This window comes from Drosophila teissieri, unplaced genomic scaffold (genome assembly GCF_016746235.2).
Source record: "Drosophila teissieri strain GT53w unplaced genomic scaffold, Prin_Dtei_1.1 Segkk125_quiver_pilon_scaf, whole genome shotgun sequence".
In the NCBI taxonomy this organism is placed as follows: Eukaryota; Metazoa; Arthropoda; class Insecta; order Diptera; family Drosophilidae; genus Drosophila; species Drosophila teissieri.
Window position 1 is genome coordinate 34,373 of NW_025224991.1, and position 62,631 is coordinate 97,003.

The following is a 62,631-nucleotide window of genomic DNA, read 5'->3' on the forward strand; positions in this document are numbered from 1 at the left end:
CTGGCATCGCAAAAACCATGAATCTTTAATTCAGAGCTTGGAAAAAGGGCAAACGTGGAAATGGGGCATGTCGAAGTTGAACAAAACTACTGCAAATATATTGCCATTCAGATTCTTGCGCCACAGGAAGGCTTTCGTCCCAGGAAAACTTTTCTTGCACAGCAGCTGAAGTCTTGGACTTTGTAATTACTGAGCCAACCAAACCAAGAGGATCATAAAATCGAGCGATTGCTGATAAAATTAATCGTCGGGAAGGCCTTGATGGTGATTGAAGGGTTAAAAATGAGAAACCAGCCAATTAGCGGGAAGCGATGGTGCCCTACACTGGACGCTGCTGATGGCCGCAATCATACGGAGATATGCCGTCAGCAACTGTTGAGTGGGAGCGCATTTACGAGGCGCCCTTTGAAAAGAAAGTTTTTGTGGCGCCCCTTTTGGGAAACCTGCTGGGCGAACTGGCCGTTTTCCTATTCGCTCAGACATTAGTCTTAAATGGCCTAGATCATGTCCAATGACCAATATGCAGATCATAACTTAAGGGGGGAGATACCTATAGAACTTTCAAAAAAAAATTTTTTTTTTTCATTTAGTCGAAAGGTAAAATGTTTAAAAATATTTTCCCAAAATTTCGTTAAGCTGCGATAAATATTTTTCGAGATAATCGACCCGAGAGAAGTAAAGTCCGGTTCCGCCCCGCGGCGGCTTAAACTTTAGAGCTCGTTTTCTCAAAACTATGTTTTACAATACGGGCGTCACGATTACGAGAGAACTATTCAATCAATTCACGTAAACTAAACGGCATTTGATAAAGAATTCGATATTCAAGTGCGTGACAGAGCGATATTTTTAAAAAAATAGCTATTTTATAGTTTTTTAAGTATTATTATATCAAAAAACACGGGTAAAAATCTCACTTTTCAGGAACTCATGGTTATATACATATGTCTAATTTTTCGAAATCATGAAAATCCCTCTACTACGCACTTCATTAAAGCTTTCTCATTATAACAAAATTTTTTTTTTTTTTTCACTTGAAAAGTTTAACCAGGAAGTTGACGACCGCAGAATTTGTCACCGTGACTGGATCGGTCATATTTCCGCCATTTTGTTTTTTTTTTTACAAAAAATTTTTTTTGTTAAGCTAAGAGATGCCACTAAATATATACATAACAAACTTGACTCGCTTTGTTTTCAATTTCCCGGAATCCAATGGAAAAGACCTAGGCTTTTTCTAGGTTTGCGTAGGTATCTCCCCCCTTAATCGTAGCCATACTGACGAGCTTGAGAGTTGCAACAGGATAGGAAGGTAAATAATTGTTAGATTTAATCAGTGTACTTCATGATTGATTTATTTGTGAAGTTTCACAGTAGTATTTTAAAATTTAACGTTTTTGGTATTTTATATATATATTTTTTTATGATTAGATATCGTAGAACGGGTTGTGAGACGTAGATAGTTATCGATGACTATGTTGCGAGCTGTGTAGCACTGGGAAAACTTAAGCTAACCCAAAGTGGCGCCCAAATTTAAACAATATAATTTGTCGAGGCAACGGCGTCTCGCCATTTATGGCCCTGACGACTCCGTCATCACAAATAGTGGCTTGCAGGCCGAACTGCCACTGCACAAGAAGTGATGACGAAGTAGCCTAACAGCTGAGTAGGATGAGCAGGAAAGCTGAAATATTGCTCCTGGTCACAAGTTTTACGACGATTTGATGATGACATATTTTAAAGCCAAGGATTTGCTTCCGGGCGCACACCCTGAACAAAATCTAAATATATCTAAACAAAATAAATATCTTGTGGTCATAGATCAAAAAGCTTATCCTATCTGTTAGTATTTATTAAATATTGTATTTATTAAATATTTTTGGTATTGTTTAATGCGATAGATTAATTTAAAGTTTCTGGGTTTCTTTCTATGCTTGGGTGTTTCTCATTAATTGTGGGACCGTGCGTAAGTGAGAGAAAAGTAAAATTTAAGTTAGTTGTCCGTGAAGAAAGCGTTAGGAAGTTTTGTTTCAGTGACCTCTTTCATTTCATTTACCAATTTTTGTAATAGCTTGTTAACCAATTATTTTAATATTTGTTATCATTTATTTAAACTTATACACATTGATTTCTCTATTTGTTAAAATTATTATTTATTAAATAGATATATTTAATACATTTTAGTTCGCTAAATGTTGATTAGAAATAATGTATATTTATAAGTGTCGGGTCTCGCAGCCGCCAGCAGCACCTAAAGTTGTGTCCAGTTTTTATTAACATGGCAGTGGACTAAGGCACCTCAGCTTTATCTATGCGGATCAGCTGCGGATCGCACTCTCTTGTACTCTCGCCTTTGCGTTATGCTGTACGCTCTGTAATATTATAACTCCTTTATACTCCTCCTAGTACTCCTATTATAACTCCATGCATACGCATCGCTGCCAAAATCCTGGAAGAAAAAATTAAATAAAATCGCTGGAATTCGGAACCATAAAAATCATTCTTTTTTAATTTGCAAAAGGCTAAAAAAAATTCCTATAAGCTCAACATTTTGGTGACCCCGACGTGATTTATATATAAACAATAGTAGTCCAAATTATAAAGCTTAAACTTCGCTGTTACTGCAAAGTTATTTGTGCATAAACAAAATAGAGTGCAAACATACAAAGCTGTTAAAATCTTAAACTTCGCTGTTACTGCTAAATGATTTGGGCATAAAGAATATTTGTCTACAATAAGCCAAAAGCCAAATAATGGAAGCTGCCGCTGATTCTTCTGTGCACTCATCTTCTCGCTTGAAACGTATTTATTGTTGTTGCTGTCGCCATGGCTGCTAAAAAATCTGGAAACGTTACCGCTGATGCAAACAGGGTGACATTTATATTTAATGTATATAATAGAGTGAAACGATTAGCAGATTCTTTATCAAGTTCTGCGTTAACTTAAGATTTCGATCTGCATGTGAGTTTGGAGCTGATCGATGAGCTGCAACAAACGTTTCGAAAAATATTGAGCGTGCCTAAAAAGATTAATATGGATCAAATTGAAAACGAGTTAAGTGAGAAATTTAAAAAAGCCTCAGTTCGTGGGAAGATTTCAAAGCGCGCCTGACAACATTTCTCCGTGCAATTGTAGCCAACAGAAACGTTCACTCAGAAACGTTCACAGAAACGTTCACTGAGACTCTGTGCAGAGCTTTTCCATTTCAATGCTTTGTGAGGTGTCGGATAAATTCAACGCCCATTTTCGCGCTCTAAACGAATTGGGTACAACGGAACAAATTGCTGAATCTGGCGAGTCAGGCCAAATGGGAGGAGCATTTGGAGGACCCCGCTCTGCGGAATTGAACACCAACGTGGAAATCCATGGCATCATTTCTGGAGCAGCGATACAGGACTCTGGAGACTATGATTTCGTCATGGCAAGCTATGCGCCAGGCAGCCAGGTGGGAGCTAATCGTACATCTAATATGCGTAGGTCAGCCTTTCTTGCCACAAATCTTAACCCTCTGACATGTGCTTCCTTTAATGCTTCGGGGCACTCAATTCAGTATTGTCAGAACTTTAAGAACCTAGTCCAGCCAGTCGATTTCGAGAAGCAAAAAGTTTGACTCTTTGTATAAATTGCCTTAAGAGTGCCCATCAATTAAGATAATGCAACTGCGGCCATTGCAGCGCCTGCAGATCCAAGCACCACACTTTGCTTCAGTTGGCAACCTTAACCTCGTTTTCGTCACACGAAATATCTCAGCTTACTGAAACCGTGACCTCAGATTCATTTGATAATGAGACAGAACCCTCTGCATTTCCTGGTCCATCTTCAGATCTTATTTCTCACGATGTCGGCAAAGATGTGGTACTCCTAGCTACTCCTAGTTACCAGAATAGGTGACTCCTAGTTTCAAGACAGATGTTTTGTCAGTTAACTTTACAATGCCATCTCGAACCTCCGAGTACTTAACTTCTATCACTGCTGTCATCGACGTTTTTAACAGCGCGTTGATTTGTTGATAGGCGCCAGTCTGTTTTACGACCTTCTTTGCGTTGGTCAAGTCAGACTTTATGCTGTGTTGTTTCCGGAGGCTGCAGTCGCTCCAATGGCAAGGCTTTAATATCGTCGGATTATTCTGTTCGCTTGCCAGCCAAGTTCAGTTTAGATCTATTGGGGGAGTCCTACCAGCAAACTCTGCAAGGATTCTTATCTCTAGAGAGAAAACTATAGCATCGTCCAGCCGTCAAGGCCCAATAGAAGGCTTTCATTGAGGAGTACTTGCGGATGGGACACATGTCAGAAGTTCCGACAGAAGAATGCAATTACTGTCGGTATTTTTCGCCTCATCATTGTGTCATGAAAAAGTACAGCACCACCACAAAGCTTCGCGTCGTTTTTGATGGATCGGCGTCTACTTCTTAAGGGTACTCCCTAAACGATGTTCTAACGGCTTGTCCAGTGATTCAGCCAAAACTATTCCAGATTCTTTTTCGTTTTCGCTATGATCCCTTTGCAGTCATAGGAGACATCTGTAAAATGTACCGGTGTCTCAGGGTTTCGGCTAAGGATAGCTACTTCCAGTGCATTGTGTGGAGAGATTCTTCTCAAGATGATCTGTGCGTGTTAAAGTTAGATACTGTTACGTATGCACGAAGCCTGCTTCTTACCTAGCTGTGAGATTGATGCATCAGTTGTCTATGGATGAGGAAACGACATTTCGAGTGGGTGATAAGATTCTTCGCCGTGTCTTTTATATTGATGATTTGATATCTGGTGCCACCTCCAAAGAAGAAGCCTTCAGCATGTCCAAGGGCAAGATTTTTCTTTACAGCAGTCACTTAATTCAAAGTCTCGAGTGGCCCCTTTGAAAACCCTTACCGTGCCAAAACTTGAGCTTTGCGGAGCTTAACTCCTAGTTTGGTTTATAGCTGAAATCTGTAAATTGAACGTATTCGAAGGTACTTTCTTGGATCCGGGAGGATCCTTCAAGATTCAACGCGTTTGTAGCAATCCGAGTGGCTGCTATTCAGGAGTTGACCGGTACAATGGAACGGCGCTCCATTCACACTGCTTTAAATCCGGCAGATCCGGAGACTCCAATTTGAGCTGCCAGGGGAAGAGTAGAATTGGAGATTCAGGGGTCAATAATGTGGTGAAGAGTGAGAGATGCCGTAACCTGGACATTCCGCCCCCCTTGCAATCAGCCAAAAACTGTTTTCTGGGCGACCGGCATTCGCTCGTCGAAGGTCAGGAATCCGGATTGGATGACCTTTGGATAAATGTCTGCTTCCAGGACCATGGAGACGGTAGCAGGCCGATGGTACTGTTCATCAGCCAGCATGATGTCCTGGAACTTGGACACCACTGTGTCGCTCAATGCCCGGACAGGTGTGCGGATCCGCACACTGGGCTCGATCTTGAGCACGACCTCCAGCTTCGTTCCCGCGTCGACCCTAGAGCGAATCGTTATCGTACAGACCTTTTCGTCGTCAACATTGGTCATCGGTAACTTAAAGGCTGACGCCAACGAAGCGTCGATGAAGCTCATGGGGGTGCACGGATTGATGAGTGCTGCGGTCTCGAAGGTCTTCGTTCCGGTCTCCAACTTGACCAGCGCTGTCGGAAGGATGTTCACGCTGTGGCGTTGCCGCAGCGATGAGAGCGATGGGCCTGGTGTGGTCCATTCCGGGAGTTGTGGCGGTGAACTCCTACGCTGAGTTGGCGGATTTTGCCGGCGGGAACGCTGGGACGAGGCCGAAGCTGCTTGCCGGGTTCGCACCGGTTGGAGACGCGAGCGCGCTCGCGACCGCGACGACGAGCTAACCTGCTCGTGCATGTGGAGCAGCGTGTGGTGGGATCGGTCGCACTTCCTGCAACGATCACCGCTTCGGCAGTCTCCTTTGTAATGCTCGTGAACGAGGCAATTGGCGCAGTATTTGTTGATGAGGACTGCTCGCAGATGCTTTTCAGCGCTGAGCTTTAGGAACCTCGCGCACTTCCGAAGAGGATGGATACCGCGGCAGACTCCGCAACGGTAGGGTTGAATACCTCGGGTACGTCTGCTCTCCAAGGCACGAGCACTGCGTGCGTTTTGTTGACGAGGGGCCATGCTGCGTGTATGATTTGCGCTAGTGAACTACAATTATGGACGAGAGGCGCGCCTATTTATTGTGGAGATTCGGAAGACTCCGTCGGCAAAAGCACCACTTTTGCCAATGGACGTTGAACAACTCCACGTGCGTTACTTATATTTACTACACGGACGTTGCCATCGGCTCCTGGAAAGACAGATTCAATTCTGTCGAGCCGCCACTCATTAGAGTTGACGTCCGTAAAGTTGACGTCCTTGATGACGACCATGTCATCGATGCGAAGATTTTTGGTCGGGAACTGCCATTTAGTGCGCTTATGGCGTTCTTTGAGGTACTCTTCTTTCCATCGCACACGGAACTGCTGATGGAGAGCCTTCCAATGCTGCCACCGATTTAGCCACCGTGGACATAAGGGGTCCCCCGACAAGGAAATGACCTGGCGTCAGGGCCACAAAATCTGTCGGATCCTCAGACATAGAAGAGAGCGGCCTGGAGCTAAGGCACGCTTCTATTTTTTCCAAGAGCGTGGAGAGCTCTTCGAACGTGTATCTTCGTGTGGCAATGCATTTGTAAAATAGTGTCTTAAAACTTTTTACGCCTGCTTCCCAAAGGCCTCCCATATGGGGTGCCCTCGGAGGAATAAATTGCCATTGCATCTTTTGAAGACTATAGGCATCCGTCACCGACTCTTTAACGGCCTGAAGGAAATCGCGGGAAAGCAGGGTGGCAGCGCCAACAAAGGATTTGCCATTGTCTGACTGGACTTGACGTGGACACCCTCTTCTGGATACAAAACGAGCGAAAGCGGCAAATAACTTTTCTGTCGTTGAGTCAGATGTAGGCTCTAAATGGATGGCCTTGGTGGAGAAACAAACAAAAACTAAAACATACCCCTTTGTGATAAGACATGCTCTCCCGTATAGTTCTTTATATCGAACGGGCCGGCGTAATCCATGCCATTATACGTGAATGGTCGGGAGAACGATTCTCTTTCTTTGGGCAGGACACTCATCAGTTGGCTTTGCAACCGCTTTTTTTTGCGAGATGGACTTTCAGAGCACGCTTCTCCAGATCGGTCATCGGAGCGTTGTCGACCTGAGTTGACCATTGGTTGCGTGGATTTTGCAACCAAGTCGGTCCGTGCCACCATAACTGGCTATCGGCTAGATCTTGTAGGGAAACTTCTCTACTTTGCAGGTCTGCTGGATTATGCTCAGATTGAACATGAGACCAATTTGAACCCTGGATGAAACGGGAGCCAGCGTGGAATGCGTATCTGCTCTAAAACCGAATAACTTTGGAGAAAATTAAGCCATCGCTGAAAAAGCTCATTTGGAATGTCTTCGTCCCACCCAAGCTCCTTCTTTCTGCATCGATCTACGTCAGCTGCTAGCTGCTGCAGTACTCGAATGGCCAGGAAAGGCGCGCAATTGACTCCAAAGGTTACTGTTTTCAATTCGAAATCTCTGATTTCCCATCTATTATTTCGGGAAAGTATTCGTTGGAATGTAGTGTGCTTCGGATCTACGCAGACCTACCGATACATTTTTTCGATATCGGCGCTAAACACGTATCGGAAATAGCGCCACTTCAGAATTTGAATGGTTAAGTCGGACTGTAAGACAGGGCCAGCATGAAGGATATCATTTAAATTTGTACCATTCGCTGAAGGGCTGGAGGCATTGAATACTACACGGAGTTTAGTAGTTACGCTATCCGGTTTTATGACGGCATGATGTGGCAGATAATAGGAGTTGCAATCATGAGTAGGAAGAAGTCGCATGTCCTTTAAGTCGAGATATTCCTGGATCAGCGAATCGTATTTCGCTTTAAAGGCCTCATCTCTTTTTAGACGCTGCTCATTTCTTAAAAACTGAGCCAACGCGAAAGACCTGGAATGCCCTATGTCGCGAAAAGGCAGAGTAACGACATATTTGCCGCACTCGTCTCTCGTGGTCGTTTGAAGGAAATTCTTCTCGCACATGGAATCGGATTCTTTTACCAACATTATTGGTATATTCTCCACCTCCCAAAATGTTGTGAGTAGTTTGTCCAGTGAATTATCGTACGCGTGGGAGATCTGCGACGAAAAGGAGGAAAGTCTGCTTTGTGCTGAGGCTGACACTGGCCCAGTTAATGCCCAGCCGAAAATGGTCTCTTGCCCCAAGAGAGAGCCACATATGTTGGTTTTTGCTCCACTTAGAAGCACCGAAGGCCGAATGTCGGCTCCGATTTGTGCGCTCTCATAGAATTTTGGATCCGCCAGTGGAAGATCGGGAAGATCCCAAAGGAAATTTTGCGAAATTGGGTAAGATGGCAGATTTCCGGCTAGTTGAGGAAGGACATAGGCCGTCGTCTCCAACTGCAACGCGGGCCTAGTCGGTTATCGGATGGTGAAACTGCAGAGTTTCTTGGTCTGAGCTGCTACTGTTTGGTTTAAGCCTGAGACTTTGGCTTGAACCACCTGGAATGGCAATCTAATTAGATTGAACAGTCGCTCGGTTGTAAATGTTGCCTTTGATCCGCAGTCGATCAGGGCGCGTGCCTTAAAGTTAGTGCCAAGATGGGAAATATTGATCACGGCAGTGCCAAGAAGGATAGCTCTTGAGCCCGTGGCGAAATAATTTTGAACACTGGCTTGCTCATTTTTAACGAATTTGGCTTGATTAGCAGAAATTGACCTTGCAGGATTTGAAGGACTTTAATTGCTGGAAAAGGGGTTGTTTCGATGCAACAACGTGTGATGCCGGCCACGGCAAGTAAAACAATTTTGCGTGCTTTTGCACTCACGAAGCTGATGTCCCTTTGCAAAGCAGTTTAAGCATAACTGCTTCCGTTTAATGTAGGCTGACTTGTCGTCAACCGACATTTGGAGAAAACGCGGACATACACGGACAGGATGGTTTTCCTTCTTGCACAAGTCGCAACTTTTGGATTTTGGAGCCACTTTCGTCTCGTAGGAACTTATTTTTCTAGAGGACCCACTAGAGTTCATTGCTTTGGAGTGCGACTGACTTGGTACGGGCAGTCTCACATCATCGATGACCTCTAGGGTCCGATGGCGTTCTGTGAGGAAGGTGTTCCGCTCTACCCATGTCGGGATGTCGGCTTTCTTATGGAGCGACTGCTCCCATAAGGAGAAAGTTATTTTCGGGAGCTTGGAACACAGATATACCAGCAGGCAGTCCCAGTTCTCATTGTTGATGCCTGATATTTCTAAGGCAGTCAAACAACCTTGAACAGTACTTTGCAGTACCTTCAAGGTCGCCCCAGATTCCTGTGCTATCGACTGCATATTAAAAAGGATTTTCAATTGACTGTTTACCAACAATCGTTTATTTTCGAAACGCTCTGTTAGGTTCTCCCACGCAGAGCGGAAACCCTCTTTGGTGAGAGGCGAAATCGAAACGATGGCATGCGCGTCGCCACTTCTTTTGGCATTTAAATGGAATAACTTTTTAATTGGAGTCAGCCGCCAGAAAGTCGGCCAGCGAAGATAGTCGCCTGCGAAAACTTCTGTATCGCATGGAGGCAAACGACAGCCAGAGGAAATATAGGCCTGGGGCACAGCGTTCGCGGCTGGGATGGACTAAGACTTGCCCTGTTCGATTTTATCCACGAGCTGGGCAACACACCTTTCATAGACTGTATTTAGCCCTGAGAATAGGCATGTTGCCTGCTGCCGCTTCGCCTACTGACACAAGGTCAGTAGAGTAGATGTCGAATTCCTTTTCAACCTTGTCCCATAGGATTCGGACTTGGTCGCGACGGACGCTAAGCACCTTGACGGTTGGAGCTGCAGATTCCGAAGTGTTGATCTGAGCCTCAAATTCGCTTAAGCGGTCAGAAACCGAAATAAATTTGACTAGCGCTAGATCGGAAGCAGCCATATTTTTAGCTGTACTCTGTACTGTGTCTTTGGAAGGAGTAGCACAGTCGTCGGAAATCTACGCAGGCGTTTTCACCGAAATGCTTGGAATTCTTCGACTCTTCGGCCCTTGTGGTAAAAAAAATAGACCTGGGTTTGTCAGCGGACAATTTCTTCTTATCGTCCCCGTGGGCATAATCGAAGAAATGCCAAATGGAAAGGAAGCGGTTTTGGAGCACGGTCACACTTTTGCAAATGTGGACAGATTATCGTTAGATTGCACTTAATAAGTTTAAGATTGGTGCCGTGAACTGTAGAAAGCAGCGGAAAAAGTCAGTATAGGATGTAACGGGTGTGAAAGTGGTGTAAAATTTACTAAGTGGACAGCTGACTTGGAGTGAACAGCGAATTGTATAAATGACCGGTGATTTATGGTAATCAGGTCCACCTGATTTACGGTTGAAACACTTGGAATGTGGAACACGGGCGAAAAAATGTTTATTAGAACGTAGCAAAAAATTTTATTTTTTCTTTACAACTGGAAACGGAGAAATTTGGAATGGAGGAATTGGAATCTTTTCTCCGCGTTGTAATCAGGTCCACCTGATTTACGGTTAAAACACTTGGAATGTGGAACACGGGCGAAAAAATGTTTATTAGAACGTAGCAAAAAATTTGTTTTGTTTTTCTTTACAACTGGAAACGGATAAATTTGGAATGGAGGAATTGGAATCTTTTCTCCGCGTTGTAAGTTCTAAAACCAACACAATTTAATTTCTGAGCAATTCAGGAAAAAATATTTGTCGGGTGAAGGACTTATATTTGGCGGTCGTCTATTTATTTTTTATATTTTGGTTTACAAAGAAAATTTGTTTTTGGATGAAAAATTATTGTGGTTCTTGTAGTTCTTATAAAAATTTAAAAATAATTAAAAAAATATTTTAAAAAATTCATTTGATAAAAAAACCGCTTTTAGTTTATTGCTCGGGAATTGATTTGGAAATTTATTTATATTGTATTTTATGGATAGAAAATAAAACGCCTTTTCCGCGTCGGCACTTGGAAAAAAAATTTTATTTGTTGCTTTGGACTTGCCGACGGGAAACAATTTACACTTTGGTGTATGTGTATAAGGAATGCAGATAATATGCGCAATATATGTAGGTAATATATGTTATGAACCCTCTTCCCTTCCCCTTTGTCTTACCCCCTCCCACCAGCCTGCCTAACACGCGCTTCCTCCTCTTACGCCGCTTGACGGTCACTCAACTCCGCTATGCCCATTTCAAAACGCTGACTTCGCCCCTCCCTCATCCAGCAACGCAACAGTGTATTCAATGACCCGCCGGTTGCGATGCGCTGCGTCGGCAGGCGACACAGCTACAATCACGCTGACTGCTGCGCCAGCCAGCGACACTTCTTGTTGTTGGTCGCGATCGCGCTGCCGAAAAACTGCTGCATCTGCAATTGTTGTTGCAGAGCGGCAGAACCGCCGGACGTTGGATAAGCGACCGCCGACTTGGCATGGCTCAAATTACGTCCGCTTACCCAAGTGCTTTGCGGAGTCGCCCCTCACCCCGCACCGGCCGCGACTACTTCCCACGACTCTGTTGCCGTAGCTCAAGTGCGAACCAGGCACAGCGACAGAAGTCAGTCTTTTCCTGACACCAGAACGAAGCCGACTGCAATCCAGCAATTGTAAAATCGAATCATCTCTCCTAAAATATTTCAATAAAGCAAATTATAACGTTTAAATCATCTGACTCGTCTATTTCTGAGGATCGCTACCTTCACCATTGTTAGGATGACAAGGATTTTGATTGCACTCACTAGGTGAGCTATTCAGTGACAAGAGCTTGTCGCACCCCCCGCAACCATGGGTTGCATAACTGGCGCCCGAACCAAAAGATTAAATATAACGAATAAATAAAATTGAAACAAAAAAAAAAGAAGAAAAAATTAAATGTGGAAATGTGAAAAATTAGAAAAATTAGAGTGACAGTGATGTGATGTGACACTGAACAATTAAACAATAGAAACGACCACCCGCCGCGGTGAGAATGCCCCTACAGTCTGTAGCGGGAATAACAATCTGCACGGGCGTAAAAAAGTCGCACATAACTAACTGAAAAGACCACCCGCCACAGCGTTAATACTGTCTCCATCCAGGAGCAATATACGCGGGCGCAAAAGCGTCTTCATAAAAAATAATAGTGAAGGCCTATGTAATGACCCACTGCGGCGATTTGCCTACACTCGCTGTAGCCTATTCGCGAGTGCAATGTACATAGTGCCGAAGAAAAAAAGAATAAATAAAATGAAAAGATGAAATAATCACCAGATAAACTCTAACTGAAATATGTGGTAATCTGCTGGATAGGCTGAGTGGTGTGGAAGCACCCGAGGAAGCTGCCCAGTAGATTGTGTGGCAACCGTACCATTAGTAGGCCAAGGCCAAAAAGGAAGAATACGGACCACCGCACCCAGTTCACTAAATTCACTCGCCACTGTCCAAAAAACCAAAACCACATGAAAGATAAAATAATAAAACATGAAACTTAAACGAATATAAAAAAAAAAACACGAAAAACCATTGCCCACAATTACTACTTGAATTTTCTAAAAAGAAACATCTTTATCTTTCCTCAGATTTTAAAAGAAGTACACAACAGACAACAATACACCTCAACACGCATACATCGATTGTCAAGGGTGAGTGAAACCATATCTACATCCAGTTTTCGCTTTTCTATAATAAAAAATAGAATACGTTCTAAATATCGATTCTCTAAAATAAAAAAATAAAAATACGTTCTAAATATTGATTTTCTATAATAAAAAATAAAATACGTTCTAAATATTGATTTTCTATAATAAAAAATAAAAATACGTTCTAAATATTAATTTTCTAAAATAAAAAATAAAATACGCCCTAAATATTGACTCTCTAAAATAAAAATTAAAAATACGAACTCTTGGTTAACCGTCCGCCTGTCCGATCCTAGCTACTTCCGATACCCCCACGCTAATAATAATGGAAGAAATTAAAGAATCCCTTAACGCGCTCCTTGCTCAGTTGACCGGGTTACAGGACGATATGAGCAAGATAAATGGTAGGCTCAGTACGCTAGAAACCGAAAACGAAAGTCGTAATCCGGTGGTCACGCCTCCGGTGCCATTGGCGCGTCCGCGCAATGAATACGAATTGAATGAAGTCTTTACGCTTCCAGATTGCGTCAAGGAACTTCAAACATTCGAAGGTCAAGCCGAGAGATACGTTTCTTGGGTTAACCGTGCGCAGGCAATTCTAAACGATTACGAAGTTATCAAAGGGAGACCTCTGTTCCGCGCCATAGTCTGTCACATTAGGCAAAAAATAAGAGGTGAGGCTGAGGAAGCTCTTGACTCTTATGGGGTTCAAGACGACGACTGGCCGGAAATTAAGAGAGTTCTGGCACTGCACTACGCGGACAAGCGCGATGTGCCTACGCTGGAATATCAGCTTGGCCAACTGACCCAGGGGAATAAAACTCTAGAGGAATACTATTTGGAGATGAATAAGCACCTTTCCCTTATCCTCAACGGATTGAAGGCTATGGGTTATCCAATGGAGGCAGTTAGGGCCCTCTCAGAGCACTCGAGGGACAAGGCTCTTGACGTCTTTATCAGGGGATTCGGCAATAATGCCTCTAGGCTACTGGTCATGCGCAGACCAAAAGATTTACAAGAAGCATACTTCTTTTGCAAGGAGTTACAGGCTGTTGCCCCAATAGGGGGTCACTTTACCCAGTCCTTCGCGCCGGCGAGTTTCGTACCAAATACCCGGTTCTACCGGCCGCCAAACGCTCCTCGCTTTTCTTCCCCCTATCAGGGAAACGGTAGACCTTCATCAGGCTCGGGATATGGTGGGCCCCAAAACAACAACCGCTTCCAGGGCCCGAGACCAGCCATAAAAATGGAGTCGAACCGGTCGGGCCAATCCCACCGCTCAGATTATAGGTCCCCCCAGAACGAGGGTTCTGGAATAAAGCGAACATCGTCCGAATACCAGAACCCGTTCCAAAGGGCAACAAAGCTATACCACATGGAACCCATACCCGACCCTTCTATTACAATTCCTGTTGAGCATAGCGAGGTCCTTCCAACTGACCCCTACTACGATCAGCTCGGTACTGAGAACGCTAGGATGCCTCGCCAGTAGGCTATGGAAGATTGGGACGACCCTGAGATGGGAACTGAGGGCCCACATTTTATGACCGAGGCCTTTCCAGCGTCCCATACCTAGAATACGAAGGGAAAGATGGGGCTAAATTACAATTTCTGATCGATACCGGCGCAAACAAAAATTTCATCAGCCCCAGAATCGCCGCCGGGTCGACTGTCCTTCCTATCCCCTTCCGCGTCCAATCGGCTACGGGCTCCGTTACAATAACGCGCTGCGTAGCCGGGAAGTTTTTTAAGAAATTAGGAAACGACCTGACCCTCACCTTCTTTGTCCTCCCCGGACTGAATACCTTCGATGGTAGGGGACGACACCCTCAAAGATCTAAAGGCTTTAGTAGACAGAAAGAACAACTGCTTGGTCATATCCCCTGGGATAAAGATCCCCCTTCTTGGCAAAAGGTCCCCCAACGTCAATGCCTTAATAGACCCAACACATCCGGATGGTGTAAAACAGACCTTAAAGGCCTTAATTGACGAGTATTCGCAGCTCTTCGACCCCTTGTCACCGGGCGAGGCCGTCGATACTTGTGTAAAGGCAGAAATCCGCACAAACACTTCAGACCCAATTTACGCGAAAAGTTACCCCTACCCAGCGAACTTGAGGTCTGAAGTGGATAAGCAAATCAAAGAACTCCTGAGTGAGGGTATCATACGTCCGTCTAAAAGTCCGTATAACTCTCCGGTGTGGATAGTACCAAAAAAGCCGAAACCGGATGGCGAAAAGCAATGGCGATTAGTCATCGACTTCAAACGGTTGAATGCGGTCACGATTTCCGACACCTACCCGATCCCGGACATAAATTCCACACTGGCTAGCCTCGGCGGAGCCAAATATTTTACAACACTTGACCTTACTTCGGGGTTTCACCAAATACACATGAAACCATCCGACACCGTGAAAACGGCATTTTCCACCCTTAACGGGAAATATGAGTTCCTCCGCCTTCCCTTCGGCTTGAAAAACGCCCCGGCTATCTTCCAACGCATGATCGATGATGTCCTTCGGGAACACATCGGCAAAATTTGTTACGTATATATTGACGACATCATCGTCTTTAGTAACGACTATGATAGCCACTGGGAAAACCTTCGCCTGGTCTTTGAATGCCTTAAAAAGGCCCGGCTTCAGGCTAATCTGACCAAAACTCAATTCTTGTCCACCCAGGTTGAGTTTCTCGGCTATATCGTCAGTCATGACGGTATCAGAGCGGACATTAAAAAGGTCGAAGCCATATCAAAAATGAAACCCCCTGGCAATATCAAGGAACTGAAAAGCTTCCTTGGGATGACATCCTATTATAGAAAGTTTATTCGCGATTATGCAAAAATCGCCAAACCTCTGACTAATTTGACCCGCGGGGAATCCGCTCGCGTTAAGGCGAACCAATCTAAAAGAGTCCCGGTCGAGCTCGATGACACGGCCCTACAGGCTTTTGACGACCTCAAGGCAACCCTATCCTCTTCAGAAGTGCTTGCCTTCCCAGACTTCGGCAAGCCATACCATTTGACCATAGATGCGTCTAACTATGCTCTGGGAGCTGTATTGTCGCAAGACATTGAGGGAAAAGACCGCCCCATAGCTTACATCTCGCGCACTCTGTCCAAAACTGAAGAAAACTATGCCACTATAGAAAAGGAGATGCTTGCTATAGTATGGGCACTGGACAACCTCAGGTCCTACTTGTATGGCGCTGCATCTGTTAAGGTTTATACAGACCACAACCTTTGACGTTTGCGCTAGGGAGTAGAAATTTCAATGCCAAATTGAAACGTTGGAAGGCAAGAATTGAGGAGTACAACTGCGTACTCATTTACAAGCCTGGTAAATCCAACGTCGTTGCCGACGCCTTGTCCCGTATTCTTCAGATGAACCATTACCTTGATGAGTGCCGTTCGGACACTGCATCGGCTACTGAAGGGGGCTCCACCATTCATAGCGCGGACGAAGACTCGTCTCACCTACTCCCCCACGTAGAAGTTCCCATTAACGTATACCGCAACCAATTGGTTTTCGATCCCAACCGATCGGAATATTTGTGCGAGCAACCGCACAGGGGCTTCGTGCGTCATCTCATTCCGGTTGGAGTTGGTCTTTCATCCGATTTGGTCGTTACCCTGGGAAAATACCTCAAGCCATCGGTGATCAACGGGGTTAAGATTCCGGAAATTTACCTGTCATCATTCCAACATAAATGCTTAGAGAATTTTGCCTCGTTCAAACTACGAATAACGCAAAGGTTGGTGACAGATTTGTCGGATCCCGAGGAGGTTTGCGAAGTTATTGAAAAAGAACATCGCAGAGCTCACAGGGGCGCTAAGGAGGTGCGCCTACAAATTTTGGAGAAATTTTATTTCCCTCAGATGGCCAGCACCATCCGCAAGCAACTCTCGTCGTGCGAGTGTTGCAAACTCTACAAGTACGAGAGACACCCCAATAAACCGCTCCTTCAATCGACACCTATCCCAAAATATCCGTGCGAAATCCTTCACATCGATATTTTCACATTAGAAAAGAAAATCTACTTGAGCTGTATAGACAAGTTCACCAAATTTGCCAAGCTCTTCCCATTAGAATCAAAATCTTCGATTCATCTACGGGAAAGACTAGTAGAGGTGCTTCATTATTTCACCGTCCCGAAGGTATTGGTCTCAGACAATGAGAGAGGCCTCCTGTGCCCGACGGTACTGAACTATTTGCGTACGCTGGGGATTGCGCTCTACAATACTCCGACCAAAAAAATCGAGAGGTTTCACTCCACCTTCCTTGAGATTTACCGATGTTTGAAAGGTGAACACCCTGACTTCAAGTTCAACGAATTGGTCGCTATAGCAGTGGACAGATACAACAATTCTATTCACTCGGTGACTGGGAATAAGCCGGCGGACCTGTTCTTCGACCGCTCGGCCAGGATCAACTATCAGGGTCTGACTAACTTCAGGACAAAGGTCCTAGAGGATGTTAGAGGCTTAATAGAGTATAGGCAGAAACTCACAAACGCGGCCCACAATAAGACCCGTTCTGAACCCGTGTCTTACGATCAGGGAGACAGGGTATTTGTCGCCAATAAATAAATTAAGACCAAAGAAAAGCCGCGCTTCAGGGCCGAAGAGGTTGCTGAGGATAGGAACGTGACGATTAAAACCAAGACAGGCAAAATTTTTTATAAGTCCGATCTGCGGAAATAATAAATAAATCATAGTAATAATAATAATAAAAAACAAAAAATATAAAAAAAATAAAAATAAAAATGAAAAAGCGCTGGATAGTACATGTGTGTTTCACAAACTTTCTTACACGCACACACTTGTGCCCCTCCCTTACTACACGTAACCTTAAGCACATAACACACAATAAGGAATCAAACACCTACCCCAAAAAATTTAATACTGCAAGCTACATTTTTTAATTGCAAGCATCATCGTGGCCCAAATGGTGGGAGCTGCGGATATATTCAAGTATGAAGCTCCGGTTGTGCCGCTGCAGGAAGGCACAGTCTGGCGGGTCAACGGTCAATTCAAACTGGCGCATGTAATCGACTTGGCAAGGCTCGAGGCACTGGTTCAGGAGGTTCAACGCGAGGCTAAGCTACTAATGGATCCCAGGATTGAAGCGCTGGTAACGCACTACCTGGAAGAATCGCGGGAAGGCCTGTCGAGACTGATGGGCGCGCGGCGCGGACGTCGTTCACTGGACTGGATTGGGTCCGCGTGGAAGTAGATTGCGGGTTCTCCGGACGCGTCGGATTGGGACGCCATACTTCGCGCGCAGGAAAACGTCGTCAAAACGGCCGACCAGCAAGTAAGGATAAACGCTGGCCTGTTCGACGCCTCACATGAGTCCCTGAGACAATTGAACGAAGTAGCTGCGAGGGTCAATGCCATCGATGGAGATGTACACACGGCTACTGCACAAGGCCCTGATCATCGATAGTCAGGTCGGCGAGCTGACCCAAGCTTGCCAATTGGCTAAGACAGGAATTGTAAACTCCCGCTTACTTGACCATGGGGAGGTACAAACAATTTTGACCGAGGTCAGGAACTTGCCGTACCAGAATACAGTAGAAGCACTGGAATTTTCCCGCCCGTCTGTGCTAACAAATGGAACGGCGCTGCTATACATTTTGTCTATGCCCAAGGTCGCCCCCAAGGACTACCGCCTTCTTCTTCTTCTTCCGACAACGCATGGAGGAAAACAAGTCATGGTCAAACATGACAAAGTCGCCGTAACCACCGAGGAGACCTACGCCGTAGTAGACGACTGCCTCTCCATGGGAAACACGACTGTTTGCCCGGAGAAGAGTCTTCTGAAGCTAGACGAGAACGGATGCATTCCCAAGCTGTTAAAGGGCGGCCAGGCTAAATGCGAACTTCTCAGGAACAACGAGGCGCGCATAGAACTGGTCGAAGATGGTACAATGTTCCTGTCTAATTTCAACGGGACGATGGAGGTCGGATCCAGGACCCACCACTTGGCCGGAACTTACATAGTCCAGTTCGCAATTGAGACGATCAGTGTGGCCGGAAGAACTTACACGAGCTACTCCTCGACGCACTTTACAGTCATGCCGGCAGTACTCACTTCAATAACTGCCACGGGATACGCGCCTTCAATGCACTACGTCAACGCCTTTAATATGGAGAACGTGAAGAGACTCTCCGGTATGTCCGAGAAGGTCTCTTTCTCCTTCCTGGTGGAAGCATTGGTCGCCTTGGTTGTCGGAGTGGCCCTATACACCGTATGGAGGAAGCTAACATCGACCAAGGGGATCCCAATCATAAGAGACGGCACATTGGACCTGGAGGTACAAGAAGCTAACAGGGCACCCAAGGCCCAATAATCTGCGGGACGCAGATCTTGAGGGGGGAGGAGTTATAAACCCTCTTCCCTTCCCCTTTGTCTTACCCCCTCCCACCAGCCTGCCTAACACGCGCTTCCTCCTCTTACGCCGCTTGACGGTCACTCAACTCCGCTATGCCCACTTCAAAACGCTGACTTCGCCCCCTCCCTCATCCAGCAACGCAACAGTGTATTCAATGACCCGCCGGTTGCGATGCGCTGCGTCGGCAGGCGACACAGCTACAATCACGCTGACTGCTGCGCCAGCCAGCGACACTTCTTGTTGTTGGTCGCGATCGCGCTGCCGAAAAACTGCTGCATCTGCAATTGTTGTTGCAGAGCGGCAGAACCGCCGGACGTTGGATAAGCGACCGCCGACTTGGCATGGCTCAAATTACGGCCGCTTACCCAAGTGCTTTGCGGAGTCGCCCCTCACCCCGCACCGGCCGCGACTACTTCCCACGACTCTGGAGCCGTAGCTCAAGTGCGAACCAGGCCCAGCGACAGAAGTCAGTCTTTTCCTGACACCAGAACGAAGCCGACTGCAATCCAGCAATTGTAAAATCGAATCATCTCTCCTAAAATATTTCAATAAAGCAAATTATAACGTTTAAATCATCTGACTCGTCTATTTCTGAGGATCGCTACCTTCACCATTGTTAGGATGACAAGGATTTTGATTACACTCACTAGGTGAGCTATTCAGTGACAAGAGCTTGTCGCACCCCCCGCAACCATGGGTTGCATAACTTATATGTAGATAATATATGTAATATAAGTTGATGTAATATGTAATATATGTTGATGTAATATGTAATATATGTTGATGTAATATGTAATATATGTTGATGTAATATGGAACTGGCGCGTAAATGTTTAATTTATATTTTATTTGGAATGGCCAGAGGGTATGTGTTCTTTGTTTGTTATTAATTAGAATTTTGCACTTTTTTGGACTTTTTATTTTTGTTTGGAATTTGGACGGGATGAATATTTAAATATATTTGGAGATTTGGACTTTTAACTTTCACGAATGAGGGTGAATGGGAACGGTGAAGTAATATGACGGCGCCCGTAGGAATGAATAAGTACTTTTTCTTTAATTGCCTTTTGTCGGAGAAATCCGTTAGATTTGACAATAAATCTTACAGCAAATTGAACGAAATTGGATTTTCGAACCTTTTGCTGCAGACTGACAATTAAAAGGAAGGGCAATTTCGTACTTATCTTAGAATTTGTTCGTGTAAAAAATCGAAGAAAAACCAGGTTATCCGGCTCGAATGGATCAAATGTTTGTTTGGGGGTGGCTGGCCTGGAATTTTCCGTGGTAAGCTGAAATGAAAAACACTCGAGGAGCGAGGAGCAGGCGAACACTTTACTTTCAATTATTGCGCGGGCGCAACCGGGCGTGTAGTTTATTTGGCGATTACCAATTAGAAACTAAGCTCTCCCGAGCGCAGCGGAGACTCCAATTTGAGCTGCCACGGGAAGAGTAGGATTGGAGATTCAGGGAGCAATACTTTGGTGAAGAGCGAGGGAAAGAGGGAGGGAGCGGAGAGCGGGTGACAGTCCTCGCCCCGTAACCTGGACACATCCATTCGACATCCTGGGCTTACTGTCACCGACGTTTAAAGTGGGACTTCTCTGTTGCTGCGTCTGGTTCAGCGTGCATCCTTGCAGACCAAAGGTGGTACCCTTTATTGCTGTTACCTTTTATTGACCAAGTTGGGCTTCTTCGAGTAGATGGTCGGTTGAAGAACTCTTCGTTGGATTTCAATGCCCGCCACCCAATCATCCTACCAAAGGATCACGCTCATGGGCGCAACCTACATACTGGTCCTCGTGCTCTTCTCAGCATAATTTGATCCCAATATTGGCCTATTGGGGGGAGGAAAACCGTAAACAGGGCAGTAATTGATCACATAAAGAGCTTGTTAATGGTTCTCATGTGTTTGAAGTCACTGGCACCGACCTCTGTGGACCATTTTTCTACAAGCCTGAGGCGCGCTATACGGCTCCTGTAAAATTATACGTCTGTGTTTTTATTTGCTTTGCAACCAAGGCGATACATTTGGAGCTCATAAAGGATATTTCTAAAGTAGCTTTTTTGCACGGCCTAAAACGATTTATAAGAAGAATTCCACGAAAAATTTGGATCGGCAACGCAACTTACATTGTTGGCGCAAAGAACGAGATTCTTGAACTGAGGCGTTTATTCCTCAGCGACGACCGCACCAAAGCAATGTTGGATTTTTGCCTTTTGGAGAATGGCGTTTTATTTCGCCTTGATCGCCGCACTTTGGTGGTCTTTGGGAAGCTGCAGTGAAGACAGCGAAGCATCACTTTAATCGACCTGTGGCTCTTCCATTTTGACCTTCGATAAGCTGAGAACTCTTCTTTGCCGCATATCTGCGGTAGTTAATTCTCGACCTTTAGTAGCAATTTCAAAAAACCCTGCCGATTTTGATGTTTTAACTAAGGCAAATTTTTTTAATGCTGGCCCGTCTTCATAATTTTCGAGCCAGATGTGACAAATTTAAACCAATCGCTTGGATAGCTGATAGCGCCTCGCCTACCTGTAGCAGGTTTTCTAATCCCGATGGACGGAAGAGTATTTAACCATACTGCAACAGCGATCGAAGTGGCGCACTCCCAAGCCTGGGTTAGTTGTGGATGACATGGACTTCGTTAAGGATGAATGTTTGCCGACCCTGCCTGGAAGAGATGGAGTCGCCCGCGTTGCTGTGCTGAAGACACCAACAGGATTGACGATGTGGACAGTGAAAAAGCTGTGTCTGCCTTGCCTTAATGATGCGGTTAAAAACCACGCATCCAACGAGGGGAGTATGTCGGGTCTCGCAGCCGCCAGCAGCACCAAAACTTATGTTGTTGTCAACATTGGAGAAAACAATTAGTCCATCACACCTCAGCTTTATCAATGCGGATCAGCTGCAGATCGCGCTCTCTTGTTTGCCGTTGCGCAAAGACATCCACAAAGAACGAGTAGAGGTTATTAGAGACCACCGAATTTGCCACCCAGTGCCACCAATCCTGAAGTTGAGAACAGCGGGAGCAATGAACCGAAATTCTAAAGGGACGGAAGAAGCGGAAAAATCGTAAAAAGTAAACGCTACAACATGAACAACATTTCATTGGCTTTGGAGCGGTACTGTTTCGGCGGAACCAAGATAAACTTCCATAAGTAAAAACAGAGAGAACGCTATAGTCGAGTTCCCCGACTATCTGATACCCGCTACTCAGCTAGTGAAAATGCGAAGGAGGCTCTTCAACACTGACAGTTTTTGGCGGTTTGTGGGCGTAAGAGTGGTCGTGGCAAAAAGTTTTTAGGTAGATCGATAGATTTTTACATTTTCCATTTTGGAACGCCTGAAAATCCAGCCAAAATCCATGCTTACGAATGTTTTCACATTTCAGGCAGGCGGTATTAATTCAGTTCATGTTTAACTTCTGCCCTGGTAGACTTAAAATAATTCATCAAAGCATCCCCACGACTTTCCTCTTAAGTTTGAGCTATTTGCTGAGCACTTTTTATCAATGCGGATCAGCTGCAGATCGCGCTCTCTTGTACTCTCACTTGCATCTTTGCCGTTGCGCAAAGACATCCACAAAGAACGAGTAGAGGTTATTACAGACCACCGAATTTGCCACCCAGTGCCACCAATGCTGAAGTTGAGAACAGCGGGAGCAATGAACCGAAATTCTAAAGGGCCGGAAGAAGCTACCACACTTTACGCTCGTGGTGGACCAAAGACCGCAGGGCTGTGGTGACTGCCGTAAAGCGCAAGGGTCCTAGACCCTTCGGAAAAGTAACATCCTGGGTACGCACCCCACAGGCGTGTTAGACACTCGAGCCAGTGTTTGCGTGCTGGGCAAGAACTGTAGGGAACTCGAAAAGGCTTAGTTATCGGTGGTGAGAACGGCGGTGAATTATCGGACGCTTGGATTTACCTGTACTTTATGGGGAAATAAGTAAGGCAATATTATTCTACCTCCAGTATAGACAGTTCTGTCAAATCGAACGGGACAGCATACGCAAGGAATACACTGCGTTTACGCTTCCTGGAAGACCGTTGTATCATTTCCGGTTTTAAGTTTTCGACTAACTGGACGACCTTTATATCCTGGCTTCCAAAAGCACTTGAAGTACCTGCTTTGAGTAGCCCAGAGACTGAAATCAGTCTAAAATCACCAGGTTTTGCTTTTAGTCGTTGGAGATGAATTGTTGCGAATGGACCCCTGGTGAGTTTCTATGATTCAGAGGATGCCATACCTAAAATCTATGAAAGATGTTCGAGCTTTCACAGCGGATTGGTATCGTCGCTGCGAGAGGAACTTCGCAACACGGCTACCCGAAGCCTTAAGGAAGAGCAAAAACACGAAGGTTGCCTTGAGTCCCAGCGAAACACTGGCAGTAGACGATCTGAAGCTGGACCTGACGGTCGCGCCGGTTCTTTTTCATGCGGTTATTATAACATTTACATTTACATTTACATTTACATTTACATTTACATTTACATTTACATTTACATTTACATTTACATTTACATTTACATTTACATTTACATTTACATTTACATTTACATTTACATTTACATTTACATTTACATTTACATTTACATTTACATTTACATTTACATTTACATTTACATTTACATTTACATTTACATTTACATTTACATTTACATTTACATTTTTTTTTTTTTTTTTTCTTTTACATTTACATTTACATTTACATTTACATTTACATTTACATTTACATTTACATTTACATTTACATTTACATTTACATTTACATTTACATTTACATTTACATTTACATTTACATTTACATTTACATTTACATTTACATTTACATTTACATTTACATTTACATTTACATTTACATTTACATTTACATTTACATTTACATTTACATTTACATTTACATTTACATTTACATTTACATTTACATTTACATTTACATTTACATTTACATTTACATTTTTTTTTTTTTTTTTTTTTTACATTTACATTTACATTTACATTTACATTTACATTTACATTTACATTTACATTTACATTTACATTTACATTTACATTTACATTTACATTTACATTTACATTTACATTTACATTTACATTTACATTTACATTTACATTTACATTTACATTTACATTTACATTTACATTTACATTTACATTTACATGCCGTTCGTAACAGTTGCTTTCAAATATCTGTTGCCCTTCACTGTATATAGCAGTATTGACCGTTTTGGAACGTCTGGAAATCCAGCCAAAATCCATGCTTACACATGTTTTCACATTTCAGGCAGGCGTTTATTCCTCTGCGACGACCGCACCAAAGCAATGTTGGATTTTTGCCTTTTGGAGAATGGCGTTTTATTTCGCCTTGATCGCCGCACTTTGGTGGTCTTTGGGAAGCTGCAGTGAAGACAGCGAAGCATCACTTTAATCGACCTGTGGCTCTTCCATTTTGACCTTCGATAAGCTGAGAACTCTTCTTTGCCGCATATCTGCGGTAGTTAATTCTCGACCTTTAGTAGCAATTTCAAAAAACCCTGCCGATTTTGATGTTTTAACTAAGGCAAATTTTTTTAATGCTGGCCCGTCTTCATAATTTTCGAGCCAGATGTGACAAATTTAAACCAATCGCTTGGATAGCTGATAGCGCCTCGCCTACCTGTAGCAGGTTTTCTAATCCCGATGGACGGAAGAGTATTTAACCATACTGCAACAGCGATCGAAGTGGCGCACTCCCAAGCCTGGGTTAGTTGTGGATGACATGGACTTCGTTAAGGATGAATGTTTGCCGACCCTGCCTGGAAGAGATGGAGTCGCCCGCGTTGCTGTGCTGAAGACACCAACAGGATTGACGATGTGGACAGTGAAAAAGCTGTGTCTGCCTTGCCTTAATGATGCGGTTGAAAGCCACGCATCCAACGAGGGGAGTATGTCGGGTCTCGCAGCCGCCAGCAGCACCAAAACTTATGTTGTTGTCAACATTGGAGAAAACAATTAGTCCATCACACCTCAGCTTTATCAATGCGGATCAGCTGCAGATCGCGCTCTCTTGTTTGCCGTTGCGCAAAGACATCCACATTTACATTTACATTTACATTTACATTTACATTTACATTTACATTTACATTTACATTTACATTTACATTTACATTTACATTTACATTTACATTTACATTTACATTTACATTTACATTTACATTTACATTTACATTTACATTTACATTTACATTTACATTTACATTTACATTTACATTTACATTTACATTTACATTTACATTTACATTTACATTTACATTTACATTTACATTTACATTTACATTTACATTTACATTTACATTTACATTTACATTTACATTTACATTTACATTTACATTTACATTTACATTTACATTTACATTTACATTTACATTTACATTTACATTTACATTTTTTACATTTACATTTACATTTACATTTTACATTTACATTTACATTTACATTTACATTTACATTTACATTTACATTTTTTTTTTTTTTTTTTTTTTTTTTTTTTTTTTTTTTTTTTTTTTTTTTTTTTTTTACATTTACATTTACATTTACATTTACATTTACATTTACATTTACATTTACATGCCGTCCGTAACAGTTGCTTTCAAATATCTGTTGCCCTTCACTGTATATAGCAGTATTGACCGTTTTGGAACGTCTGGAAATCCAGCCAAAATCCATGCTTACACATGTTTTCACATTTCAGGCAGGCGGTACTTTAGTGCAGTTCCTGTTTAACTTCTGCCCTGGTAGACTTAAAATAATTCATCAAAGCATCCCCAATTGCGATATTCCTCTTAAGTACGAGCTATTTGCTGAGCACTTCGGAAATTTGAAGAGTGAGGTAAAATCCTAAAAATTGGAATTTCTCCAAAAATCGTAAAAAGTAATCGTTACAACATGAACTACATTTCATTGGCTTTGGAGCAGTACTGTTTCGGCGGAACCAAGATAAACTTCCATAAGTAAAAACAGAGAGAACGCTATAGTCGAGTTCCCCGACTATCTGATACCCGCTACGCAGCTAGTGAAAATCCGAAGGAGCATCTTCAACACTGACAGTTTTTGGCGGTTTGTGGGCGTAAGAATGGTCGTGGCAAAAAGTTCTTCTGTAGATCGATAGATTTTTACATTTTCCATTTTGGAACGCCTGGAAATCCAGCCAAAATCCATGCTTACGAATGTTTTCACATTTCAAGCAGGCGGTACCTTAATTCAGTTCCTGTTTAACTTCTGCCCTGGTAGACTTAAAATAATTCATCAAAGCATCCCCACGACTTTCCTCTTAAGTTTGAGCTATTTGTTGAGCACTTTTTAAGAGTGAGGTAAAATCCTGCAAATTGTGATTTCTCTAAAAATCTTAAAAAGTAGACCCACAACATGAACTACATTTTATTGGTGGACTCTTCTCGTCTCTATAATTCCCTTTTGGAAGATAAGCTATTATCGAAAAAATTCGTTTGTAAGGTAACTACATATTATCTTAACTAACACTAACTTTCCGCTAACTATATATGAATATATGCGTACTGGGAAAATAATTGTTGATAAAGACTAGGAGATAAAAAAACGTCACGCAATAAAAAAAACGTTGGGTACACATTGGAAACGCTAGATCGTTGTTTATTAAAGAGTGTGCAGTTGGAAGTTGAATTATAGTTTTTCATAACTCTTTTTCGAGGAGGTATTTTTATATTACATTTTGCAGGGCATGAGACATTTGTACAATCGCTCTGTAAGCATTATATTTATATTACGCAGTTTTCGTAAAAGATAATCAGGAATGTTTATGGATACTTTCCAGAATCAATTATCCGAAAGACTTATTGAGGGCTTCTGAATTTATTTTAACTAAACAGCAGCATGTTCCCAAAAAATATGTTAAAGTCCCTGCTAAATAAATAATTCATTTTTTATATTATTAACCTACAATAAGTCTGTATAAATATTCAAATCCGTTCATTTATTTGGTTTAGTTTTATATGGTTAAAGAAAGGCAAACTTCAAATATAGAAATAATATGACTACATTATAAATAATTTAATAATAAGATTAATTAGCGTGTTTGTACATGCGTTCATAATTTAAAAAGAATTAAGTTAAATGCATTATTGTAGAAAACTATAAGAAACTTTAAGTAGAAACTATTCAATGCAAGTTTCTTTTTGCGGAACATTTTCCTTGTTCCGTGGAAAATGAATTGCTTTAGAATAATACTTTTTTCAATGTTCCCAAACTTCCGACTGGGACTGGAAGGAAGACAATACAAATGGTGAGTGCAAATTATTAATTTGAAAAAAATATCTATAAATAATTAAGTAAGATAGTGCTATACGAAAAGAACGGATTACTTTTTATTTTTTCAAATTTTTTTTTTCGGTTTGATCACTTTGAAATTAGCTAATATTAGGTTCAGATACAAAATAAATAATTTTAATTTTCACATTTAGAACCCATTGTTGTACTCACTATAGAGGTTTTTGCTACTCTAAAGCGCAATAAGCATACACACTTATACATTTTAAAAAGTCAACACATCGTGGATCTTTTAAACGTATATGAAAAGTGAGCGACAAGTAACTCTTTTTAGTCTTTTCAATTCAATTTTTGATATTTTCAGTGGACGACGTGTTTTCTTTATGGGTATTTGGGGGCCCTTGGTCGAGTGATTTATTGTGATCGTTTTCGTTTTTCTCTTTGTTCTTCGTATATTTTGTAAGCCATTTTTACATATGCAGATCTGTGTGAACATGGGTCAAAAAGTGCATGAAAGACATACAGTGGCGAGCAAAAGTGAGTCCATGTTCATAAATCTCGACTTTCATCATCTATAAAAACAAAACTAAAGCAGGTAATCCAATAATTTTTTTTATTTTTGTTTACCTATCCTATTTTTAACAAATAGGACAAAAAAAACCGTAACAATATGTATTCAGCGAAGACTTAGAAAATAAAAACCAAAAAAAGTCGCAAAAACTCACTTTTGCACGTTATAAGAAAATAAAGACAAAATTAATTTTTAATATATTGTCCATAGAGCCATATTATAAATTACTTGATTTACTCGAGATGGCATACTCTCTACCAAGTTTTCAATGACTTCCTTGGAAATTCGGTTCCATTCATCTTGTACACGCTCCCAAAGATTGGTCATGTTTGTTGGAGCTGAGTCGTACTGCCCGAGCCTTCGTTTCACGATTGACCAAAGATTTTCAATCGGATTGAGGTCAGGACTTTGTGCTGGCCACTCCATCAACTTGAAATTTTGTTCACCAATCTATTCCTTGACAATTTTCGCTGTGTGCTTCGGATCGCCTTCTTGTTGAAAAATAATATCTTCTTCCGAATACGCACATTTCTCCATAAAAATGGGAAGATGGGTTTGCAAAATATGCGGATAGTCCTCCTTTCGCATAATGCCATCTATTAAATGCAGGGGGCAGACTTATATTTCCGCCGCCATGTTTAACCGTTTGCTTCACATGGTGTCTTTGAATCCTTTCTCCGGATCTACGCCAGCGGTATTGTTTACTATCTGACTGGAAACGGTTGAACTTGGACTCATCAGACCAGACAACACGTTTCCAATCATCTGTGGTCCAATCTTTGTGCTCTCTCGCAAATTTTAGACGCGCCTTAACATTTTTTTCGGATAATGCAGGTTTGTTTTTTTTAACAGCCGCTGCATATCCAATGTTGCGCAGCGCTCTTCTGGCAGTCCACTCGCTAACGTTTTTGTTTATGGCCAAAGATGCTTCTTTAGGTGTTAGCAGCCTATTTTTTCTCATCTGGGATATTCCTTATTCCTTAGTCGGGCATCTGAGTCCGATAATAATTTTTTGCGACCTTTCTGTTGCGATCTGGATGTCACATTTCGGCGTTTTTGAGCTGCAATCACTGCTTATACCGAGCGAAAATTGTCAAGGAATGGATTGGTGAACCAAATTTCAAGTTGATGGAGTGGCCAGCACAAAGTCCTGACCTCAATCCGATTGAAAATCTTTGGTCAATCGTGAAACGAAGGCTCGGGCAGTACGACTCAGCTCCAACAAACATGACCAATCTTTGGGAGCGTGTACAAGATGAATGGAACCGAATTTCCAAGGAACTCATTGAAAACTTGGTAGAGAGTATGCCATCTCGAGTAAATCAAGTAATTTATAATATGGCTCTATGGATAATATATTAAAAATTAATTTTTTCTTTATTTTCTTATAACGTGCAAAAGTGCGTTTTTGCGACTTTTTTTGGTTTTTATTTTCTAAGTCTTCGCTGAATACATATTGTTACGGTTTTTTTTGTCCTATTTGTTAAAAATAGGATAGGTAAACAAAAATAAAAAAAATTATTGGATTACCTGCTTTAGTTTTGCTTTTATAGATGATGAAAGTCGAGAGTTATGAACATGCACTCACTTTTGCTCGCCACTGTATTTATTATATATATAATTATTATATAATACTTTTAACATTTTATATAATATTATATATTATATAATCTTACATAACATATGAAATAGGCTCTTAAGATTTGTCTTTAAAAAGTCAATACAGTAAACTTCCATCGTTCCTCGACATTACAATTTCACTTTTTGTGTCACAGTTTCACAAATGTCAATATTTCCAACTGTTTCTCTAGGATGTGTTTTTTGGGACTGTGATATAATCCATCTGTCAAAACCATGCAGCTTACCCTGAAGTAAATATCGATAACGATTTAAGGAAATTGATTTTTATAGTTTTGTGCATTCGGTAAATTATCAAAATTAACGATTGGAAACATTGGTTGAAATGGCTTCCGCAGGTTAGAAATTTTTAATTATATTTTATTTTAACGTAATACTCTTCTTTTGTTTAATAATTGTTGAACTGCTGAACTGTATTCAGTTCCATATTCATTTTTGTCGGTCCACATGGTTTTTTTTTGACACGTAATGTGAAAGTAACGCCAGTCCACATGTATATGTTTACACATGCATATGTATAATCTAGCTTATCTTAATATAGTACCTCAACACGTACAAGTTTTATTCTTTTTATATAAATTAAGTTTCACCGGTTAATTTCTAATATTTCTATGGCAATGTGTACATTATTTGTATTTTAGTTATGATTTATAATGTATTTCAATTAAATGTATATTTAATATTTTTTTTAGGAAAAAAAGGCAAAAAGAATAAAGGGACAGTTATATCCTTGCAATCATTTCTATGTAATTCGGATGCACCAGTTGGAACAACCCAAGTCTCAAAAAAAATACGAAATTTAGATGGCGAAGATAGCGATGATGGTAGCGGTACATTGCCGTTGGTTTATCAGCTTCCAACCGCTCCAAGGGCAAATCGAATATTTGACGATAATTCTATTCCTCATAAACCCCCATTTATTGCTTATATCAATAATTTACCATTTGACGCAAATGAAGATGACCTCTACGAATTTTTTGAAGGTATTAATTTAATTTCTCTGAGACTACCTAGAGAAGATGGTGAAAATGGTCGATCCAGAGGCTTTGGTTATGTTGAGTTGGAAAATCGAGATGATTTAATTCATGTACTTAGTTTACCAGACCCCTCAATTAAAGGTCGTCGCATTCGTATTGAGCTATCGAATGAAAACGACCAGCAAAGCCGGCAAAAAAGTAATAGGCGGTTTGATGGCTTTGGTAATAATGGCGATAATAGAGACTCCGGAAATTGGAGGCGAGATAGTCAAAATAATGGAAGTAACTTTGGATATTCTTCCAATTTTGAAAGAAGCTTTAACAGAGAAAGAAAATCTTTACCAGATAGAGATGATGCGAACACTCCGGGATCTTGGCGCACAAACGCTAGACCGCCATCTATTGATTCATCCCCTTCGCGGAGGGAAGTCGACCTAGTATCTGAAAAATATCGCGAAGGTCGAGGCAGAACAGCAGATCGATATTCCCGAGAAGATACATCGAAAGTTGAAGAAAGGCCGAAATTGAATTTAAAACCACGAACTTTACCATTGCCAGAAGTGAAGAGTTTTGACTTCGAAAAAAATGATGTTGATGAGATCTATTTGGATAAACAAAGCGGAACTTCATTGAACGTGTTTGGGTCTGCAAAACCGGTAGATACAGCAGCAAGGGAGTTGGAGATTGAGCAGAGATTGGCTCTCGCTCGAAAACAGGATAAGAGTCGTAGAGAAGACGAGGTTTTAAATGAAAAACTTGGCGAACTCCAGGTGGATACAAATGATAATGAAAGTCTAAGTGCCACTGTTAGTTGGCGCAGGAATCAAGACTACAAGGAGAGCGACAAAGGTAATAAGTGTCCAGGTAACTAATTTCCAGTTATTTGTCTGAATATAGAAACGATTTAATCTGACTTTTAAGTTCTTAATCTGAAGCAAAACGTCTAAAACAAAGAAATACATAAATATATATCAGAGAAGAAAATATACAAAGGCACATAAAATCCAAAAAACAAAAATTCACATTTTCGTCTTATCTATGCTTGTGTGAGAAGATATTAAAGTCGAAATAATTCTTTATCGAAAAAACGTGGTCATATACCGAGATCCGGTCGGTCAAAGGATCTATTATAAAGTAGTGTGTGTAAAATCTTGTTTAACATGTATGATTCTACTAATAAACTTCGAGAAGCTCCAAATAATTGGACTTCATGGTATTGTCATATCAAATACTAAAAAAAAGTAATTTGCACGTTAGGTACATATGTACAGTTGCGAAAAAAATAATAGCAGCACCATGACGAATTTCATATTTCATACAAAATATTGATTTTTCGTATAAAGCTAAATATTATCCCTATCCAAAAATGAAAAAAAAAATTTTAATTTTGGTCGGCAAGGTCTAAAATGGGGCGAAAACAAAAATAGCAGCACTATCGATTTTTTCAAATATTCAATACTTCTTGGCGGTTTGTTTTGGTGAAAAGCACATGGTTATAAATCTTGACATTTTTATTCCTATTTCCAACATTATTTTTGAAACACACCTTAAAACAAGAGAGAACGCTATAGTCGAGTTCCCCGACTATCTGATACCCGATACTCAGCTAGTGGAAGTGCGAAGGAGAAATTTCAGCACTGACAGTTGTTGGCGGTTTGTGGGCGTTAGAGTGGGCGTGGCAAAAAGTTTTTTGGCAAATCAATAGAAATTTTCAAGACTAATTAATAAATGAAAAAATATCAAAACATTTTTTAAAAATGTGGGCGTGGCAGCTTTGTTCGGTTTGTGGGCGTTAAAGTGGGCGTGGCAAAAAGTTTTTTGGCAAATCGATAGAAATTTACAAGACTAATACAAAAATGAAAAAATATCAACACATTTTTAAAAAATGTGGGCGTGACAGTTTTGGGCGGTTTGTAGGCGTTAGAGTGGGCGTGGCAACATGAATCGACAAACTTGCGCTGCTTCTATGTCTCTGGAGTCTGTATGCTTAATCTGAATTTCTAGCTTTTGTAGTTCCTGAGATCTCGACGTTCATACGGACGGACGGACAGACGGACATGGCCAGATCGACTCGGCTACTGATCCTGATTAAGAATATATATACTTTATATGGTCGGAAACGCTTCCTTCTGCCTGTTACATACTTTTCAACGAATCTAGTATACCCTTTTACTCCACGAGTAACGGGTATCAAAATTATTAAAATGGGACGAGGAAAGCATTGCACTTCAGATAAACGTGACATGGTCAAAAAAAACAATTTCTGAAGGAAAATCACACAGAAATATTGATTAAATCTATCAATGCTCAAACAAAATGATAGGAAATGCAATCACCTACAACGAGAATCCCGAAAAACGTGGGAGAAAACAGTCATTGGGCACTCATCTCTTCAAAAAGCTAGTGCCCGAGAGCAAAAAGGATCCATTTAAAGCGGCTACCGAACTGAAAAAGGATCTCAACATATCCGCAACAGTGCAACCAGTTCACACATGTCTAAGGGAACATGGTTTAAAATGCTGTAGTCCACGAAAAGCCCCTCTTTTAAATGGGAGACACATACCCAAGCACATGCGAAAAATGGACTAACTTTTTATGGTCAGATGAGAGCAAGGTGGTTTTTTTGGTGGCATGGATCTTAATCTTATGTAAGGTGACCTGAGAACACCGAATATAAGTTAAGGTGGGATGGGTGTAGTTTTAGCACGCAAACATTTGTTATTAGTGAATTTTTTACTATCAAGTTAAAAATGTAAAAAGTGCTATTTTATTTTTCGCATAATTTTGTCGTACTTAATAAAGTTCCTTATTTAAGATAAGTATAAATAAAACAATTGTAATTATTTTTTATTTCCTAAAAAGTAAATTGTTTAACCTTTCTAGAAAGGTATTTCAGCTCCTTTTAAACCCTAAATTGTAGGTAGGAGACTTATTCAAAGTTTTATTGGGCAAGTGATGCTATTTTTTTTTCGCAGCTATATGTATAAAATGTATACATATTTAGGGTGTACTAGATTTGTTAAATGGTATATAACAGGTGTAATTAAGCGTTCCCGACCATATAAAGTAATATATTTTCTTGATCAGGATCAATGGCGGAGTTGATCTGGCCATGCCGTCCCCATTAACGTCAATATCTCAGGAACTAAAAAAGCTAAAACATATTATATCTTTTGGTTTTTTTTATTGATATACCAAAAAGATTGTTGAACTTTCTCAGTCGCACTCAAACTAGCTGAGTAATTGGTATCTGACACTCGAGGAAATCGACTCCGCTTGCTGCCGTCTGCAACTTCTTCGCTACGGCATCCTGCACAACGGCGTTGTCAGTAAACTGAAGCTTGCGCGTGTTAACTTATGCAAGTCAAGACAAAAGCCGATAACATAAATATGGAAAAATTTAACTTTTCTTATGTTAGGGACATTTTATCTTTCAAGATAACTGCTATTTTCATCCAGACAGATTTTAAATATGGTGCCGTGATGGCCCTAACTAGAAAGTAATGACTTCTTGTTTAGTCCGATAAACATTTCTGTTCCCAGTAGATTCACTAATTTGTAGTGTACCCCTAATTTTAAATCACTGTAGATCTAACCATGAGCTGTATGTCCATTACAGAATAATAGGCTTTGAATAGACTTCTTCCTCTATAAAAAACTGGCATATACGGAGGGAGTCTTTTGAGATCCCTCTCCATAAAAAAGGTAACAAATTGGATGTAAGCGATTACAGATGAGTCTTCAATTGTCGGCTATCCCTAAGCTTTTTGAAAATGTTTTCACACCTTTTCTACAGCACCTTTCTAGGTCCATTATATCACCATATCACCATGTTTTATGAAACGCAGATCAACAACCACTCCCCTTTTGGAGCTTTAAATTCTTTGTAATACAGGATTTACAAAATATTTTTCCTGTTTATTCTCTGTGTTGTAAACATTAATACTTATGTACGCAGAAAATGTTAAATTATGCCTGCAGTATACGAAAATTTCTTGCCACTCGGACTTAAAATCCGATCAATCCACCAAGTGCAATGTTATGACTTTTTGTCGTATCAACCCATGACAAGCGACTTTAACTCCAAGTGGGTGCTCTTTGGAAAGAACATCACGGGTTGATGATTTTTGTGTTCTTCTGATCCCTAAACTTAAATTTGTAGACCATATTTGGTATATTGTTAATAAGGCTTGACTTTATAATTAGATGGTCAATGGAATTTAAAACATGACCAAAACTTCATGCATATTGCTAGTCCGTACGATTTTTGAGTGGATTTCACAGGCGGTACGATACACGGTCGATTCGGTCTAGCCTATGCAATGCAATGTGGTTTCAGAACGTTGTCACGCACGCTGCTCAGAACTGTTTTGGAAAAATCTTAAAATTTTTTTCATTTTAGAACTTATGTCAATTTGCATCGATTTTTAGTCACACCCATTCTAACGCTGAAATGGTCACGTCCACAATTTTCTAAAATTCTTCTATTTTGCAGTGACTCTTTTTTCTTTCGGTTTCTTCTGGACATAAGTTTTTTGACATTTTGGCCTTAAGGCCACCGTTTGAAATGTTGGTACGTCTATGGAATATAACCATTAATCTCTTAAAGCTAAAGAAAATCATTTTTGAGTTCAGTCGTGTACGCATTTGCATACGAAGTCTCCTCTCCTCTCCAATGCCGTTGCTGCATATTTTTCCCCTGCTTCATTATGGAGAAAATTGCTTACCGTTTGACTTCTACCAATTTTCTTGGTTTCAATACAGATTTTAATATTTAAAGTTTTTTCCCGAACCATTTTACAAAAACAAATTAAAAAAAAAAATGCTTTAAATTTTGGAATACAACACAGCTACCGTAATAAAAAAGAGGCCAGATAAGTCAACCAAAAAAATTCATTGTTTTCGTAAGGCAAACTTTCGGAGGCTAAATCTTTTTATATCTGGCTTTAATTGGTCCGATCTATATTCTTGGAACATAATGGCCGATGCCATAAATATTTTTTATACTGCAATTAAATAATTTTTCAACTCTTGTGTTCTGATGTACTATCCGTCTACCTCTAACAAACCTCATTGGTTTTATAAAGAGTTGACACATCAAAGAAATGTTAAGTCCAGACTTAATATAAAACTAGTGGGCCCTATGCGCTTCGCCGCATGCAGTCTTAAAATTCAATGAAAAATTCCTAGAATTTGTTATATGAAAGTCATTTATTTTATTTGAAAATTGTTATTTTCAATACAAAACATTTGGATAAACTTGTCCATTTGGAGCGAATACAAATAAAGAGTTTGGAATGCCAACTCTTGAACAGGCTACGTATAGCTGCCCATGAGAAAAACACGGCTCTTCCAAATTCAACCCGCATACTTGAAGCGTTTGTCCTTGTGCCTTATTGATGGACATGGCAAATGATAGACGCACTGGGAATTGCAGTCGCTTAAATTCAAACGGCATGTCTGTTGGTATCAGGATATGGTAATAATGAGCCAGCGCGGTGGTAAATCTGACCCTGAATCTGTAATATGTGAGACGAAGAAGGAAGGAGGATGAAGAAGAAGAATGAAGAAGAACTAATCACCTTGAACGTCGGCATAAAATTGTCTCTTACAATTTTTGTCGCATTTTTTGTATTCTTGAATATGAGACAAAATGTGGTGACGTTGATACCATTCCAAAAATCAGCGAACGTAGTGGATCGGGTGGAGATTCAAATGTTGGCAATTTCACTTTGCCGTTAGCACAGCACATGCCATCTGTTTCATTTGGAAATTTGTCTGCACCACAATGTGCACATCTCACCGTCATTTCACCAATACAGTCATATGCACTGTAATCAATCGCACTATCGTAATTAAAAGCAGCAAGGAGCGTTTGCTGCAAAACACGAACTCCCGCTCGCATTGGCCGATTTCGAGGTGGCTGCCTATCAAGAGATCGATTAGGTGAGTTTCGATTTCGTGCATATCGATCTCTTCTATCTGCATTAATTTGTGCACGCTCTTCCTCACTTTGCAATGTTCTATTCGACCTTAAAGTATAAGCATTACGTGTACGGCGACTAATATTAGTACGCCTTGGTCGTGGCATATTATTAGCTGTATGATGAAATTTAAGGCACGACTAACACTATAAATGATGCAAAATACTTACATGGAATATACGATTTCAAAAAAAAATATCTAATTTGATTTCCAAAAGCACAAAATTGAATGAAAGAGAATAGCACTTTAGAACTAACTGAGCAGAGAAAAATGACATCCTATATTTCAGAAATTGCCCTGCAGCTTAAATCAATGAAATTTTAGATTCAATAAAGTGGTAAGTTGAACTGTGTAAATGGTGTGGATCGTGCATTTGAGGTTAAATTCACCGTATTATCCCTCTTCGTCTTCCTCCTCCTCCTTCGTCTTCCACCTCTTCCTTCTTCTTCCTCCTCCTTCTTCTTCTGACATCTTCATGCTCCTTATTCCTTCTTCTTCTTCATCCTCCTTCTTCTTAATCCTTCTTCTTCTTCCTCCTCCATCTTCTTAATCCTCCTTCTTCTTCCTCCTCCATCTTCTTAATCCTCCTTCTTCTTCTTCCTTCTCCCTCTTCTTCCTCCTCTTCCTTCTTCTTCTTCATCCTTTTTTTTATTTTTCATCCTCTTTCTTCTTCCTCTACCTTTTTCTTCTTCGTCTTCCTCCTCCTCCTTCTTCGTCTTCCTTCTTCGTCTTCCTCCTCCTCCTTCTTCTGAAAACCTGCGTGATTGTTGATGCTTTAGTCTTCTTGCTTTATTGCGTTCGGTTCGTGTATCTTCTAATTGATGAAGAAGGAGGATGAGGATGAGGAAGTCGAAGAAGGTGGAAGTGGTGAGTTTAACCTCAAATGCACGGTACACATAATTAACACAGTTCAACTTACCACCTCAAAAACAAATGCCTGCTGTTACAATTTATTTATGAAGCAAATAAAGTTTGTCTCATAAATTAAATAAAACGAAATGAGCATAGAAGAATGACATCCTATGTTTTAAAAATGGCGCTGCAGGTAAATAACGGTTTTCCCGCTTTTCTTTTGACTTTTTCCAGAATGTTTGCTCTTGTCCTAACGGAGTCCGAGACCTTTCCAACGAATGCAATACCGTTGAAATTGGCTCATGCGTTCTGGAGTTATAATCATTCACCAAACTTGTTCTCAATTTTTATATACAGCTGCGAAAAAAAAAATAGCACCACTGGCCCAGTAAAACTTTGAATAAGTCTCCTACCTACAATTTAGGGTTTAAAAGGAGCTGAAATACCTTTTTAGAAAGGTTAAACAATTCACTTTTTAGAAAATAAAAAAAAATCTCAATTGTTCTATGAATTTTTATTGTATATTAAAACTACGCCCATCCCATTAATTTAATATTTGGTAGTGTATCCTTTATTAGCAATAACAGCTGCGGAACGTTTTGGCATGGAGTCAACCAGGTCCTGGCACCGTTTTAGGGATATTTTGCACCAGGACTCCTTAATTATACCCAAAGTTATTCGTTGTTAGTTGGCTTTGAAGCTACAACTGCTTTTCTCATATCTGACCAAGAATTTTTGATGGGATTACGGCCTGGGGACTGTTCAGGCCAATCCAAAACAGGAACAGATTTATTTTGGAACGAATCCTTGGCTTTCCTGCGGGTCTACTTGGGATCATAGTCTTTTAATTGTATTCGGCAAAGGGTAGCATCATCGTCACCAAAATATCCACAAACACATGTTAATCCCAGATGGTTTTTGACCATGGTATATTATGGTATAGCCCCGACTACATAGTACGAGAAACAAGCCCATACCATTATACTGGATCCTCCGTGTTTAATTGCTTCTACTGTGTAATTTGGCTTATATTCGGTGTTCTTAGGTCGTCTTACATACGATTAAGATCCATTACCACCAAAAAAAACACCTTGCTATTTTTGTTTTCGCCTCATTTTAGACCTTGCCGCCCAAGGTCAATTCAAATTTTTTGTTTCATATTTGGATAGGAAAAATATCTAGCATTATGCGAAAAATCAGTATTTGGTACTATCGGTACCTCAACCTTAATTTATTTAATCGAGAACAAAATACGTTATGGTGGTGCTATTATTTTTTTCTGTATATAGATTTAAAAATACCGGTTCTCTATCTATATTTTCTAAATATGTAAGTGCTCGGTTAAATTTTACCGTGCTTAATGCTTAGTGTTATAAGAATTTAAACCGTTGTAAGTTCCAGTTCGCACAGGATCCCAAATAGTTTTATAATTTCGTTAACACTAAGCGCAAAACAACCAGTTACCCTTCCTCGCTGTTTTTTGAAAATACTACGGTAACATCGGATCAAACAATAGCCGATCTATTTGCCAAGTTTTTTCAAACCACATATTCTACGTTACTTCATTCCAAAGTCGAATTTAACATTCTGTCCCACTTTAAACGAAAGCTAACTGCTTTATGATCTTTATTCGTCAAGTCCCGACGGAATTCCTGGCTGTGTGCTTAGATTCTGTGCGGAAGCCTTGTGCAAACCTCTACTAAAACTGTTTAACTTATCTCTGGAATCTTCACAGTTCCCCCATATATGGAAGGAGTCCTTTGTGATCCCTCTTCATAAAATAGGTAGCAAATCGGATGCAAGCAATTACAGAGGAATCTCCACATTGTCTGTTATCCCTAAGCTTTTTGAAAATGTTATCACACCTCATATGCAGTACCTTTGTAAATTATTGTCAATTATTTCACCATGTCAGCATGGGTTCATGAAACGCAGATCAACAACTACTAACCTTCTGAAGCTCCTTCGTAGTACAGGGCTTCAAAAATAATCTTCAGACAGATGTCATCTATACGGATTTTAGTAAAGCATTCGACTCTGTTGATCATTCACTTTTATTAAAAAAACTTGATTTATCAGGTTTCCCTGTTGATGTCCTAAATTGGATTCTAAGTTATCTGAATGACAGGACGCAACGGGTCCTCTTTAAAAATTCTCTTTCTTGTATTCTCCGACTCACATCCGGCGTCCCACAAGGGAGCCACCTAGGTCCGCTCCTTTTTACCCTATTTATTAACGACCTTCCCTTAATAATAACTCATTCGCGTGTACTAATGTACGCTGATAATGTAAAATTATGCTTGCAATATAAGGACATTTCTCGCCATTTGGACTTACAATCCGATCTAAATGGCTTTCAACCCTGGTGCCGTGATAACGTATTAAATGGCTCTAAGTGTAAAGTTATGACCTTTTGTCGTGCCAACTCAATGCACGCGACTTACACTTTAAGTGGGTGCTCTTTGGACAGGATAACACATGTTGATGATCTTGGTATTCTTCTGGACCCTAAACTTAAATTTTCAGACCATATTTCGTCTATTGTCAATAAGGCCAGGGGTGTGCTTGGTTTTATAAAACGGTTGTCAAAGACATTTTTGATGATCCTTACATGACCAAAACCTTATTTATTTCTCTGTTTTCCTATTATCTCTAATTCTGACTCTCTGCCGTTCTTAAAGCGATCAATACTAACGTATTTAACAAATTCTTAGATCGTACTACTAGTATCAATATATTTCCTCGTCCTTTACTGTCTTCTATATCGTGTCTATCTTCCCGTGGGTCTCGCGCTTAAATATACAAAGTATAACTTTGCTGAAAAGGCCGAGCACTACAAAAATCATTTTTAGTCTCGCATTCCAACAAACAGTGAAGTCAAAAATGTAAATGGTATGCAAATTTACCAGCTATATAAGGTGTTACGGCCAATCAGCCGGTTTCGAATTATCTACTATATATAATAGAAACTTTCGGGAAATAAAAAAATTAATAATGCGTGCCGAACGAATAAATTTTGGATGTTGTAATTTTTAAGTATATACAATTTTTTTTTTTTTTTTTTTTAATTCCTTCTATTCCACTCGGGAACTTAGGGCTTCTACGAGAGCTTTCCATCTAACTCTATTTTGAGCTGTCTGTTTTGCACTTTGCCATGTAGTGTTTATTTGGGCTAGTTCTTGGTGAACGGTTCTTCTCCAGGTTGCTCTTGGCCTTCCTACTCGCCTGCTTCCTTGGGGGTTCCAGTCTAGTGCCATCCTCACAATGCTACTCGGGTTTCTTCTGAGAGCGTGCCCTATCCACATCCATTTTTTCTTCCTTATTTGTATGTGGATCGGGGACTCGTCTGTAACGCGCCACAGTTCTGTGTTGGCTATTCTGTTTGGCCAGAATACCCCACATATGACTCTCAGGCATTTGTTGCTGAAAGCCTGTAGCTTCTGCGTTATTTTCTTCGTGGCGAGCCATGTCTCACTTCCGTATAGCAGTATGGATTTCACACACGCATTGTAGATCCTGAGCTTTGTTCGACGGCTGATTTTTCGGTCTCTCCATATGCGGTATAGTCTCCCAAATGCTGAGCGGGCTTTGCCAAGACGACTGGAGACATCATCATCCACTCCACCACTGTTGGATATGATGGTGCCAAGGTATGGGAAACTCGTAATGAACTCGATTGGGTTCCCATTTATGTTGATGTTTTCTTGGCTGGAGTGGTTGAAGCGCATAGCTTTTGTTTTCGCTATGTTTATCTCGAGCCCTACGCTTCTGGCTATCCTGACGAGGTCGTCACTTTTCCTCTGTATGTCGCCGAGTCTGTGCGATATGAGACACACAGTGGCGTGCAAGTTTGAGTACATGATTGCAACTTTTGAATGTTGGCCTAAATAAAAAAGGTATTAGTTAAGCAAATGAACCCAAATTTTTACTGTTGATTCTTTGATTATTTATTTACAAATTCGTAAAAAAAAAATAACAATAATGTAATTCTTTTCGTTAGGAAGAAAAATAAAATTTAAATTAACTCGCATGTACTCAATTATGCTCAATTTGAATTTTTCAACAAAAGCTTATCTTTTAGTACTTAGTCCAAAGACCATTAATTCTGATGACTCTTTTTAATCGCTTTGGCATACTTTCCACCAGATTTTGAATAATTTCCGAAATAGCTCGGAATAGCTTTCCATTCTTGCTGGATTCGTTCCCACAACTCGTGTTGGTTTGCTGCAACCGATTCGTAGTGTCCCAATCGTCTTTTCACAATCGACCACAAATTTTCGATTGGATTGAGATCAGGACTCTGAGCTGGCCACTCCATTAACTTAAAATCTTGATTTTCGATCCATTCCTTCACGATTTTGGACGTGTGTTTCGGATCTCCATCTTGCTGGAATGTGATATCACTCTCATTATAAACGCATTTGTCAACAAAATCGCAAAGATGGGTTTGCAGAATATCTAAATAGTCCTCTTTTTTCATAGTTCCTTCTATTTTCTTTATTGGTCCAGTGCTCCACCAGGTAAAACAGCTCCAGACCATGACATTTCCTCCTCCGTGTTTTACTGTTTCCTGTACGTGCCATCTTTGCAGCGACTCTCCAGGCTTTTTCCAACAATATTGTTTTCCGTCCGACTGGTATCGATTAAATTTTGATTCATCAGACCATATAACTTTTTTCCAGTCGTCCACTTGCCAATTTTTATGTGCCTTCGCAAATTTTAGCCGTGCTTTTATATTTTTATCGGACAAGGCCGGTTTCTTTTTTTTTAATTCGGAAACGTATCCAATACGCTTAAGTGCTCGACACGCTGTCCACTGGCTGACAGGCTTGCCTATAGCTGCAGAAGCATCCTTGGGTCTACAATTCTTATCCTTTTTAATATTTTGCATCATAAGCCGCGCATCTGCATCGGTCAACAATCGACGTGGACCTCTTCTTTGAATTTTGGGTACCGCGTTTCGCCTTTTTTGAACACGAATGACTGCTGATTGGCTTATTGCTGATTGGCTTCCCTGCTATTATACGCGTCGAAAATCCATTTTCAGTAAGGTTTATCACTGAATCTTCAACATTTATTGGCAATTTCTTCATATTATTTGTTTTAATAGTTAAGAGCCAAAAACACGTGGAGATTCGTACCTTTTTGGTTGAAAGCTTTTATATTTATACTTTTATATTAAACTTTCTTAAAAACCAACGGTAAATTCTAAAATTAAACTTTCAGTTGAATGAGCTGTCCAACTTTTGTTGAAAAATTCAAATTGAGCATAATTGAGTAAATGCGAGTTAATTTAAATTTTATTTTTTTCCTAACGAAAAGAATTACATTATTGTTATTTTTTTTTTACGTATTTGTAAATAAATAATCAAAGAATCAACAGTAAAAATTTGGGTTCATTTGCTTAACTAATACGTTTTTTATTTAGGCCAACAGTCAAAAGTTGCAAACATGTACTCATACTTGCACGCCACTGTATGTCGTCTGGTGTCCTCAAGGTGTCTGGTGAGGTTCCACGAAATTCCGCGCTTGGAAGAGCATACTTCGCTCATTAACTCGTCGACTACGATGTTGAAGAGGAGTGGTGACAGCGGGCATCCTTGCCGAATTCCGGTGTTCGTCTGGAAAGGTGCACTAGTTTTTCCATTGTGCAGTACCGCCAGGTTGGCATCGTCATACATCGATTTGATGATGGCGATGAGGTTTGCAGGTACTCCTTTTCTTGCAAGTGCTCGCCATATTGCTGCTCTTTCAACTGAGTCGAATGCCTTCTTGAAGTCGATGAACAGGAGGTAAAGCGGGGCTCTCCATTCCACAGCTTGCTCGGTTATTATGCGTAGTGTATTTGCCTGGTCTACGCAACTCCTGTGTGGTCTGAAGCCTGCCTGTTCGTCTCGTATTGTTGGCTCAATTTTTTCCTGGAGGCGTTCGTTCAGAAGTGTAGCTAAGATCTTGTAGCTGGTGTTGAGCAGTGTTATCCCTCTCCAGTTGTTGCAGTCACTAAGGTCGCCTTTTTTGGGAAGCTTCACAATGATTCCGTTTTTCCAGGAGTCTGGCACCGTCTCGCCTTCCCATATGCGTGAGAAGTGTGGATGCAATGTTTCAGCCATTAGTTGGGTGTCAACTTGAAGCAATTCGGCTGGTATGTTGTCTTCGCCAGCTGCCCTGTTGTGCTTCAGCTTCTTTATTGCATTCACGATTTCTCTTACATTCGGGGGTGCAGAGGGTATCCTGCTACTCCCACTTGGCGGCACAACACTCCTGTAGTCTATGGCCACGTTTGGTGATGTGGTGTGGCTAATTCCCATGAAGTGTTGGCGCCATCTTCGGATTTGTGCGTCATCATTGGATAAGAGGTTACCTTCTAGATCTCTGACTGGTTTGTTCTGTCTGTGATGGGTTCCTGTGATCCGTGAGATCTGCTATACCTAGCGAGCGCATGTTGTTCTCGCCGGCTGCTCGTTCTGCGTCTGCCGCAAGTCTTCCAGCTGTGCTCTTTTGTCCTTTCTGGCCGACCTTTTCACCGCTCTGCATAGTCCGCGATACTCGTCACGGTACTGCGTGAGCTGGTCCGCCAGAGGCTTCAGGTGGTTCCTCCTTCTAATTAGGTCCCAGGTCCCTTCAGATATCCAGTCCGTTCTTCCGCGTTGTTGCAGGCCAAGTATTTCCTCCGCCGTGGTCCTTAGTTGCCTGCAGGTGTACTCCCATGGGTGGTCTTCTAGGGGGATCAGCTGTTCTCGCAGCGTGGACGTCATTCTCGTCTTCAGAGTAGAGTCGCTAAGGAGGTGCAGGTTCAGGGGGGGCGCACGCCGGTGTTGACTGTTGCCAGTGTTCCTTGAGAGGTTGCGGTTAGGCTTTATTGAAAGTTCTCCAATGACCAACTCATGATCACTGTCTATGGCTGCTCCCCTTTTGTTCCGTACGTCCAGTAGCCAGTGTCTCCATTTCCTGCTAATGCATATGTGGTCGATCTGGTTGCGCGTATTACCACTTGGAGATGTCCAGGAGTATTTGTGGACATCTTTGTGTGGAAATAATGTGCCACCGATGACCAGTTGGAATAGCTGGCAGAGTTCCACTAATCTCTCTCCGTTATCGTTGCGAGTCCCAGTTCCATGCTGGCCCATGACAGATCTTAGTCCGGTGTTGTTGGGGCCAATTTTTGCATTGAAGTCACCCATGAGGATGTTAATGTCACCTTGCCGTAACTTGTTGAGGGATTTTTTAATTATATAAACCATTTTCTCCACAAAAGTTGAAATCACAACTTTTGTATAGTGTTTATGTATTTCTTTCTTTTTTATATAACTAAGTTATCAAACACTTATATGGTCGCAAACATTGCCTCCCTTACTGTGTGGCGAACTTATGGCTGAAATCAATATACATTCTGCAAAGAAAAAAAAGGGTTATTCCAAAAGTATTCTTGTTTGGTTTTTTAATATTAATATAATTTTTTTGAGGAGTATATGTAACTTTTTTCGTACAGAGACGACTGCCTTCCATTTTTCCGAGGGGAATGTAAAACAAAATGTAGCAACATTTGTAACGGTTAGAATTGATTAAATGCCACATCAAGATCATACGTAATTATGAACAACAAATATTAAAAATGGTGAATATATATTACTGGCAGGTAATGTTATCGCTAAGCATTATTAATTTTCGAGCTGCCGGATTTAAATTAAGCAACCAAGTGGTGTGCTCAATGTTTCTTTAAAGTTGTTTCAAAAGCCAACAGAGTGATATCAGAGATAATTCAATTCGTTGAAGTTCTTGCAGAAGTGAGTCTCAGCTAGTGGGATTGCAAACAAGAAATTTCAATGTTTTTAAAAGTGTAAGCGATTTGTGGCGGTAAAATGGGCGTGTCAACGTTCCGAAACAAACTTACGAAGCGTAGGCGTCACTAGAGTTTGCACATCCAACTTACTACCTTTTATAGTTTCCGAGATCACGACGCTTATACGGACAAACATGACACAATCGACGTGCTTATTGATACTGATTAATAATATGGGATCGGTAAGAATATCTTACATACTTTTAGCAAATCTATAATCCTCTTTTAATCTACTAGTAATAGGTATAAAAATAGTTCCATTGAATGGTAATAATGTTTTGATGTTGTAGCATTTGATAATTGTTAACGGCACGCAACTGTAAAGTTATTGCTTGCACATTGCCAAAAACTAAGAACACTGAATAACAGCGTGCGTTTTTATTTCAGGTGAAAAACTGCGTGACGAAGAAATCCATAAATTGAATCATCCCCGAGGCCAGTTAAACAGGTATATAAAAACAGACAGACGGACATGGCCAAATCGACTCGGCTATTTATCTTGATCAAGAATATATATAATTTATATGGTCGAAAACGCTTCCTTCTGCCTGTTACATACTTTTCAACGAATCTGTCTGTCCGTCCGTCCGTATGAACGTCGAGATCTCAAGAACTACAAAAGCAAGAAAGTTGAGATTAAGCATTAAGACTCCAGAAACATAGACGACGCGCAAGTTTGTTGATCCATGTTGCCACGCCCACAAACCGCCCAAAGCTGCCACGCCCACACTTAAAATAAAATAAACTTGATGCGCATTAGTAGGAAAGTTTGGTTAATTTGGACTTTTTGTTTACCCCGCCTATCAGTAATTTCTTATACTTAGCCGGGTTTGATTTCTAGTTTAGCGGAGTGCAAGCTGTTTCGAGTGTGTTGTTAATGTGGAAATATTATTGGCTTAAATGGGTAATTTTATAAGAGGAATGTTTAGTTCTCTACGGAAGTACCAAAGCGCGGATGCTTTGAAACAGCTTTTTTTTTTGTTAACTTTGCAGGTGATATGTTTGTATTTTGGATTGTTTTCTCGGATATGCCAATCAGATCAATTGCGCCTGCCGTGATGTTAAACCTCTTTGATACAACTTCCCCATATGGGAAAAGGAGTTTGGTTTCGATAACCAACACCCAAATCTCATCAATATCGAGGAGGACCCTATATTTTGTTTCTTATGATACCGATTTAATTTTAACCACGCTAGGACCGTGTATCCCCGCTTCGGCGCACTCACCGTGTGGATCTCAACAAAAGCTCAATCTGAGCTTTGTAGACTCCCTCGATCAGCGTCTAGTACTCTTGATCTACGAATTTTCGGTTGCTTTTCTCGGTCACTTGTGATAACTGTTCTCGCACTTTTGATTCTTATTCCTTGTACTCCCTGATAGATTCTACTGAATTAGTAGGAATCGCGTACACCTTCAGACTGTCTGGTCGCACGCACGGATCCCGACTGCGCGACTAATGCCCGTACTGTGCTTGACTTTTTACGTGCACATATTCTGACTGACTTAGTACGTGATCTTACACGTGCCCCCAAACTCCGCTAGTGTTGTTCCTTTATAGAGCGCGCCGATCCCTGTATTTTCCTTCATATGCATGGACCGCTAGCGTCCAAGGACCGGCGACGTCCCTTTATTTCACGGAGAGTCCTCTTTGCGTTCGTCTAAAGTCCGCAGACTCACCGTACCTTGGTCGGTGTGAGTCCAAGGTCCAGCATGGTACTGTACCACCAAAGACATAAAAATAAATAGATGCGTAAAATTAAGAGCATACAAATCTAAAAATTGTACGCACTTGCTTCAGTGAGTTAAAAACATAAGCAAGAAAGGGTGTTTGTGTGTATTCTGCGAGCAGATGATTTTTGAGCCGAAATCATATGAAGTATAAAAAATTAATGCATTTAGATTTATTAGCCATTTCGGTATAAAATTATATATTAAATTTGTTGTGTAAATAAGGACATTCAAATTACGTGACTGACTTACGTAATCTGACTGACTCCCTACGCATTCTTACACGTGTCTATTAGATTTTTTTTATGGAAATAATCATTTAGCTGCCAAAATTACAATAATACGTAAATAATTGCAATTTTGTAATATAATTTTATTTATTACATAATAATAAATTAAGGCACCGTTATTAGGAAATATCGATTTTTCGCATATCCGAATATAAAAAAAAAATTTATAGTATTGGTCATACATTTATTTTTTAAAATTTTGAATAAAACATTAAATTTGTATTCCCATTTCCAACATTATTTTTAAAAAAATTATCCCCGATACACGTGAGAGTAAACAACCATTACTTCAAAATGCTAGTGCGCGAGAGCAAGAAGGAGATCCATTTAAAGCTGCTACCGAACTGAAAAAGGATCTCAACACATTTTTTAAGGAACATAGTTTAAAAGGCTGTAGTCCAAGGAAAGTCCCATTTCAAATGGGAGACACATACCCAAGCGCATTAAGTTCGCCAAGGAACATTTAAATTTGCCTGCGAAAAATGGAGGAACATTTTATGGTTAGATGAGAGCAAGGTTGTTATTTTTGGTGGCAATGGATCTTGATCGTATGTAAGGCACCCTAAGAATACCGAATATATGTCAAATTACACAGTAGAAACAATTAAGCACGAAAGATCCATTATAATTGATAAATTTAAGCATTTTTTATGAAGTGGTGTTATTTTATTTTTCCTAATAAAGTTCCTTATTTAAGATAAGAATAAATAGAACAATTGTAGTTCCTTTATATTTCCTAATAAGTGAATTGTTTACCCTTTCTAAAAAGGGTATTTCAGCTCCTTTTAAGACCTAAATTGTAGGTAGGGGACTTATTCAAACATTTATTGGCCAAGTGGTGGATTCTTAAAAAGTTCTCTCCGCTTTGCAGCGGTTCAAGATCCATTGTTTGTTGTTGGACCAGGCTGCCCTTGACTCCTCCCGCAATGCATCCTCTTTCGCTGTTGTAGGGAGTTTTAAGACTACTCGCGTCTACTTTTCTAGAAAATGAACGCCTAATTGCAACCTTCCAGCTTTTACATAAACATAAAAATTTTAATTTTTAAATAAATTATTGTATTGTTGTTTAAATTTTCTTTTTAGGACAGAACTTTTAAGAGAAAAAGGTAATACAAACGGGGAGAGCAAAAATTTGGAGGAAATCAAAATCAAACGAGATTCTCGGAACGACCGTTCACTGCCGAAGAAAATTTCCCAGAATGAACTTGTAAGTAAAATTTGTTTTGATTTTGTTGTGCCCTAAGCCTACTAACTACATTGTTAAGTTAAAGTTATACCTTTTAATACTGTCAGCGCCGAAAGCCATATCTGGAGGCTCCAACGGCATTGATCATTATCATATTGTGATAATTTGTTCATTATTTCTAATGTAGGACAAACAGCTTAATTTAGCAGTTACTGTATAATCTTTACACATTTATGATTATGTTATAAACAAATCATAGAATGTCCGATTTTAATAAAATTAAATTTAAAACAAGAGAGAACGCTATAGTCGAGTTCCCCGACTATCTGATACCCGTTACTCAGCTATTCGAAGTGCGAAAGAGAGTCTTCAGCACATACAGTTTTTGGCGGTTTTGTGGGCGTTAGAGTGGGCGTGGAAAAAAGTTTTTTGGCAAATCGATAGAAATTTACAAGACTAATACAAAAATGAAAAAATATCGAAACATTTTTCAAAAGTGTGGACGTGGCAGTTTTGGGCGGTTTGTGGGCGTTAGAGTGGGCGTGGCAACATGAATCGACAAACTTGCGCTGCGTTTATGTCCCTGGAGTCTGTATGCTTAATCTCAACTTTCTAGCTTTTGTAGTTCCTGAGATCTCGACGTTCATACGGACAGACGGACAGACGGACATGGCCAGATCGACTCGGCTACTGATCCTGATAAAGAATATATATACTTTATATGGTCGGAAACACTTCCTTCTGCCTGTTACATACTTTTCAACGAATCTAGTATACCCTTTTACTCTACGAGTAACGGGTATAATTACGAACAGGTACCCTTGTGGGCCTTAGCGTTGGCGCCTTCTCTATTTTCATAGCTATTATCTGTCAAGGGGTGGGCTTCGTTTTTTTTTTTGGTTTTTTTTGGGCACATACATACATTTGAAAATTTTCAAATTCACTCGTCTATCATTCGATCTAATCTAAGTTAAGCTTTCGCTTATCTAGAAAAAATAAACAAACATTTGAACCTCATTTGTAATTAGACTCGAAAGAAGCAATTACAAGTAAGAACAAGCTGTACTGTGATTTATATAATTCTTGCTGAGATCCATACCACGCTGGCAATAGCCAACTAAAATGCTGGTAATTATCAGGACAACGGAAGTTTATTGCGCATAGTCGCCAATTTGGTTTCTTTGAAGCAATTTGTAAATGGTGCAGTTTCATATGAGGACGTTGCCCTAATGTTTATTTTCCAGGTGTATTGCTATTTAGATGACCAAAAATGCTCCAATAGCATATAGCATGAACACGCTTCTTCCAGCAGTAATGTTTTAATGCTAAGTTGAGCAAATTACTTTACACTACCTTCTTTCTAGCCATCAAATTAATATATTATAATTAATGCGGCACAGCGCTCTCTTCTTTTAGGTTCTTGTAAATGTAATGGAGTAACTTTTCCTTAAGCCTTACTTTTATCGCTTCTTTCCTTATCATAATCAGCATTACTTTCTATATTAACTTTTGCTGGTGCTCGTAGATTCTGTAGATTTTTCTTCAACAATATTCAATAGCATCCCTAATGGTCTTACGTCTTTTCCAATTAAAAGCTGCAACGGACTGCACTTAGTGACCCGATTGACTGTGCAATTTATTGCTAACTGAACCTCTTTTAATGCCTCTTGCCACGAACGTTGGCCTGTCTCCAACGCCGTTAGTAAACTTTTACATTACACACTCGACCTGTCCATTCGCTCGACTAGCTCCTTTGGCAATTAAATGCAACTCGATATTATGCAAAGAGCTAAACTCCTTAAACTCAGATCCCTCAAAGCATCGTTCCTGTTCTGCTATGATACGAGATGGAGCACCAAACAAGGAAATAAATGCCTTCACTGATACTATACAATTGGCTGCGTCTATCTTCAGAGTATGGTGCAAATAAACGTATTTTGTAAACGCATCTATAAGGACTATGATATACTCTTTTTGGTCGTTCTTGCCACTTAGTCTACCCGTGATGTCTATATGTACCGTATGAAAGGGTATTTCGACTTTAGGAATCCGATGCATTTCTTGTTGAATTATTCCAGATTGTGGTTTCGATAGTTTGCACGTGATGCAATTGTCAACGAACTTTCGTACGTATTTCGTCATTCCTACGAACCAGTAACAGCTATACACTTTGTCAAGAGTCTTTTCCCAACCAAGCATTATAGCCTCGTGAATGTGGTGAATGACAGCCCACCTATAAGACCTTGGAACTACAGGTAACCAACGGGTTCTACCTCTCCTCTGAATTTTACGATACAGCAAACCAGCTCTCAACTCATACGTACTAGCAAGACTCTCGTTCAATTCATTGTTTTGTAGTTTAGAGATTAAAGATGTTATCTCGATATCTCGCTGCGGTTCAGCTATAAGCCAGGTGTCACTCAATTCAGTTAAATCTACATGCACTTCAGGAGCTTTAGCAGCAAACTGTAACTTATTCGTTATCGGTTTTCTTGCGCCATGCGTTTCCTTCCCTTCCTATACACAATATCGAATTCAAAAGATTGTAAATACAACCACCATCGATATACCTTGTCATCTAACTCAATCTTTTGTTGACTTGCCTTTAAAGAGTATATACTGTAAACTTGATACCCTTCAAATAATGTTGATAATATTTCACTGCGTTAAATACTGCCAGAGTTTCCAAAAGATATGAATTATACCTTGAATCTGCTGGGGTTGTACATTTACTGTAGTACTCAATAACATGGTTTTTATCGTTTATCTTGTGTATCTTGAGTATCGCACCATAACCCACAGAGCTAGCATCTGTATAAAGCTCAACCGGATATTGTGGATCGAAAATTGTTAATACCGGGCTACGGGTTAATGCAAAGATTATCTCCTTTCTCACTGCGTCATGATTTTCCTTCCAATCAAAACTTTTATGGTCTTTAAAGGTAAAACAAAAAGGGTTTAAACGTTTCACAGAATTTTGGCACGAATTGTCGAAAGTATGATGTTAATCCAATAAACTGTCTTAGCTGTTACTACGTAACAGAGATACTCAATTTTTGATTTTAAAAATGTACATTACGAATACGAAAGTGGCACCAACGCTTTTATAATTGCCCGCTGAAACACTGACGGAGCATTCTTCAAACCAAACGTCATTGCCACAAACTCGAACTGCCCTTCCGGTGTAACAAATGTCGTACGCTCTACTGAATCTGGGTGAATAGGTATTTGCTAGAATCCGCTGGCCATGTGCAGACAAGAAAAATAACTTCCCCCACGCAACCTTGCAATTTGATCCGAGATAAGAGGCATCGGGAATTTATCCGACACTGCATTATCATTTAGCTATCTATAGTCGACGCATAAGCGATCAGTTTTGTGTTTCTTTATTAACAATAAAATTGGACTCGGTCTTATAATATTTGCCGCCAACAATTCGTCAATCTTTGCACAAATAGTTTGCTTCTCATCTATACTAAGCCTATATGGTCGCCTTTGTACCGTTTTATTTGGATCTATTAAACGAATTTCTAACTGACCTGTGATAACTTGTGTCTTTGAAACTCCTGAGATAAAGTGTTTCACGTATGGTTTCAAAACGTTTATTAAACGGCCCTTGTCAGCATCATTCAACTCTACATTTTCGTTAATACAATCTTCATATGTTTTGGGTTCAGTTACAACATTAATCAGTTTTACTTTATAAATGCAGAATCTGTCTGACTCAATCGTTACTCCGAAACCTTGACTTAAAATCTCCCCGCCTATCATGATATCGTGTTTCAAGTACTTGTCCATAATGACATGAAATAACATTTCCAAGGTAAAATCGTTAATGGTAACATTGGTCAAAATTTGCGTAGAGCTACATACAGAATCGTTTCCAATACCCTTAAGCATTACTACATTATGAAGTCTTTTTCTAGAGAATTTTCCAGCAACGCTTTCCTTAATGAGTGAACACTCGGCTCCGGAATCAAAGCAAAAATTAACGAACTCACCAATATGAACGAGCACACCTTTTGTTTCCATTACCGAACATATGTTAACTCTCTTTTCAGTGCTTTGTCCAATCGTAGGGCATTCAGTAGAAATGTGTCCATCCTGTCCATACTTATAGCATATTACGTTCGACTTTTTCTCTTTTGGCTTCATACCAAAGCCTCCATCATGCCCGCTTCCCGATGATTGTGATTCCCGATTTTTCTTCTGACGGCATTCTGCGATTTTGTGCCCTGACTTTCCACAATAATGGCAAATGATGTTTGAAAATTCTGCTTCTTCCTTTCTGTCCCCAAAGTTGTGTCTGCCTTCGATGTCTCTTGGGTTTTTAGTAAAAATCATGTGGGCCGTAATACTCCAAACACATGGATCGGCGCCAGCAGCTTCGGGATTGTATTTTGGTAAAAACACCGTCTTTGGCTCACGAGGCGCTGCGCTAGCCTGCATTGTTCGCAGCAACTCCATAAAATTTCTATCTTGTTGCTCCAAAATTTGGCGAAAACTCAGAGTTAGGAGGGTCGAATCCCACTTCTGATGTTGAAGCGTCAGTTACTTCAGTATTTTAAGCACCTCGAGCAGCGAGCCCCGTTCCCTTCGTTGGACGAACCAACGGAAGAGGCAACACACCAAACACGTAGGCACGGGTCACACTCTGTGAGAGAATTTACAATTAGTCCTCTCACCGACTCTCGGTGATATAAAGAACACAAGACAGCAATAACGGTTGTTCAGTTTCTCTATCCGGCTATCTTCGTCTGTCCGTATCCGATCTCAGGAACTATAAAAGCTAGAATTAAGCTGAGATTAAGCATTTTGATTCCAGAGACATAGATAGACCACGCCCACACTTGAATTTTGTTTTTGAATTATTGTTTTTCTTTTTTTACATTTTTTTTTTCAATATTTATCGATATGCTTGAATGTTAAAGTTTCTCGTTCGCACTTCTACTACCTAAGAAACGTTTTCTGATTGTCGGGGAACTCGACTATAGCATTCTCTCTTGTTTTAGCTTAGTTATGTTATGTTTTACAACAAATTATCGAATACTGATATGGTGTAAATAGATAGATAATAGTGGCGTTTGTATCTTGGATTTCCAATAAAAATATACAATCCTTTAATTAACATTTCCTATTAATTTTCGAAAGAGACATGCGCTTGAATGTTTTTCTTCCGCTCCCGGAAGAACGCATCAAGTGCATCGATTAAACGATTAAGTATTATTTTGATACACTGGAATAGATAGTTTGTGATCGCACAAACTAGGGAAATCCTAGGCGCTTACAAATGTTGTTGCCTATTCTAAGACCCTGTTTATAAGACAGAAAATAACTTTGAATAGTGATAAAAATAAGTCACTGAAATCACTCATATCAGGACAAGATTTACTACAAGATTTCCAAATTTATTAAGACTATAGTATAAAATATACTTTTAAATATTAATAAAACGTGCTATTCTAATAGTTTGTTTTATTTTATTGTAGGTTTTGCAGACATCTAATAAATATTCCGGACTTGACAATGAAGGATCGGAATAAAATATTTGTGTTTCTTATAAATAATAAATAAAAATAAAGAAAACATATATGAATATATGATATAATAATTTACAACCAAATATAAAGTGAGTCATTGGCATTGTTAATAAACGTAAAAAGATATTACACTCTTTCGGTAAACATTTCAATAAATAAAATATTTCTTGCAGTATATCACACTTATATGGTATACATAAGGTACACTTTTATTTAGCGACTTAAATCAGCACAATAACCACTCATTCGCAAAACATTTTTTTTTTAAACTTTAAAAACCAAAAACATCTGGTAAACACAATAACTGGAGCAGTATGGCTGTTTTTGAAATATGGGAGTCTAAAAATGAAATCGAACAATTTTTTCTTTTACGTGAGGGCGTAACGTTTGGTATTTTGCAGCCGTTAGAGTTGCAAATAGGCACTATTAAAACGGTACCAGTAACGGGTATAAAAATGAGAAAGATCTAGGAAAGCTCCTCGCCCATCGGACACCTGTTACTCGTCTAATGGGAGTGCACAGGGTAAGACGGTCATGTCAAGATCTACTTGGCTAGTTATTAAGAAACCATATATAATACTAATTTCACTAAGCCTCTTATTCTATTTAAGCTTACGAGTATCTCAATCATTATCTGAATCATCACCAACCAAAAGTGTACCTGTACAGAACCTCGCCAAGAAATATCGCCATGAATAGAAGTAAGCTTTGTTGGACAACGACGACGTGCCTGAACAAATCTCCAAGCGCCACTTATTTCCATACTTTAAAGCAACGATCTGGTAAAATGTACTGGCCTATTCGGTTCCGCGTAGTTTCACTGACCAAGGACAATGTAAAAAACAAATTTCGGAAAACTAAAGACTATACTTACCAACTTAAAAGCAGCAAGGGTAACCAAGTGAAAATAAAACGATCTAAATCTAACGTTCCTATTGACGAAATAGTTCGAGCTCTGGAATTAACACCCATTTTTCAAAAGGAGCCTTGACTCATATGGGGGTGCTTAGTAAATAGCTTGTGTTTTCAATGTAGCCAAGGAAATTCGTAGGTGCTTTACACCATGGAAAAATTTCGAGTTTTTCGGTTCACTTCATTTTTAATCTGTCACACCATTTACATCGCAAAATATCAGTTGAGCCACACAAACGTATTAAAGATCTTAGTCAAACTAATTTTTTAACGTATTGTGCCTTACATTTAACAAAATTTAGCATCATCTCGAATAACTAATTTGGATTTGAGGCACAGCATGGTACTATTAGAACTGCTTTAGATGCATCTCAGACGTTCGACAGAGTTTGGTTGGAAGGTATAATCTAAATCATTTTTTTCCCGCTGCCACACCTTCTGCCTATGGTACGGCTTGATATACGTGATGAAGAAATCTGTAAAAAAAACGAAAAAATATATTAAAATAAGAAAAATCGAATAATGTGTTAAAATAGTTAGTAAATGCCGCTTATAAATCGTTAGAGAGTATTATAGGCAGAACATAATACTCTGTAATCTTAGTAAGATATAAAGTTATTTAAAATTATAAGTATATAGATGTTTAAAAGTTTAGCCAACTAACTAAAGTTATAAGCTTACACATAGATCCATTTAAGTTTTTTAAGTTAACCCTGCACCATTTTTGAAAGCTGTCTAGATCGAATTGTTAGTCCGAATGGCAATAAATGTCCTTATACTGCAGACTAAGGACAGACTACCTAAGGGAAGGTCATAAATAAATGTATCCTGCCATAACTATAAATCCAATTTAAAAGATCAACCAGGAAACCTTCTAAATCGAGTTTTCTTACCAGAAGTAATGATTAAAAGTCACATTCTTGACTAAGTCAGTGTTCGAAGGTTATTTTTAAAGCCCTTTGTTATGAAGAAATTCAACTAAATTAGAGTTTTGCGGTTGTTGATCTGGGTTTTATAAAACCGTGACATGGTTATATATTTGCCCTACAAAAGTACTGCAAATGGGGAGTAACATTTTCCAAAAGCTTAGAGATAGCCGATAATTTAGAGATATATTTTATCAATACTTCCAACAAAATTGTTACCTTTTTTATAGAGAGGAATCACAAACAAAACCTTCCATAGATGGGAAAATTTAAAGGATTTCGCATAGAACCATCAGTACATAGACAGGAATTCCTTCAGGACAGGCTTATACAGGCCTAACACGCTGAACTATTAATGGTTATATATTTGCCCTACAAAAGTACTGCAAATGGGGAGTAACATTTTCCAAAAGCTTAGAGATAGCCGATAATTTAGAGATATATTTTATCAATACTTCCAACAAAATTGTTACCTTTTTTATAGAGAGGAATCACAAACAAAACCTTCCATAGATGGGAAAATGTAAAGGATTTCGCTTAGAACATCAGTACACAGACAGGAATTCCTTCAGGACAGGCTTATACAGGCTTAACACGCTGAATTATTAAGTTTGACTTAGATACCGCGTAAGAAAAATGCTGTTCATAATAAGGTAACGTAGAATACGTTGTTTAAAAAACCGACCAATAAGAATGTTAAAATGTAGCAAAGTACTTTTTTTGTAGAAAAGATACACTGAGAAACACAGCCTTTATGAAAATGAAATAAATCAAATAATTTAATTTAAGATTGCGATAAATAATTAAAGTCTGCTAAATATCTACATTTGTTTTCAGACACACATTTTGGACTCTTAAATGTCACACAACCAAACACGGCCAAAACAGGAGCACATCATCTGACCAGATGCTCTTGCATAGCTGGCAAACACAGCACGTTTGCGTGGTCGCTATAAATATTCAACTTATGCTGGTCTTAAAATTTGTTCTAAATTTAAAATTGTTTTTAGTTCGTATTTATGATTAGCAAAATACAGGGCGTGCGCATAATTATAGCTAGTAGGTCCCAAAACTAGTGTTTTACCATATATGTTAACTGATAACAATGATGATGCCATCCGGCGATTTCCCTTCCCCCCTGCTTCGTGGTATTCACTCTTTACATACAAACGGGCAGTCGTTTCCCAGCCTAAAAATCTTGTGCCGCCCATTTCGGCTGCTCCTGATACATCTGCGGACATAATTTATATACATTTTTGTATTTTTTTTTATTACACTAATTTTTATACGACAACAAATACATTCGCTAGCTTTGGATTTAGTTATGTTAGGGAATTATAACTCACCCTAAAAATATGTGGGAATAGTTTCAATAGGACGCTTTGCGGGTACTCATTGGTCTCCCGGTGACCCTCCGCCTGCGTGTGCATAGGCAGTTCCCTCGTTCCACTCTTCGTCGACCCTCCGCCTTTCGTTCTCAGCCTGGCAATCTCAGTTAATTAGATCCCGTCGACTTGGCATCTCGAACTTCCTTGCACCCTTGTCCAGCCTTCTCTCATTGCCCTGCACCTTCTTAAACTCAGCCTAGTAGACTCTGTCGTTCAGCGTATTGACGTGGCATCTCCATCATACTTGTGCCCTGCTCCAGATTCCTCTTATCTACCTTCCGCTTTCCTGACGTGACAGCTCGATCCTCGCGGATCTTGATCTGCTCCAGCCTCCCATCTTCTGCTGTTATCTGCTCCTCGTCACCAGCTCTGTATTTGAGCATTCAGCCGTCCTTTGAAGTTCATCAACTTTCGTGTCTGGCAACTCAACCGAAACTCACTCGAACTTGTCTCATCTAATTTGGCGACCGTCGTTGCCACTTGCCGTATCCTTGGTCCTTTGTACCGAGGCTCTAGATTGCGAGAAATACCAGTGGCGGCAGGCTCATTCTCCACTAAAATAAGATCATCTTTATACATAGTCGGTGGCTTATGTTTGGCATCATAGTATAGTTTTGCTTGGGCTTTGTTCGTGTTGCTTGTTAGTTCGTGTTGAGGCATCTTATCGAAGTTATTGCAACTCATCGTCTTAGTGCTGTGGCGTTATCGTCTTGTAATGCATGGTGTGAGGAGTTAAAACTCCGCACAAATGCGAATAGTGATCGCATAAGGAGGGCCTGCCGTTGCCAGTTACGCAACAAGGCAAAGCGTAGTAACGGTAGTGCGAAGCCCGCAGAAAGAGAGTTTGGAGACTCTAGAGGAAGAGAGTTTGGAGTCTCGGGAAGTGGAGAGAGAGAAGATGGAGACTCCGGACTTGCTGAAAAGAGAGTTTGGAGAGTCAGCAGGCTCAAAGGCCTATATAAACATGCCGAGCGCTGGAAGCAGGACCGACAGTCGAGGAGAACAAGTGTACGAGTTAACAACGTTAGAACGAAGTCAGCAGAGGAGCTACGACCGTGATAGTCACCAAGGAGCAAGATCGCTACGTCAAGACGTTCGGGACGAGAAGGTCTCCGAACTGAGACGCAGGTAGCTGAGGTCCAAACGACGAAGCACGAGTAGCCAGGAGGCAAACAACAGGAGAAGCGGCAGGGATTTTGGTGTAGACCCGGTGGACTGTGTAGGAGATCGCGTGCTTGAACCAGGCGATAGCCTGGTGTGTCCGTGCAATCCAAGCAGGCGTGGTACCGGCGCCACCAGTCCGAACCAGACGTGGGGTTGACGTGTTGCTGTTCCACAGGCGTTTGCCTTCGGGATCACAGCCGTGAGCTTCCGTGAGTCTGCGTACGACAACCATTCTCAGCCCACGCGACGAGCGCCCAACAACGAAGGTCCGCGCCACCCAGGACGACGAAAGCGGTAAGACAGTGGAACCAGGCCGCCGAGCAGGACATCCAGGTCCGACCGCACCGGCAGGAGAGAAAAGGTAGGGTGGAACGTTCGTCTTTCACTGGGCGTCTTGCTACAGGGACTGCGGCGAATCCGGGCGATAGCGCGGTGCATCGGAAGGAACTGAACAAGCGTCTGGCGGGACCGGCCGGGACAGAGCAAGGGACAAGAGGTTGTGGCTAGCGAGGCGTATGCCTTTGAGAGCCCGCCAATTGTTCACCCTAGTCTGGGAACGGTGACGCTTCCCTAAGCCCTTGACCTTCCTTCTCGCGCGTCAGCGGCAATACCAGGCGAATGTCCGACGCTACGACGAGACAGCAGAGGCGTCCGGACGATTGAAGTACATTGTAAACTGAGCTCAAATAAAGACCCGAGAACGAAACTGCGAGTGTTATTACTGGTAACCGGGTGATCACGTTATTCTATAAATTTGGTGGGACGAACGCACAAACTCTACTGAGCTAGCCGCACGTATTCCGTAGCGAGCAGACAAACAAAATCAGTTCGTTACAATGGATAAGCTTGTTCTGCAGAATGTCAAGTGGTTCGAATCCATAAAAAAGTTGCATTGTGTTGATAGAGCTCAGCTTATCATACCAACGCTTGTCGTTGTCAACAGTCGGAATAACATCCGATTCGCTCGTTTGGTCCATCCGCTCGAGTTACCCTATATACCTCGATCTACCGCAGCCTTCGAGAAAGTTCTTGCCGCAGCTAAAATCTTAGCGACGCCAAAAACCTGGTGCCGCTATCTATTTAAAAACAACATTCGCCCTCAAAATCGCCACGAATTGGATATGTCTGGAGGAAATACTGTAAAATACCATATGTATCGCCTTGATTGTAAAGAAAATAAAAACACATACGATGCATTTTACAGGAGCTCGCCTGAACGAGACTACACTTTCGAGCAAACGGACGTCTTGCGAAAGCTTAACGTGAAAGTCTTGTTGTTTACGTTGTTGTGCCGGAAAGTGATAGCTGCTATTCTGCAAAATAACACGGTGGATTTGTGCCATAGATCTGCGCGTAACCTAGGCGTGCTGAATGAACGCGTGTTGCAGGTGGCTGGCATAAATCTATATTGCAATATCTGGATCTGTCAGCGCTGCCAACTTATCTCAGAGGGCGATCTTGAGCGAGTGGCGTTGCCAGACGAACGGTTAGATCAGTGCAGTTCGGCGCGCAATTTCAAAATTAAATGTAAAATTTTAAATTAAATTTGATACTGCTTCGTTGTGAGCGTAACATTCTTTATTAGTTGAACAGGCTTATTGTTAAACGATTTTACACACACAAGATTATGGTTAATTTCGCATTTCATATCAAAATACCCCCTTCCGCTCTTTTTATACCCGTTACTCGTAGAGTAAAAGGGTATACTAGATTCGTTGAAAAGTATGTAACAGGCAGAAGGAAGCGTTTCCGACCATATAAAGTATATATATTCTTGATCAGGATCAATAGCCGAGTCGATCTGGCCATGTCCGTCTGTCCGTCCGTCTGTCTGTCCGTCTGTCTGTCCGTCTGTCTGTCCGTCCGTATGAACGTCGAGATCTCAGAAACTACAAAAGGTAGAAAGTTGAGACTAAGCATACAGACTCCAGAGACATAGACGCAGCGCAAGTTTGTCGATTCATGTTGCCACGCCCACTCTAACCCCCACAAACCGCCCAAAACTGCTACGCCCACACTTTTAAAAAATGTTTTGATATTTATTCATTTTTGTATTAGTCTTATAAATTTCTATCGATTTGCCAAAAAACTTTTTGCCACGCCCACTCTAACGCCGACAAACCGCACAAATCTGCCACGCCCACATTTTTGAAAAACGTTTTGATATTTTTTCATTTTTGTATTAGTCTTCTAAATTTCAATCGATTTGCTAAAAAACTTTTTGCCACGCCCACTCTAACGCCCACAAACCGCCAAAAACTAGCAGTGCTGAAGACTCTCCTTCGCACTTCCACTAGCTGAGTAACGGGTATCAGATAGTCGGGGAACTCGACCATAGCGTTCTCTCTTGTTTAATAACGCATCTGAGAGCAGTTGGCAATATCTTATGCGAATATTACGTACAATACCTGTTGCAAAGATTCCTATTTTCTTGTAGACAACACTCCTCCATGATCCAAGACGAGTCTGGGAAAGCTGCAGAGGGCAAGTGGCTAACTCTAGCTGAACGGTCCGTGACGTGGTAACGCAGAGCGACCACGCCTTGACTTGACACCGGAAGGTGCGTTTTGGAGAGGGCACAGAAGAATGGCAGGGCAAGCATGGGACACCAGGAATATCGATGACGACATGCTGGCATACTAAATCGGTTCCCTGGTAATACCAACTGGCGATGCAGAAAGTATGGGGGCTGACCTCATAAATATGCTCGTCACAATTTACGATGAAACCATGACAAGGAAGAATAAGGCACAGCACAAACCACCTGCATATTGGTGGAGTTCCACCCTAAGTCAACAACGGTCTGAATGCCTGAGGGCTAGAAAAACGGCGCAGTAGCCACCACGTTGAGCTCATGGAGGTCTTTAGAAGAAAACGCTTGGAGCTCAAGCATGGCATTGCGGCTGCCAAAGCGCGTGCCTATAAGGAACTGCTAAATAGCGTAGACGAAGATACCTGGGGCCTTGCCAAGAAGCGAAGGAAGAGAGGGGTAACACCATCGGACCTGGGGTCCTGGCTAACACTGTAGGGGAACTATTCCCAGTGCAGGCCACATTATAGCGGCCAACAGTCAAAGAACTGGAAGTCGGCAGACATACAGGATAAATGTAACGCTACGATTGGAGGTGCCATCTACTGGCTCGAGAAAGCCGGGCTGGCAATCGCGGGGCACAATACTGAGGCAGTTCTCCTAAGCACCACGCGTTCTGTAAGCCACCCTTGTGGAGGGAGGTTGTCCTCGTGGGCAAGCAACCGACCTCCAGACTGTGGACCTCGGTGCTCCATTTGTGGCACTGCTGCAGGCAGGCCAGGAAATCCCTGGACCAGTCAGCGTAAGAAGAGGCTAGCCTATCAGCAGGTGTCCTGGTGTCAGAGCCTCTCCATCGTTGGGGTGGTAGCCAGTCGACGCGCAGGAGTGGCGTAGAGCAGCACTAATTCCGGGCGGAGTAAGAGGCTCGAAGAGGCAGCACGGTAGGTCTTCGAGGTCCTGAAAGGAGAGAAGAGGCGGTGAGAAGCGTCAGGATCAAAAAGTGGGAAATCTTCGACGGCGACCAGAACGAACTAGCCGTAGAGGATTTCGTCTTCCGGGTAGAAAGGCAGTCTAGGTGTTCTCGGGACAAGGTGCTGGGTAGCTTCTACCAGCTGATGCGAGGCCAGGCCGCCAAGTGGTACTGACAATACGTCCCTCCGCAGACGTGGGAGGACCAAAAAAAAGCCTGGTGGCGAGGTTTAGGGGCATCGGAAACAAAAACAATAGGTTAAGATATTTACCAGCACAGGAGCGGATGCAGAGGTACCTCGAGGCTCGGAACCGGATTTTTGCCAACCACCAGATAGACGGGATGCGGAGCGTCAGCGGAAGGCTTTTAAAGGCCAGAGGCAGATTTCGGCAGAGGCATCAGACGCGACGTGCCGTGGTGGAAGCTAAATCGCTAAAATCTTAGCTACGCCAAAAACCTGGTGCCGTTATCTATTCAAAAACAACATTAGCCCTCAAAAACGCCACAAACTGGATATGTCTGGAGAAAATATTGTAAAATACCAAATGTATCGCCTTGGTTGTAAAGCAAATAAAAACACACACGAAGCATTTTACAGGAGCTCGCCTGAACGAGTCTACACTTTCGAGCAAACGGACGTTTTGCGATAGCTTTACGTGAAGGTCTTGTTGTTTACGTTGTTGTGCCGGAAAGTGATAGCTGCTATTCTGCAAAATAACACGGTGGATTTGTGCCATAGATCTGCGCGTAACCTAGGCGTGCTGAATGAACGCATGTTGCAGGTGGCTGGCATAAACCATAT

The 62,631-nt window shown here is 40.9% G+C and overlaps 1 protein-coding gene and 1 long non-coding RNA gene across 4 annotated transcripts; one reads left to right on the forward strand and one right to left on the reverse strand.

Annotated features, from left to right (window-relative positions):
- Positions 1–21,027: 21,027 nt before the first annotated feature.
- On the reverse strand, positions 21,028–21,525 carry LOC122625560. The gene is made up of 2 exons (XR_006326617.1): positions 21,180–21,525; positions 21,028–21,122 (listed from the first exon to the last, which is right to left on the reverse strand). It is a non-coding gene; the product is annotated as an uncharacterized LOC122625560 (long non-coding RNA).
- Positions 21,526–29,749: 8,224 nt separating this feature from the next.
- LOC122625559 (eukaryotic translation initiation factor 4B) lies at positions 29,750–54,065 on the forward strand. 3 transcript variants are annotated; one of them, XM_043805649.1, is made up of 5 exons: positions 29,750–29,878; positions 30,233–31,381; positions 45,582–45,642; positions 48,297–48,420; positions 53,889–54,065. In XM_043805649.1, the coding sequence occupies exons 1-5, from the start codon at positions 29,866–29,868 to the stop codon at positions 53,940–53,942; spliced, it is 1,401 nt and encodes a 466-aa protein (XP_043661584.1). In that variant the 5' UTR covers positions 29,750–29,865; the 3' UTR covers positions 53,943–54,065. The 3 variants fall into 3 exon arrangements, 2 of the variants coding, with proteins under 2 accessions (XP_043661584.1, XP_043661585.1); XM_043805650.1 differs by having other exon boundaries at positions 30,233–31,366; XR_006326616.1 differs by lacking the exon at positions 45,582–45,642 and having other exon boundaries at positions 30,233–31,366.
- Positions 54,066–62,631: the final 8,566 nt, after the last annotated feature.

Bases quoted from the DNA above. Each gene is read 5' to 3' on its own strand.
- LOC122625559 (XM_043805649.1), top strand. The intron at 31,382-45,581 runs GTAACTAATTTC...TTTTTATTTCAG, and splicing joins CAAAGGTAATAAGTGTCCAG to GTGAAAAACTGCGTGACGAA. The intron at 45,643-48,296 runs GTATATAAAAAC...TTTTCTTTTTAG, and splicing joins CCCCGAGGCCAGTTAAACAG to GACAGAACTTTTAAGAGAAA.